Source organism: Cyprinodon tularosa, unplaced genomic scaffold (genome assembly GCF_016077235.1).
Source record: "Cyprinodon tularosa strain WSP-4 unplaced genomic scaffold, ASM1607723v1 ctg471, whole genome shotgun sequence".
Taxonomy (NCBI): Eukaryota; Metazoa; Chordata; class Actinopteri; order Cyprinodontiformes; family Cyprinodontidae; genus Cyprinodon; species Cyprinodon tularosa.
Window position 1 is genome coordinate 2090 of NW_024039198.1, and position 72089 is coordinate 74178.

Below are 72089 nucleotides of genomic sequence, written 5' to 3' on the forward strand. Positions count from 1 at the left end.
TGCACTAATTGTCAAAGAGCTTAAATTAAATTTTTTTTACTTACCTTACTTATGCACTGCAAAAAGTGTCCATCCATCCAAGACTTACAGTCTTCGATTTAGCCAAGAAGTGTTTTTTATCTTGTTTTGAGATTGATATAACATTCAAGAGCAGATTCTGTTAATTATTCTTCTTTTAAGAAGATTCTACTTAAAACAAGTGCAATGATCCAAATGTACAGCAAGACAATCACAATTGCTAAGACTTTGAAGTGTTGTGACATATATTCTCACAACAACAGATATAAAATAATCTGCTCTTGCTTAGTATATAAACAAGATCAAAAATACTTTTTGACTACAACTGAGGTTTTTTGTTGTTCTTTTTCCAGCTTTTATTGAATGTTTTATATGTCATCACACTCTCACAGAGCAATGAAATGAACTCTCTGTATTTAACACATACCCTCTGTATTTAACACTTACCCTTGGGGAGCATACAGTATAGCTGCCATACCTGGAGAGCAGTGTGAGGTTAACTTTCTTTGCTCAGAGACCCAGAGTGGCAGTCTGTGGGAGTGGGGTTCGAACTCAGAACCTCAGGATTCCAAGCTCTATGCCCTAACCAATAGGCCCCCACTCCCTTGCCTCTGCATTTAAGCCAACCCCTTGGGAAGCAGTGGCTGGGCATTGTGGGGCACCCGGGGAGCAGTGTGAGGTTAAGGGTCTTTGCTCAAAGACCCAGAGTGTCAGTCCATGGGAATGGGGTCCGAACTCAGGATTCCCAGCTTAATGCCCTAACCACTAGGCCACCACTCCCAGGTTGTAAAACTTGGTAAGATGGACACTTTTTGCAGTATATAGTTGGACCTTTTTTTTAAGTCTAGGAACACTAGATCCATTTATGACAAAGACTCAACAAGCTCACGAAACATTTATGAGAGATTTTGTCAATATGTACATGATAGCAACAGAAAGTTGTTGCTATTTGTCTGCCTCATATTGATTCAAATATTGCCGTCCAACACATTTCAAAGCTGCCTTATTTGATTAAGATCTGGTTAGTCTATGGTGTCCATGATGGTCATGTTGAATCCCTCTGATGACAGTATTACTGCTGGATGTTGCCTTCAGAAGATTGGTACATTATGTTTGTAAGGATATGGACGTGATTAGATGCATCTCAGAGAGGCTCTCAAATTACTACTCTTAGTAAGTACGAAGGTTTCTAAAGACTTTCAAGACAATATATCCCATACTATCATATCATCAACACCAACCTCAGTTATTGATACATAGCACCATGTAATCACTCTTTTTTGCTGTTAAAAGTTACAGCAATAATAGTCATTGCACAAGGCAACATATGTTATTATCTGACTTTGATAAAGCATTGCAAATCTACCCTTAGGTTTGTGCTCTTAGCTAACAGCACTGTCACGCAATGCACTTTTCTTTAATCTATCAGCTTTTAGGTTTGATGTTTTGTCCCTTCAGCGATGGTAGTCTGTTTACTTCTGTCTCACTGATTAGTTACATAAAAACCTTCTGCCTTTTCACAATCTCCAATCAATGTGACAATTTTCTTTTGAAATCACCATTTTCATCCACATAACTACAGCTCACCTGATAGTTTCTCTTTTTCACATCTTTCACCGAAAACAATGCTATATTAAAAGTCACTTATATTCCCCTGCCTTATTGCTCTTATACTCGGTTTAATCTTTTATCAAGTAGTTCCCTTCACATCTTGATGTCAATACGCACTACCTTCTGCTCACATGTGATCGGCTGATTTGTTTGTGTATTAAGCAATTCTACAGGTTTATTGAATATAATACTAAGGGATTTCATGTTTCTGTGTAACTAAACAATCCTTGATACATTAATTGAGTGTAAAGTCACCATTAATGTAAGAAGTATAACATCTATTTCTCTCACACTTTTTCTTATAAACTAAGTGAGGAAAGAGCCCACATGTTGGGTTTTGACAAACTGGATTGAGCATTTCATAGTCTTTCACTATTCCATCAGTCAAATGCCACCAGTGGCTCAGCCTCGAATGAGTTTATATGTTAATCAGATTGAGCTTCCTGACTTCCTGCCGCTGCTGGATCAAACATAGACTCTAGTTCCCCATTTTCTGCTCATTCTCTAGTCACTTCATACATCTTAAAAAGGACGACAAAAATCAAAATCAATGGCTGAATCTGTGTCAAAGGAAGATCTGATTTACGAACTACCATAGAAGTGCTGTTGAAATTATAGGGTGGTCCCAGTGGTTGATATGTTTATCATCAAAGTGAAGAGTGAGTCATTTAGCAAACCAGACCAAGCATCTCATGTAACCGAAAAACCTTAGTTTTGAATCATCTACAGCTTTGGGGTTCATCTGTTTTATTTATCCTCTTTACTTTTTAATTCATGCAAATCTCAAAGCGTTTAGGGTGGTAAAACATGTTTGTGAGCATGTAAAAGTTGCATCTTGCCACAGAGACTTTAGTACTTATTGCATGGGGAGGATTTGTCTCCATTCCCTGTCCTTTTTGTCCTTGCATGCGTTTTTCTTTTTTGTTTTACGTCTCCATTCTGTTAATAATACATGAATGTCCTCTTTCCCTTCCCCTCCCTCTTCCCCCCCCTCTCCTCCCCTGTAGCAATAATTGAGCCCTCCACCACTAGTGCTGTCTCAAGCCCAGGTCAGTATATGTCACTATGCTGAACACCAGATTAGCAAAGAGGTTCGCTGCCTCGCACTAACCCTAGTCAAATCCCTCCCCTACATCTTGGTTGATTTCAATCAACTGACTGGAATGCCTGCTGGGTGTACAGCTTTATTGTATGTCCTCTGTTTATTTTATTTGCATTATTTTGTTGATGTCGTTTTGGCCATTAGAGTCAGCTACATATACTCCAGGCAGCCTGCATCATTGCGGCTTTATGCCCCCAACCCTCCATTATAGCCCCCAATCACCACTACCCTTTTGTGGAGCAAGTAGCAGCATCATCAAGTGGCTGTTCCCATATTTGTTTTGGGTCTTTGCTGCTTTTCATATTGCTGATGGCTTTGTGTTCTTCTCTTTCTGGCCTTTTCCCACCAATCCCTGCAGTACACATCACAGGCAGGACACTGTCGGTGGTGAGGGACCTTGGTTGTAAGATTGAATCTCTTGCTGTCCTTGTCCTTTTATCACTCTCTTTCAGTCCAGTTCTCTTTATCTCACACTTCTTTTCCTTCTCTCTGTACTTTTTCCTTTCTGTTCTTTCCTTGTTTCTAGAACGATCAATTGGTGCTTTGCCGCTGTCTTTAACCTGATCTGCTTGTGCTGCCATCGTTGCTACACTTTCAATGTCACCCTTTTTTTCTGCTCCTCACTCTAGTCTGCTACTACCACATTCCAGCTAAGATTAATCCCCTCTGCCTGGTGGTCTTTTCTCTCTTTGTAATGGTTTTAAGAAAGTCTCAGGATGCAATCTTTTATTCTTTAAATTATTTTTCCTCAGTACGTTTGACATGTGCAAAAACACCAAAAGTGTCTTTGTAGCACACTGAAGTTAAAACAGCATTCAATAATTCCTACACATGCATATGCAATAATTATTATTGCATAGTTATTTCATATATTGTTTTTTCTTTTTTGTTTTGCATTCACTTTAGTGGATTGGAGCACATTTATACTTGCATTTCTTAACCAGTTACAATGATCCATGGAAATTTAGTAAAAGAACTCCAAACAAACTGAACAACAAAAAAGCTGTCCGGCATGGCCTCTAACTTTCATTTGAAAGGAACATCAGAGGGTTTTAGAGATTAAGATAAACTCAGTCAGTGAGCCACTGTTCCCGTTTCCCTCAAGTTATCCGAAGTTTATTTATTTGTTTGTTTTGGTGGTTCTCTAACCAACTAGTTTGATTCAGGGCATATTCTTTTAGACCCATGACACCATGTCAATGTTCTTGTATAAAAGCAGTCCTATAACTTTGTTTCAACTTTGTTTTTAGTCAGAAAGCTAAGATGTTGACACAACTTCTGGTAAGTTCTGTAATATGTTGTAATTTACAGTATTTGCTGCTATGACCTTTAGCTATAGAATAGTGAGTGGTTTAGCACTAATACACCTTATTTGCCTGTGGCTCATATTCTATGAAGTAATAAAAGCAGAAGCTTTTCATGTGTCTTTTTTTGTTGTTAGAGACCCAGAATAAAGACTTCCATTTGGGCTGGTTTATGATATTTGATTACATAACCATTTGAATTTGTTTTTTTTTTAAATGCAATTTGTGTTTGTAATAACATATCTAGTTTCAAAATATTTCTATGTAATGAATCCCAATAATGTTGCTAATAACACAGATATTTGCTCCAAATTAGCAACAGCTTGTCGACAAAAGAAAGATTAATTTATTCTTGAACTAAATGGCTCTATATGGATTGATGACAGCTAATTTATATATTCAATTTGGGTTTTATTCATCATTTTATATTTGAAAACAAAAAAAAAGTTGTTCTTTTGGAATTAGGACTAATTTGGATTAAGGCAAGCATTAAAAACAACATTACAGCGATTGATCAGACTTGAAAGGAATATTTCACCATGTTTACAGACTACAAACTTTGCCTCATTCATTATATTTTTCATTTTTACGCTGTACATAATACTTGCTATCAGCCTTGTTTTAATTGACATTAGCCATGTTAACATGGACACAAACAGTTGGGTAAAAGATGGCCAATCAGAATTATAATGCATCTTGTAAATGCCTCATTCAGAACATTCTGCTCAGAGTCAACTTCATAGGAGTTAAATTGTAATCCATAGGAGAGGGATTTTATATAATGATTGACAATCTGAACAGCATACATGTGAACCCCTCTGCAGATTATATAATTCTGATTGAGGCAATGGTGATTTAACACCGTACACGTCAGAGAGCTTCTATTCTGATCAGGCTTGGCACATTAATATATTCTGTTTTATTTAAATCTTGAACATTCTTTGAAAAAACTGCACATTCAGATCAAATAATACATTATGTGTGACTTAGTAGGATAAATTTATAATGCACTTGTAATAACTGTCCATGAAAAACAGAAACTCACGTATGAGCCTTGGCAATTGTAAATAAATGCTGTTATATTTGTGTCCCATTATTGCTATGTATACTATTTGTCACTGTTTAACAAACATGTCATAATACAGTTAGTGTTTACACTGAATGTTCTATGAGTTTAGAAAAATTAATCTCTGATGTACTTTGTTTCTTTTTGTAATATGGAACTTACTCAGAACTAAAGTACTAACCTAAGGCATAAATTCCCTCCTTCATCTTTCACAACAAATTAAGGCTTATGTGTGCAAGACTGAATAATATCATCTTTGACGCCTGTGAAGCAATAAGAACCCAGTCAAATCCTCTGTTATCATTTTTGGAAAGAATGGTCAAATACTAAAACAGGCACTGGTCAAAAGACAGCGACCTCTTAAGACTTGGACATAAGCCTCAGACGTCTTAGATGCCTCTGAGAGCATCACTGCGGTCAAACCGAAATCAAACAGTCTGGAGCAAAGAACAGAGGCGGAAGATGATCAGTGTTTTATTAATTCCTCCTCCTCTCTCTGTGATGAACTGTGGCAGATGGACATCAAATTCAGCCACCGATTTATTTCACTAAAGAGCAAAACAGAGCAGTGTAGCTATTTATTTGTGCCCACTGCCTTCAGACGCCTCAGCAGACAACAAGCCCACAGCCAGCTGTGCCCCTTCACCTCCGCTGACTCCCACTCAGCCAGAGCTGTCACACTCTTTGCTCTATTCTCCTGAGCTCCACATTCAGATTCCAGACTCAATGTTTGGTTACCCCCAGCCATAAAGAATGGCATCACAAAATGGGGGTCACTGGTATTAACAGTTTATAAAAACCATGCTTTAGTCTCCTCTTCAAAGATAGTTGCAGTTATGCTAAAGATTGAATGTGGAATAAGTGTATATGGGCTTATCACCAATATCACCATATATGACAGTATGGTGACAAAGAGAGGTGATTTCACTCAAAGAGGGAAGAACAGCAGATAAAGGCCTTTTGAAAAAGGTCAGTGTTTATTTGCATTGTATAGCGATGGGTCTAAAATGGGTAGACATTAAGTAGACATGAATGCAAAAACAACTGACAACCAAATCTTAGAAATGTATCAATTCTTACATAAATAAAAAATTGCCTGGTGCTGATAACAGTTAAGGCATTTATAGGTACATGAAGGCAAATGTTCAGCCAGTCCTTAATAAAGCTCCAGAACTCTAGGGGGTGATTGCATTGCATGGAAGGTGGAGACTGTGGCCTGGACCCGCAAAGCCGGAACCAACCAGAAATGCATCCATATAGATGCCAGCCTATCGCAACAGAGTTTACCCTGTCACCTCAAAGAGATTTGATAGAGAAGGGCAGTGATAAATGCTCCTCACATAATCTTAACGCTGACTGACAGCTGGCTGCTTTTGATCAACATGTATTCTTTATTTTCACAGGGCTATAATGATAATTTACTGCATGGTTCATATATTTTTATCACTTAAAAATACAGTCCTTCAAGGGTTATTTTCTGGAATAAGGTACCTCCGTTTTATTCTAGTGAAATTACCTGCTCGACCTTCAATGCTTTTCCCTGAACGGTTTGCATAGGGATAGTATGTAAATCTGCCAGCCTCACTACGGACAGATTTATGTGACCAGCCTTTGTTTTTGAGTAACATCTGTGGTTAACTCACATTAGATAAAAAGTAAAGTTTTGTCTGCACCATATCACAGGAAAGTGACTTTACTGGTCTGCTTGCTAAACAATACTATTGTTTCCAACATGATTCTTGAAGCTGTCATGAGTTGATTGTCAGAAATAACAACAACAAGAACTGACAGTAGGTGATATTGACTCATTCATGTTCAGACAAAAACAACCACAGCAAAGCAGTCCCTGATTCTCGTTGTAAAGACAATATAAAACTTAGGGTTAGAGTTGATGTTATGGTTTTATTATGATACTCCAAATACTCCCATTCTGTCCTAGTATTGGAATGATACTGCAGCCACTATTAAGCCTATAAAGTGTGGTGCCATATTATTATAAGCCATTAAAAGCTTAACTTTAGAAGTGACAAGATGTGGTGCTGGTAGTCAGGATTTTTCACCTGTGTAAATTACTTGGCTGTCTTCTCTGATGCTAAGTTGAACTAAGCAAATTAATTCTTGGTTTTACAGAGGAAAAATTGAAGTAACATGCTGTATGAATACACAAGATAAACTGAATAGAATGAACCAAACTTCAAGATTAAAAAGATTCAAGCATTAAAAATATATAACCTAGATAAAACTGACAAGTTTGCTTTAGATAATTGATTTTTTACTTAATCCCGACCTTGACCCGGCCGTCAGGCTGAAGAGGTAGGTGCAGGTTGGCCGTTTTTTTTTTTTTTTTTTTTCTCATGGAATAAATTATTAGTCTATTTAATTGAAGTCAATACAAACTGTGGTTATTAATATAAAATAAGTTCTACAGTTTAGATTGTTCTTTTTTTACCTGTCTGTGGCTCAAGAAAAACTCGGGTACAGCAAACTCCTGGTTTTCTACCTGCTACATGCTTTCCTCTTGTCTAGTTACCTGCTCTTGCACACATAAACAGCCTCACCCACCATTGTCATCCGTTTCTCTTATCTATATCACATATGATTTGGAAGCGCTTGCTGTGGAGTGCACTGTGATGACAGAGTGTGGCGTAACCTAGTATTCCTTGCGTGTGCAGTCAGTGCATTGGTGTGAGCCGCACAGACTGACTGTTTCTATCAGCAATAATAACTTAGGTAAAAAATTAATTAGTGTCAGGTTTTCTTTGGGCTTTTCCAGTGGCTCTGTGCCTCTTTTACTGTGGACAAGTAGCTTACACAAAATAAAAGGATGGAGACCGCAGCTCTAGGGTATATTTAAGTTTTATATTTATTTATTTTCTTTTTTTAAGCATCACTTAACCCTCATCTGCTCACCCCTCCCTTCATTACTGCCTGGGGTGACAAAACTTAGCAATTTGAGGTGACCCTAGTTTCTGCCCTGCGAAACTTGATATTAAATCACAAAAACAAAGAAAGTGGTGTGCTATAACCTGTGGTGCATATCTCAATATCTCATCCAAATTTTTGACTCTTGGAATATTATATCAAGCATTTAGTGTGACATTATCAATTTGTAATATATTTTACTGCCTTAATAAATATAAATATTAGGGCAATCTTTTATGTTTTAGATATTTAAAAAACCTATTCCATAACAACAAGCTTGTACAAAAAAGACGTTTCAAGAAAAGTTCCTCAGGTAACATTAAGCTCCAGTTAAACATTTTACAACTGCGCCTTTTAGTGTTAATGAACCAATAAACCAGTAAGAATTGTCTTTTGTCAAAACTGTCAGGGCCATTTCTTCGCTATCCAGGATGTATGATGAAAGTCAGTTAAGGCTAAAATGGTGAATTAAATAAATCCTTGCATATTCAAGATATCATTTACATTTTATGTTGTGCCTTAGTATATACTGTATCTGTATCCTGGCGCTTTTTGATGATTGAGGCATAGAGATGGAAATAATCTTTTCTCAGTTCTTACCTTATAAATATCACATATGGTAACACCTGCCAGGTTACCACAGACAGAAAGACAAACCATCTGTTCCTTTACAGGATTTCTTAAATCTTTCATGTCTTTAAATGTTTATACATTACTCCCAATGCACAGAGGAGCGGCGTTCTTTGGTTTACCGGAAAAGAAAGTCTTAAGCTTTTTTTTAGCTTCAACAAATTGATTTATGTGCATTTCTGAAAACATAAAACACAGCTCCAACCCTCTAAAGCACCTGGCCTGATGCCACCCTGTCATCCAAATGAAATGTAGATCTGTGATGATAGCATACACTCTCATAGACTGCTACCTCTGTTTATTTATTCATATTTATATTACTTGCAGTGGGTAAAATCAGTCCTCTTTACTAAATTAGATATTTTGGTTATTAAGGCCCAACACAAACAGAATAATACATGCATTTAACATAACCTACCTTAATCTATGTCATGTTAACCCTCATCATTACATACTGACTATGGCAAGGCCTTTGGTGAATAGGGAGCATTCTGATTAAGTTTCCACATTGAGTCCTGTTACTATTTGTTCCTCTGCTTCAAAAAGAACTTTAGCCTTATACGAATTTTAATAGAAGTAATAACAATAAGGGTAAAGATAATCTGCAATTAGATGTGTCTTATTTTATAAGCATGTATTTGCCCCTTCTATGAACCACCATAAAACTTAAGGAGATGAGAGGAAAAGGATCAGCAAGCAAAAAGCCAATGTCTAGATATGTTTGAGCGAAACCCATAAACAATGCAAATGTAAGAGTGAAACATTGAGATATAAAATACAGGGTGCAGCAACAAATTAATTTGCATCTTGGCAAAGTCTCTGAAAACAGCTGCTTACTTAATCCTTTGTCTTTACAAAGACCCTACTATTATAGCTTTAGACCAATGAAATGTTTTACTTCTTTTATTCTAAGTGTCACAGCATATCTACCTAATAAAATACTCCAAAGATCTCCAACATTCAAGTCACCATCAGCTCCAAGCTTACAGATATGTGAAGCTCGTAGAGCTAAATGTTCATTGACAATATAAAACAGTTTAATCATAAATTAATGTTTCTTCTTTTCTTTGTTTTTATTTAATATTTTATCTGATTTTAATGCACATTTTGTGCACTGTATGGTCTGTCTGTCTGTCTGTTGGTCAAACAATATTCAAAGCCCCCCCTCCTTATGCAAAACATTACCTACAGTATGTTCACTCAAGTGCAATATTCTACCTCTCTAACTGTGCAATAACACATGACAACTACTGTGTAGCCTGTGTATTTTTTTAACCTATTTTATAAGGTAATTTAATCTCTGCAGTAAAAGTGCAATAATCCAAGTCAACTGCTGTGTAGTCTTCCCTTAGCTTCTACTTTGCAGATATTTTTTATATCTAAGGGAAACATATTCCAGGACATTACAATTTTTTTCTTTTATACACTTTTTTTGTATCATCTGTTGTATTTTTATCTTTAGTGGCATCTTGCTTTAACTCTTTGTACTCTATATATGCTACTGGAACCAGAATTTCCCTGAAGGAGTAATCCCAAGTCTAAGTCAGTCATTAACAAACAGAAGGGAATACAGTATGATATCCCAGATAACTTTATGAACATCATTGCAGACCATGGTAGTGTTATAATGGCCACGGGAGTCAATGCAACTGGGCTTAACTGCATGTAAATGTAAATCCTTTATTGTCCCACAGTGGGGTAAGGCTAAGGGTCTTGCTCAGGAACCCAGAGTGGAGGCTGCGGGGATACTTGCATACTTTTCAGAGCACAAGCGCACTGCTCCAACCCACTAGGCCAAAAACCACCTCAACTGGCATCCTAATTTATGGATTTAAACACAATCCCATGGTTTTGGAAGTGCCTTACAGTCCATATTCTTCCCGAACCAGATGGGTGACAATTTAATCTGTCGGAGTAGATAGATAGATAGAGAGATGGATACAGGCAGCTTGTTTGTCTAAACTAAAACATTTCACACATTGCTTTCAGCTCATTTCCAACCACCTACCTACATATAAGGCTATTAAAACCAAATTAATCAGCAATGTTAGAGTTACCGATCACACGAAAGACCCAAAAGCTATAAAGATGCTGGAATAGACAGTGTAGGTGTTGTGTACGATGAACTTACTGTAAGCCAATCCACAAAGGAATTCTGAACTGTAGAGATTGCCTTTTAACAGACCATCTAGAAAGGCCTTGGTTTTAGCAATACAAAGACATATTGTTCATTTATATGCCTTTATTCAGACGCAGGAGCCAGAAGTGCTATTGTTAAGTCACGTCAAGTGGCAATTATGTGTAAAAACAAATGTGACCGCTAACTGCTGGGGTTTGTGAGTCACTCCTGGATAATGTGTATGCAAAAACAATTCACTTATAAATTATTGAATAGGATGAAGTATCTTGATTCAACAAGCTTTTACTGAGGTCTCTGATGAGTGGATAGGTATTGTAGATCCGGTAGGACTCGACTTGTTGAAACCACTGGGCTAAACTTCTCAAGGAGATTCTAAAGCAAACAACCCTGCATCTGCTTTACCCCAAATGCTTGGTGCCAGACACACTGAGCTGCCCACAGATAATCCTTTTTGGCAGTGGATTTTCTGCCAGCCTTATCAGTTGTATGGTAGCAAGATCAAGAACCGTGCAAACAACTTCCACACCCTGAGAGCACTGCCACCCCAGCTCCTGGCTCGCCCATTTTGTTTCGACTTGATATGCTGACCTTCATCTTTACTGAGTGCTAACTCCACCATCACCTCTGGAAGAGTCTGATAAGCAGATGGCATGTCATATATCATACTTGACCCCTTGATCCCTGGATGATGCAAATAGACAATGGATTTTGTCCTGTGGACCTAGAAGCCCACAGGCTTCTCTATTCTAAAACACTTTTTTTTACAATGATAGGGTGAAAAGGTGCATAAGCAATGCTGGAAGTAACACCTGCATCTCCCCCTTCACTCATATGAACATTATAACTCTAATGAAAAGTAAACAGAAACAAAAGCCTCTAGTGCATGCAAGAAAAATATGCATAATGCACATAAAGGCAAATACACCCGGTACTTAGTGAGGCTAATTTTACTGCTCCGAGCGGCTTTGTAGTGTGATTCTCAGAAATATCAAAGCCTGCCAGAGTTAGTTTAAATGATGAACTCTTTTCTTTTTGAAAACATTTGCTTAACCATACTGTGAAATGGGTTTAGAGTGAATGAAGCATTTTACTTTGATCTTAGAATAAGATTGTCATACAATCCATATGGGTTCTTTCTAATGAGTATTCATTGGGTTGGATCAGCATTTAGTTCTTTGTATAGTATTTATTACTAACCTGTTTAGCTGTAAATACTCAGATTTTTTTTATTAGTGTACCATCTTGAAATTATGTAAACCACACCAAAAGATATAATTAGAGTAAATTTAAAAATAACTCAACAACCTTGGGATTTTATTTATTATCTAATGTAATATTCTAATTTTCTAAAGAAACAAAAAATTATTTTTTACTTTATGTTTTACTTATCGAAACCTGAGAATTAAAGGCTTGAGATAAATAAACTCAGTGTGTAATGAATATATATTTGTGTTTCACTTTTCAAATTTAATTCCTGAAACACACTAGGCTTTTGATACTTTATATACTGTAATTATGATAGAAATTTAGGACTACAACCTTTTTTTTGTAAGACAACAGAAACAGCAAAGTGAAGAATACAGAAAATTATTATTTTCCTCAATCTAATGGCTATTGGTTAGTCAAAAAGAGACTGCACGTGGACACATTAGAATAGTGGAAATAATCTGCTCAGTTAAGGTGTACTTTAGAGACTCAGACTAGTAAAGCATTCAGATTACATTTAAGTCATCCAAAAAGACTTGCTTTTTTCTCTTCCCTCTGGTGTAAACTTAATAAACAGATTATTATTCCTATTTCATGGGACCTAATCTTCCCTGTTCACCTCTACTCTTTGCTCACTCTCACTTGCAGGGCTGCCATTCACCAGTTCTTCAGCCTATTATATAAATGATCATGGTGTTCTACCTTGGTCAGCACAATATTTTACTTACCTCACATCTCTGTCAGAGCTGCTCTGTCTCCACCGTGTTTTGCCAGTTTTGTCTTTCCTTTGCTCCCTCATGGACTTCTCTCCTCTCTACCTCTGATTATCTCTCCCACTTGGCATCTTGTGAGGAGTGCTAGCCATTAAATCAAAACGTGGTCACGTCGATAGTCCCACACACTCACAGAGGAAACGCAGTATTAAACGCTGAATCCATAAGTGCTTTCAGAAGAACATGAAAGCTATTTCACAGGCATTTTCTGTGTTTTCATCTTTCATGGATATTTCTCTGTATCTATTACAGAATCGTGGGGGATATTAAAAACTAAATCCCGCCGAAGCCTTTGCCGTTATTAAATTGTGGCAAAAAAAATATATTTTCTTTGTTTATTCTCACATTCCATTTGAATTCTCATCGCAGACAGTTCTTTTATCTTGTCAGTTTCTTGGTGTATCTTTTCAGATAGCAGCAGATTTCATACAAATCACGCTGTTCTCAGAAGATCAAAGCACGTTATAAAGCTTTATTTTTTTATATCTATTACATTGTTCTCTACTTTTTCATATTGTGTTTACTACTCTGCTTTCAAAGCTTCCATTCTTTCTGTTGTACTGAGGTTTTCAAATGGAAATTGACAGAAGGCCACAATGAGAAACAGCTCTACAGAGTTTTGAGAAAAAAAATGTAAATCTTTGGTCAACTTTAATTGGCACCTTCACTGCAGTCAGGGTTATTAATAAAACAGTTCAGCTGGAAAGATGAGTTTTTGCTGCTCTGAACAACAGGCAGGACTGCACGGTTGGTGTGTGAGAGCTGAAGCAGAAAATGGATAGTCATTTCCTTCCACAGCTGCGAAAGGCTACCGTAGAGATTCGGTGTTGGCCTATAATTGAGACACCAGGGTATATTCTGTTTCTGGACAGACTCTAATGGTTAGTGCATTAAGGAGGATGATTGAAGAAAGCCACAAACTTACATTGGAGGCCACAGTAAATCAGAAAATATGGCTTTTTCGGCCAATTTGTAGATCACAGCGGGTTCACACTTAGCAGGGCTTCAGGTCTTTCCTCTCTCTTACCACGTGAGGTAAGAGCACTCCTCTGAGGAGTTAAATGAATGTAATTTTAAGGTTACAAAAAGTGAGCAAATTTCAGCAGTAATGGAAAGAAAGCTTTGGACATTTCATTGTCTTTGGAAAAGCATTTAATGTTTTGTTTTTCGCTCAGTCAGTTGTTAAGAAGCTCTCCTCTTCATCTCTCTGGTTTAGGATTTAACTCTTCAAGAATACTTGCAGCAGTTTGTATTTTCATGACATCTACTGAAGTTGGAGCATAATCCTGCTTAATTACCAAAACGTATGGTTCCAAGCTCTTCCCGCCTTGCCCGAATATCCCTTATCTCAGTATCCGAAAGCTTAGATTAAATTAGATTTAACAAATGTCAGCCAAATACCTGTGCACGTCTCTGTTCACGCCATGCATTCTTTTTGACCCAGTTACCTAGTTTTGTGGAGTAGGCAGCTGTTGTATTTTTGTGATGCAAGAAATATATGCTAATTAGTTGTGCATCTTTCTATATATAAACTGGACTACTCTCTGTCATGTGAAGGTGAAAGTATGAACTGGATTACATAAAAACATTACCCAAACAAAGTACAGCAAGTAACAGTTGAAACCAAATTTTTCTAATTATCCATTCACACAAAACATTTATTAAGGTCCTCTAGAGTATTTTTCTTTTCCTTACAGCTATTGTTCTTTTCTTTTATGTCAATATCAAAGGCACAAGCACACCTCAGGTAAATGCATTTTAATTTATTTTCCACTTTTATTAATTCCTTATAGGTTTATTTTAAGGAATTATTTAATAAAGAGCTGGAAGCTACAGAATAATCAGTTTTTCCTAATTAGCTTAATAAATCTAGTAAGTGAAGACACTCCACATATTCCCTCTAAAATCAGCTCATTATAGATTGCCCTGGACATGACTTGCTCAAATCTAAAATTGTTCAGAACCTTTACAGCAAAAATAATGAAACTAGTTTGTTTTTTCAAGCACCTAAAATTTTTGTAGAGCCACTAGAATTAAGAGATGTTAAGGTAGATGTATTTATAATAAGAGATAATCCAGTAGAGATTGTTAGTTCGGTATCCTGTGTACTGAACAAATACACTCTTACTTTATAACTGAACGCCTGACTAAAGTTTACGAGCAAAACAAAGTGTGCAAAATTTTGAATATAATATTTAAAAGTGAGACTAAGAAGATGAACTATCAGGTTATCAAAATATCAGGTTTCTTATTTACTTTATGTTTACTCTTTTGTCTTCACAGTGATATTTTATATAATAATATTTCATATGTATTGTTAAAGCTAGCCACGAACTTAAGAACATTCCTCACTTCCTCCTATTTCAACATAATTTTTTAAATCTTCGAATTGCAATGAAAGCTTTGTCTAATTATTTAATTTTCAATCGATTTCAAACCTAACCGTGACAAAAACCCTATTTATGTCCTTTACCAATCCATACCTAACCCTAAACTGAACCCTTAACCTATTTCAGACCTTTATCCTTAAGAGAAGGACCTTGAAAATTACTATGGTATAAGCAGTCTTCAATTTGATGGTGAAATCTGAATAATGGTCTTTTCTCGGTTGCCAAAACGGATGCATACACTCTGATAACAAGGAAGTGGTTTGCATTTCATCCTTGTTATGCTATTGAGCTTCTCTTTTAGTTTAAAGATCATCAGACTAGCACACACACACACAGACACACACTCATATGCACAGTCCTTTAATCACTGTCATGAGCCTTAAGAAAAACAGCAGCAATACCTGATAGTATATGCAATAAAATCTGCATACTTGTCCTTGTTTCTACCCGTTCACAACTCCCCAAGAGTCTTCAAATTCATTTTATTGACAAACCACACCTTAACGACCTTGGAGGATTTTAAACACGGTTAGAAAAGGTCATGACATTCAGAAGTGGCATTTTCTTTGGGGGAAATGGCTCAGATGTCTGCCCGTTAAATAAGGTTAGTTCTATCGGCTCGATTTCAGGGCCTTTTGGCACTTCTGGCATGTATAAAGCGTGGCTTCACTCCACCAATATGAAAGGCTCTCTGTACTTTGCAGTCTTGTCACTCTTCATTATGGCCAATAAAGATTTCAAAAAGGCTGACACACATTTATGTACACGCAAACACACTTTAAAGTACTGGAGTATGTTACAATATGTATGGGGAATTGCACTAATGGGGGTTGTGTGCATGCACATGCAATGTAAATAGAAAAACAAACCTCCAGAATACAGAAAGACTTTAATGCATCCTGTGCTGCTAAATGCTATCTCAGTTTCCGACTCTGTTCTTTAGATCTTTTTTTAATTTGAGGAGTGATTCAAGGCTTTTGAAAATGATTCACCCTCTTCAGATTTGCAAATGATGAATAAAGGTCAGTCAAAGTGCTGTGAAGTGTCTTTGGTGAGGTAATCTTTAGGTTCAACACATCAAGGCTGTAATTTTCTTGTATCAGCCAGCGATGAATGACCCGTTTTTTTTTTAACCAAGTCCCCCTTTGCCACTGTATTACAGCAAGATGTCTCAAACCATCAATGAGATGAGCATTTCACAAGTCCACAGACTGTCACAGATGACATTGTTAATTAGAGCTTAGGAATCACAGGTGCCTCGTCTGAGCCGTTTTGAAAGGAGCTGATCAGATTACACCATTTTGCTCCATATTTGTTCTCTGTAATACCATCTACCATGTAGAGATCGTTGTAATGGTGGGTGGCTCTCTGTGGGCCTTCAAAACTAGATTTGCATCCCCAAAGAAAGCAGCTGAAAAAGACCATGAAAGACTCCTGAGCATTTCATCAAATTAGTTAGCTATCCAAGAATAAGAAAAATGTTAATGATTATTAATTTCTATATCTGCCTTTAGTTTGCCTTCAGTTGGGATTTAAATGGGAATCAATTTAAGATGACATGGAAATCCTTCTAAGCCACAATCAGAGTATGGCTCCTCTCATTCTGAAAGAAATGTTGAGGAAAAAATAGGTAATAAACTTGAAAGTATTCAAAGATACGTTCATTAAAAAAAAAAAAAAAAACTTTTTTTTTAAATATCTTTTTTAAAACAGAATCTGTCATTGCTGTTGTCAGAATAAATGGATACCTGTTGTGGACCCAGCGTAGCCGGCATATATATGCTTTATGTGCGAAAAATCTGGCAAAGAACGCTGGCATACATTGGATAAGTTATGGGTCAATTTTGTATAAGTCATGAGCACGCTGAAGTACGCTGGCACACGTCAACACACGGCATGCTCAAAATTTCTCGACGTATGCCAGCGTATGCTCATACGTGGGTCATACGTTTCAGGTAAGTTATTTAATCGTTGACATATGTTAAGTGTAAGTGCATTGCTGCTTACCCTCAGGACACTGGCTTGTGACATTTCATAGGCATTACGCTGCCGTCGGTTTTGTATAAATTAGGCTGTTTTCGGACATAAGTTCAGTATGAACACTATGTCTACGCCAAAAATTGAAAAAAATACATAGAAAGTTCAGCTTATGCCAGCGTTTTACAAGATTCTGGGACGTCAGGCATATGCTGGCTAAATCGCTAAATTGTGACAGGGGCCTCAGGAAGCAAAAGAATGATGAACAATGAAAAGAGTAATCAAATGATTGGGAGAACCTGTGGGCAGAAGGATCTAGAAGGGAGCGAGGCGAAGGAGACTGACACAAGGGGGCAACAGAGAGTAAACAAGAGATACATAAGAACTCAAATACAATCAGAAAACAACTAGAATGTAATGGAAATTATGGAAAAAAGACAATTTAAACATAACCAAGAAGTCCAGAAAGGGCAGAATCATAACAGCTGGATATTTAAGCAATTATTTAAGAATCTCTACAACAGAACTTAATGACATTGACCCTATTTGTCCTGCCCTTGTCTCAGCTTTAAATCTGGCTCAACCAGCCAGACCGAGATACTGTGTTCACAGTCTAAGTCTGTCTGGCTCGCCAGGCTAGGTTCTAGTAGCATATTTTCAAATGTACTAAAATCCAAACAGTACCAGGGGTGTCTTAAAAGATCAGGTAAACAAACAGTTTTAAATTGACCAAGATTTTTTTAAATATTACTATAGGAATTGATTATGGTGAACTGATAATTGGGGCATTAGAAGATCCTGTGCTTCACAATTATGACATTACATGATGTTTCCATTTTAATGAAGTAGTTTTGTCAACACTTTTGAGAAGCTGCTTGTATATTAGCTTGATAAACCAGACTAAATGTAAGATTAAATGTGTAATTTAGTGTGGCCCCGATGAATGAGACATCACAAGATTGTTGATGAGAATAACCTGTTATCTTTCAAACCGCTGTCTGTGTCTATTGGCCAACGCTCTGACCAATGAGCGCAACTGACTGTGACGCAGTAAGCGTGACAGAAAGCTGGTGGGGGAGTGTAAACAAACAGGCTGCCAATACATCCTTCTTAAAACTGAATGAGCATAGAGCCTCTTCCTGCTCACGTTTCAACGAAAACCCCAAGTCTGATCCTTCCTAAACTGATTCCTTCCTAAACTGAACCGTACAATAGTTGTTGCCATCTTCCTTGTTGTGCTTCCTCCAACATCGCACAGCTTTGTCCGCCTCGCCCTCAAAAGCCCGCCCGATTTGCATCAAAAAATTCAAAACACATCTCTGCGTTGTGATTGGCCTGTCAGTATAAAGTATATGACTTTAGCTGGTAAAAATAAGTGAAAGATTTTGACAAGCCCGCAGGTTTAAAAGGAGAGAAATTTAAAAACAATGTTATTTACTGCTTTATAGTTTTCTAGTAAAACAGTCTGCTACATACAGAAAAACCCTTCATTCACTTTGTCAAAACAAAAACATAATAATTGTTCTATATTTTTGGCATAAGGATTACTTCAGAATAAAAAAACAATGAAAGTTTAATAAGCGACTGTGTCAAAACTTGATTTACTAGTGTACATTAGTTCTCTTATTTTACCTTTAAGAATTAGTTTTTTTGGTTTTGTCTTAAGTCTGTTTATAGTTTTGCTAATTGGGTCTTACCATATGATGTTATTTGGCCTTTAGGGGTTTTTGTTTACCTTTTTGTCAGTTTTTTTCAAGCATATTTCTCTTGCTTGATCTCTATTGCTAAACAGATTGCTTGATCTCTTGCTTGATCTCTGATCTCATTATTTTTGGTTCATTTTAATTTAGCCAGAGAGTATTTCTGTATTATTGGAGAGGTTGTCCTAACTCTCTGGCTTTTCCAAAAATGTATGGTCGTCTTAAATTCAAAAGTTGTGCATAGAGAACAATTTAGCTGCAGTCTGTAATTTTACGTTTCACCTATGCTTTTATTGTGAAGTTATAACAGCGAGATCTTGACAAGAAATGCTGTAGGGTTGTTGGGGGTAACACCAGATCCAAACTGAGGCTAATAAGGTACTGAATATTGTAAAACAATCATTCAAGCCAATAAATAAAGTAAACAGGTCGAGTCTTATATTCAATGCCAGCACAGGAATGCCACATTATGTTATGCAATAACTTGATATGCTGAAACACTAGCACTGACATCTGCTGGGATGGAGATGATCTTAAATCTTTAAAATTAAATCAGCAAAAACAATGGTTTTCCCTGCATGAATCAAGTAGCATTGAAAAGCTAGATCATTTTTAAATCATTTGTATTATCTCTGAAGCAAAAGTATTACATTTTATCTTTTTATTTATATATATATATATATTTATTTTTTTTTTCACTTTACAAATGATCATTTTAACTGCAAAAACCTGCACTAATCATTCAGTCTATTTGCTGATTTATTTTTATTCTTTTATATCAGTGGGCTGTGAGCTTCACACTGATTCACATCTGATTTGATGATGCAGTCCAGGGTGTGAACACTTCATCTGAAATGCAGAGCGGTGAACTCCGTGCAGGGCTCGTGGAAATCACAGCGCTCGGTCTGAATACACCTTTACTTTCTCCCTTGTGGTTTTAACTGTTTATCCATGTTTGAAAATGTCTCTCTCAGCCAGAGCCTTCAGGTAATTAGTAGATCCCCTTCACTTGTGTTTCTCCATTGTCTGTGCTTTTGCCCAGCTCTACTTAAATAGTCACCCTGCAGTTACTAGTTACTGGATCCTCTGCTTTTCTCCTGTCTCCATGCCCATGTTGTGCTTCTCTGTTCTTTATTTATTAAATATCGTCAACCTGCTGTTCTGTGTCTCAGCATCCATCTGTTTTCTGGGCCAAAGCAACTAGTCCTGACAGAACTATTAAACAATAATAGACTTTATAAAACAGTTCATGGGTTACAAAACATTTGCTCATTATATTAATAAAAAAAAATTATTTTATTAAAAAATTTGCATAGATCTTGTCTGTTTTTGTTCTCTAAAACTCTTTATTCTGCTCTGTCTTGTGAGCTGGGTGTATAATTACACTCCTAATGCAGATTTGGACTTTGACAAAAAGCATTTACTTAAGCCTAAAACCCCTATTGTAACTCGTTTTGTTCTTGCCTTAAAAAATTAAAAGATGGACCTTTCTGTTAAATAAGTAAAAGCCACATTAGGTAATTAGTTAACCAGGTCGGTGGTGTTTATAGGTCTTCTAAAAAGAGCAAGAAAAATAACAAAACATTGTTTGATCGGATAAGGGCATTATGTACCTTTCCACTGCATTTGCTCACAATAAAATAAAAAAGACTGTTATCCTCTATTCAGCTTTGTAAGCATTAAGCTGAATGCTGAAAAAGTGAAGAGAAATAAACAGGATTTACAGAATAGAAGACTGAAATTGTTAATTGTGCTTAACATAATCTGGTTTAGCGACACAGTTGAGCAAAGAAAGCATTTTTAACCTTTTTTTATCACCAAAATTGTCTGTCTAAAATTAAAATTGTTTTAAATTCTGTGTGAATCAAAAAACAATCCGAATATTAACATTGTAAGAAGTCTTCATGGAAAAAGGCATAATCAATTTATCTGGGTTCTTTTTTTCCCACACATTGTACTTTTACAAATGAGAACTGCAGAGAGACTCTTTAATTGGATTCTGGGTCTTACTAGCCAATAAAACTGCATTTTTTAACTGCTGCTGGAACTTCGGTCATTATTTTCTAGACATATGACTCTAGTCGCTTTTATGTGTGTACCTTGTGACCCTTTATATTCTGCTGTAATTGCTCTTAATGTTATGAATGCAGTATAATTAAAGTGACATTTCCCACACTCACATTCACTGCCATGGGGGCAGAAAGTCAACTTGATGATGAATACTGTATGTAAATGTAAATCAGCCTGCCCTCCTTTTGGTGACAGAGTGAGATTTATGCCTTTGACCAGGTGTATTGATATTTCCTGCTCCTGAACTCGAGCTAACTTGAACCAGAGGTCAATCCAGGGGACCAATTTGTCAGTAAATGCAGGCTCATTCCCCTCGCTAGTTTCAGTCAATAGTGTTTGACCTCATGTGAAAAAGAAGAACAGAGAGTGGTATACCCTAGACTTGGGAGCTCCACTCACTGAGCCGATCATCAAACATAAAACAGCACATGTCACCATCATTGTCTCTCTTATTCATGCATCAGTAACAGTTGCACATCGATATTGACAGTGTAGTAGAGTGGATGGAGCTCGCCAAATTTAGAGTAGAGAGCTTTTACAGAGAGACAGATAAGGGTTAGGGTTTTTAAAGGATCTGACACATTTGAGATATTGTCAGCCTCTTAGTCATAAAGCTTAAACACTTTGGAGCGTTCAATGTTATTCTGACTGTACACTTCATGCACAGATGAGTACTTCCGAATAGATGTTTGAATTCTGGACCCCACTCACAAAAATTGGATTTCAATTTTGGATATATTCACTGGTTGCATTTCACTTTTGCAGTATTTCAAACAACCTCAAACCAGGTGCTCTTGAACTGTTTTGGACTGTTTTTGAGTCAAAGTTGGAGGTTAACCTCCTCAGCAAACTGAGGCTGTACTTATAACGATATTGCTTTAGTGAGTAGCATCTGATTTCAATTTTACAACTAAAAGGACTCAATTCTTTTTCAGAAGGGATGAGTAATTGAACTTTTTCTAAGCACAATGTATTTTGTTGTGATGCTTATGAAATATACTTATATAAGCTGTTTATTGTGAAAATATAAACCCTTTCACCCACAGTGTGGTCTTAAAAAAAAACGGTATTTAGGATCTAAAGGTACATGCTAGGATTTGCCAAGTTTAAAGCTGTAGTGTACAGGATGATGGTGGAACAATAGTACCATTGTCCAAAGAAAAGCAAACTTCGTAGTAAACATTGACTAAGAAGGTACAAACATAGGGAGAAATCCCTGCTCCATAGTTGGCTGACAAGACACAGTGGATGCTGCCAGAGAGTTCCAGATGCAGAAGCCTAGAAGGCTGCAGAGTTGATAGATCAGATCAGAGCAGATGAAGGAAGACAGGATAATTCACAGGGTGAGGTCAAGAGGCAGATCCAGGTTGAGTCCACAGAAGAACCCAACAAGAGTTAGAAGACAGGCCAGACAAACAGATCAGACAGGTGCAGGCAGGCTCAAAAGTCAGAATACAGAAACAGATCAGGATCAGGCAAACAATCATTATTAGTAATGCTAGAGGGGAGTGGAGGAGAGTTGCGGTCTAGTGGTTAGGGCAAAGAGCTTGGAATCCTGAGGTTCTGAGTTCGAGCACCCACCTACTGCCACCCTAGGTCCCTGAATAACCTGGCACTGATGGTTAGGATCAAGGATTTGAAATAGAAGCAAGAGCAGGTGGATCTGATGAGCAGCAATGAGAAGCATAGGCAGAGCTAGACAGGTGAACGAAATCAGCAAACAAGCCAGCCATCAGCGCCAAAATCATGACACCATTAGGTGAAATATTTTATGGTAGATCCAACAAAGAGAGTAATTTTGCTACAATAATAAGATAGATGGAAAAGTCAAGGAATGGTTTTCAAACCCAAGATCACTGTACCAGCTGACAAGTACAAAACTAGTTGATCCATATTGATCTTTTAAGGAAAAACTTTCAATATGGAGATTTGATTTTAAAATTAAAAAGCACCTCCACCAAATATGTTAATTTCACTTCAAATCAACAGTAAATTTTTAAACTTAGATACACTGGTGTGTTCTGACAGGGAAAGCATTTCAAACACACACAAAAAAAATTTGTTTAAAATATATTAAATGAAAATATATCGTCTTTTATGGCCTCAACGTTGTTAACAATTTCTGATTGAAAAAATAATGGCCTTATGCATGTTAACAATTCAAACAACTTACCTGAATTGTCGGGGAGGTGATGACCTAGTGGTTAGAGCAGTGCGCTTGCGCTCTGAGATGGTTGCAAGTAATTGGTTCAATCCCCACAGTCTGCTCTCTGGGACTCTGAGCAAGACCCTTAACTCCCATACTGCTCCCCGAATGCCACACAAGGTAAATTTTTCCAATGTGAGATCAATAAAGTTCCATTAATTATTAGTATTATTAATGAATTCTACCAATTCAACAAAAAAAGTGGTCAAATATCTAATCACAACTATGCAAGAAGCTGCTTGATGACTTAAAAACAATTGGTTACTTTGCCACTAATATCTGCATATTGTTGGGGATGAGTTCATAAATTTGAAGGGATGCAAAGTCTGATTACCCTTATGTTTTAATATTCCTATTTTCCATTTCCAGTCAAAGCCTGTACATGTAAGAGCACATGCTTCATTATTGAATACTTGAACTCCCTTCTCTGTTGTTACCTTAAATACAGTTGCCAACTTAACTGCAGCAACTTAATGTTCAGCTGAGATGGGAGTGGGAGAAATAACGTTAGAGAGAGACAAAAAGTGAGTAAAAACACCCAAATAATATAGAGCTACTTTTTTCTGTCCATTAATGTTTATTATTATTATTATTATTTTTTTTTTATTAATGTTTAATTCATTACAATACTAACCCTCCTCCTTTACCCGGGTTTGAGACCGGCAAAATGAACCATAAAGAGACACTATGGCGGAGTTACAATTTTTTTGAAACTTTTTTAAACGTTTTCTTTTTTTCCCTTGTGGTCCACCAAGGAGCCTACAAATCACGGTAAAACATGAACATGTGGCTGTGTGAATCAAACTCCGTTATTTATTTAAGATAAAATATTTCAAATTCAGTTATTTATGATCAACCTGCGTCGTCAATCCCGGCGCATGTGCACTTTATTTGCAGTCTGGACGCTGAGGGTAAACATGATGTGTGTCTGACTGAAGCGCTGAGAGGGACTCCTGCGATAGCGGGGGAGAACGGGGTTGGGATGGGGGAGGCGCCCCGCGGCAGCACCTGCCGCTGGAGGACAAGAAAAGGAATGATACGTGCTTTCACGTAAGAGTCTCCAAAAGTCGCTAGATTTGTCGCTAGTCGCTTTTTTGAAAAAGAGTCGCTGGAGGGGTCTGAAATATACCGACAAAGTCGCTGAGTTGGCAACACACAACATTATTACAAATAATATGCCGACGTCACGTCAATCATTATTTTGGCACTTCAGTTCCAGGTGAAATGTTTCTCATATCTAATGTTCTTTTAATTAGACTGCATGTAGGCTAGTAATGATTACTTTGTGGGTGTGATTGGTCTAAAAAACGGCAACATACAGCTATAAGGACAGTTTGCTCTCACACGTTCTACATTTATAGTCACACAACACACCGGAACTTGGCGCGCCCCACCTGTCACGTCTCAATTCCCCACCAGTGGGTCGCGCCACACACTTTGAGAACCGCGGGGTTAGGGTAAGGGTGAGGTATGCATTGGTAATGTTAGGTTTAGGGTTAGTTTTAGGGTTAGGGCATAGAAAGGGTTGAAAATGACTGAAAATCAATGGAAGTCAATAGGAGTCAACACATGGTCCTCACTACATATAGCAGAACTAGTTTGTGTGTGTTTGTGTTTGTGTATCTTCCTTTAAAACACTTTGAGAAATATTAATCTGAAACAGAAGTGATCATTTCAGGACATTACAGCTTTTATCTGAACCTCTCAAAGGCTTTCCAAAACATGGTAGGACAAGTACATTTACTGCATAAGGATTCATGTAGGCAAAAAAAGTCTTAAATACTTATATTTAAGACTTTATTCCTATTGTAATATATGTAAGACTTTGACTTAGCAGTAAGTAATTTAAACTTATGATAAATGGCTATATTGAACACTCCCTCTATTTTCCAGCCGCCATTCTTCAGGAGTCCTTCAGTTTGAAGTAATCCAGTGCACATGCTAATCACTTGGCAATTGATCGGACTCCATTTGCTCCACCAATTTCTGTAAACCACAGAATTGATCTGAGAAAAATCAATTAACAGCTCAGAGAAGGTAAATATGAAGAAAAAATATGGATTGCTCTGCATATAGTGTGACCATCCTAGCAAATACTAACAGATGTTACGGCGCTGTTGCTGAGACGCTCAATGTTAGCAAATCCCAATCATGTTCAAGTTGCCTCAGGTGAGTAGTGATAACCAGGCCATCTTCACCGATATCGGTATCTTATATCTATCATAAACAAAATGCACTTAACCCGTTATATTCAGCTGTGGTTCTTTATCAGCATCCCAAAAGAAAGTGACAAAAGAGAGCTGTTTCATCATATTCCCACATACCTAACAGTTGGAAATGTATGTTTTTAAAGGTTGCAGGTGGAGGAAATGAGATCATGACACCTGACAGAATATATACTGTATAGATGCAGCAGCTCTGAGAGATTCATGTCTGTTGTAGAACATTTATCATAACTGGTTAGATTGTCCTGACATCATAAAAATTGGCAGCCACCTGACTCAGCAAAGTTCTAAAGACTTTACTTGGAATTCCAGAGTAATATGCACAGGGGTAAAGATAGTTTTAAATTATTTTTAATTGTATATAAAAAAAAAAAAAAAAAAGTTAATTGGTTCTTTCATCCAACTTGCATTTAAAAATATTAGGGTCTTTCTGATGTAGTCCAATACAACCCATATATGACAGCTAAATACATTTTTGTATTTTGGCCTTTGAGAATTTTCAATTTCTCTTAGTTTTTTTGGTTTTTTTCTTTAATTTCTTCATTTTCATTTTTAAAGAAAAGTAACACACATTAAAGCAAATATTCATGGCTGACTAATCAATATGTACAGATATTCCTACTATTCAGATTCTTTTTATTTTTTGTTATAGTTAAAACATTTTTTAACAAATAATGCCTATTCATCATTTATTCCCACGCTTTAGTGGATATGAAAAGCCTTTATTGGCATTATGGCAATGAAACTTGTTGTAATAATGCTAACACAACACCTTCAGAAACTCTTTGTTGAAAGAAGGATGTCGAAAAGATTAGCAGATATTCTCTCTTTACAAATAAAACTAAACTAAGGGTTCTAACAGTTCTTAACTATGACATTTACTTGAACTTTACTTTTTGAATCACATCTTATAGGCTTGATTTAAAAATAATCAAACCTATAAAACTCTGAAACTGCATTTCAATGCCATGACAATCCAGTAATTAATTTAAGAAACATGTAAAATAAATGTTAAATAAGTGTTCAGGCACATTTATGCCTGTCTCAATAGAAAATGTATATAGCAATGATAAACTGCCCAAGAAATTATTTTGAATCCAATGTGCTTGCACACTGCTGCTGTTCTTTTTGTACAAGTGTACAGTAGGTATTATTCCAAATCTTAGCTAGCATTTCTCCGGTTTGCTACTCCCCTGTCCGAAAGCTCCCATGCTACACTAATGAAACTACAAGGGAAGGGGCGGGGATGTAGGAGTAAAACATAAGTCTATAGTAGAAAGAGAAGGAAGCAGGGTCGCTAGCGGTGCCAAACAACCATTCACACACACACAATCACACCTAAGGAGAATTAGGAGAAGCCAATTATCCTAACAGTCATGTTTTTGGACTGTAGGAGGAAGCCGGAGTACCCGGAGAGAACCCACTCTTGTTCGGTGAGAAAATGCAAGCTTCATGCAGAAAGACCCTGGGCCAGGAATCAAAGCCGAAACCCTCTTGCTGCAAGGCAGCAGTGCTACCCACTGCACCACTGAGCAGCCCACACACAAAAATACAAACATAAATTATTGAGCTAATCTAAATCTATTATGTGATTAATTGATTGTTTATCTTGACAGACCTAGCCATATATAGTTTATTAAGTTGCAAGGGAAGAGAAAACTGATTAATGAGTGCACCAATGGGCCAGCTAAGCATGCGCTTGGGGCAAATTGTGCGTAAGCTCACCTGACGGAGTTAATCAAATTCTAGCGCTCATTAGACGAGTATTGAAACAAGCATCTGAGAGACCTAAATTCTGCTGACCTGTCTCACTATGCCCACAGATTGTTAACTCTGCACTGAACTTAGTGGCACAAAATAACAGACCAAAATAACAAGTCTTACAAAACTCCATACTGCCCCTAATTTTTTTAACTGGTACTCATTAGTGGACTGTTCCAGTCTGCTTTCACCCCTGATCATAACCTTATCTAGTAAAGACACACAGCAGGTCCCTGCAAGAACATTCTTGTCAGAACATAAGAGCAGAAGCAGCAGGAGAGTTTTATCAGTAGGTTAGACTGAACAAACACCATCATTTCATAATTTGTATTATTGCATTCATAGAATGATGCAGAAAAGTTCAAAAGTTTTACAGTTGAATGAGGAAAATTATTTTTCTAATAGATGAGTGTATAGCTATGTAAAGTGTGTAAGATTTACCTCCATCTTGTGGTGTGCTAAATTAGTTGCATCACCCGTGCAAAATTTGCCAAAATAAACGCTTGAAAAACATGGCACATATCTCTGAAAACAGGTCAGAAAGAAGCCTGTTCTCGCAAGATGATATGAATGCTGTGAAGAATAATAGCAGCAATGGAGCTCATCCAGGGGAACAGGCTAGCTTCTCGACGATACTGTCCTATTTTTAGCGAAACACTAAAGCAGGCTTCACTGTTAACTTACCAATCCAGGAAAGAAACCTTCAGGTCTGTGTTGAAGGCCTGCTCATCTATAAGTTGTCTTTACCTGGTAAAAGCTGAGCTGATTCAGACTCTTGTTTTCTCCCAGTTATCACTTGTTTTTCTTTCTCTTTCCTCTCACTGGACAAAGTACAGATAGTCTCCCATTGCGACAAAAAGGTGGAAAACAGAATGATCTACGTTTTGGGGTCCATTTGAAACCCCCCACGTTGTTAAAACATTCACAGGTAAAATGCTTAAGTCTGACCAGCACCCCTCACGACTTCCACTTGGTATAAGCATGACAGAAGTTGGATGGATGCATAAGTCTGACAAGTCTGTCCCTCTCCAGCTAGTCTTATTAAAAATGGCGATGCAACATGGTGTCTCCCATTAGGTGCACCGTCTCTTACACTAATTCTGAGCTATGATGATGGTATAATTTTTGATATGTTATTAACATCAAAAACAGGGCGTCAGTGGCATTGGATGCAGGATTTTTTCATGCAATTGGAGGGTTGTTGGTTCAAGCCCTGGTTCTGGCTATTAGTGTCTTTGTGTCCTTGGGCAATACATTTTGCCTGCATTGCCAACTGATGGTGGTCAGAGGGCCCGGTGGCGTGAGCTCCCTTCTGTCATTGAGCCCTAGGGCAGCTGTGACTACAATGTAGCTTGCTAACAATCAGTGTTTGTGGGAATGGAAGAGTGACTGAATACAGTGTAAAGCGCTTTGGTCAAGTCTCTTGACTTGAAAAAAGCGCTATACAAGTACAGGCCTTTTAACATTTTACCATTTATTAGAATTTCTCAGAATATGTATTTTTAGAAACAAGATTTAATTTTTGTTTATAAAAAGCCACTGTTTATAAAAGCCATTGTCCCTTTAATGGCTGAGACAGAGCTTTTACTGTGACTATTTTCAGAACTTATTCTGAATTAACTAGAATAATCCATTGCCATGTTTTTGTCCATCACAGCTTTGTCTCGTGTTAATCCTACCATATTTGTTTTCCTTTTTTGTATTGTACATTATATCTAAAGAATTGTTTAATTTATTCAGGGTTTTGATGCCATTATTTTGGTTATATGGGGTACTAAGCATGTTTGTACAGCTTTTAATTTGATGTATTTATGATGCATCTCTTTAGCTGTTGGTATCCTTTAAACAGGCTTTGTTTTAGGGGAAGAGACAAAACAGCCAGCCAGGCATCATCGTAATCCGTTATGGACAGCTTCAGAACAGACTTACATGAGCAGGAGTTAGAGGAGGGGTTTAATGTCCTTGACCATCATTTGGCGACTTCTAGTCCTGCCCTCAGATTCACAGAGGGAGCCCACAAGGGACACTTATGAGCCATATCTGATCCTGTAAACACCATGGTGTAAATCAGGTTAAATCCCTCTACATGAAAGAGCCACCATAAGAGTCTAAAACCCATAGTAACAAACAAGAGTATAAATTAAATTATTGCAATCCCTAAGACTTGCAATAAGGAGCTCCAAAAAATTGAAATTATATGGCAAGCTTTATTACCTCCCCGGTACCTTAACATGGAGCATAAAAGCACTTCATGGTAGGTGATCAAGACATTTTCCATGCCCTAGCTTACTTCACCCCATTGACAGTGAAATACGACCTTCCTGCCCACCATTCATCTTGTTGCTTCATGCCTGTAGCAGGCTTCCATATTAAATTGGCACACAATTGACTTACCATCCCATCAGTTCGTTCATCCATTTCTTTTTCTTCCCTTCTGTTCTTGTACAAGCAAAGTGTTCATCATGACAAAATATGATGTTCAAACTCATCACCCCTGTCTCCCGTTATGATTATCACAGAGTGCTGCTGCACAGAGCCCTCATTCACTCATACCTTGGAGCTCATTAGCCCCACCAATCATTTGCATTAGTGCTAGTAATGAAAAGCCTCCATTAATAAGATGGCCTTCAGAGATCATTTACCCTCCTGTGCATCCAAGCACTGTCGTATCCTCACAGCTCACCCCCTTTCTCCCAACATCCCAGTACCTGTCGGTTATCAACACCCAGCAGAATGCTTTTTGGGGTTAGCTATAATGGCATCTCTCAGCATCTGTATCAAGGAGGAGAGTGAATGAGCAAGTGACGGGTCACCTGATAGCTCTGAGTGAGCTGGAGGCTCTTGATCACAGGCAGGCACTGGCCTTCAACTTGACTTAATCAACACCTCTGTGGGGTATCTGGACACTTGAGAGAGACCTCAGCCCAGTGTGAACAAAAGGAAGGAATCTTATCTCAGGAGACATTTTCGTCTTTCTCTGAAATTACTAATCCTTTCTGTACTAAGTATCTCTTCTGACAAAGTGCAGTTTTCCGGCTCCTCCTCTTATTTTTTTGGACAATTCAAATTAAATGGTTCCTCAGTTCCGGTCCTCAAGGTCCGGTCTCCTGCAACTTTTTAGTTGGGTCTCTGCTTCAACACATCAGAGTCCAATAATCCGGTCATTATCGGGACTCTGGATGCTGAGGAAGTAATTTAGCAATTTGATTTAGGAGTAGAAGCAGAGAAACATATAAAAATTGGAGGACCGTTGGACCAAGGAACACTGCTTTGGAGAAGCAGATATTTCTGTACTAATTGTATTTTTTACCACAATCTAAATGAAATATTTTTAATGTTGGTTTCATACACTAAATTGTATCAATGTACACAAATATAAAGCATTGTAGTTCAATTATCTGTGGAGAAAAAAAAAGCTATAAATTTTTTTTTGTCTGGAAGATAAACTATTTCCTTATTTTCAAGTGAAATTTTTCAATTTGCAGTTTGTAAAAATATACCAAAAGTGAGATAAACAGACATTTCATTTGTATTTAATCTTTAAAATATTTTTTATAAAGGGATTTTCATTCTTTAATAAGTATAAAAAATTGGATTTTAAGTAAACAAATCTAAAGCTGCCATAACAAGCGTGTCATAACCACTGTTTAGTCTCACCAACGGTTTCATGTGTGTTTAACTAAAGACAAAATGTATCTTAAGAATACCACAGAGTATGTAGTGAGAGTGTTTTAATCACACTTTTACAAATCTTTTTAATGTTCAATATTAAGATGCATTGGGGCCCAAACAAAAGGTGTCAGCATGTTGTTCAAGAATACTTGCTTCTTCAGTATAATTATCTTAGTTTCATAGTTGCATCTTGCTCACTCTCTAATTCTTCTCACTGCCCTGTTTTTTTTTTCCTTATTCCTTTTATTTAATATAGATATAAAGCTGTAACCGTATTGGTTCTCAGTAATTGATTCAGGCGCAGAATGCAGCTCCGGTATGACCAGCTGCCTGTCATGTTGTGCCACTAAGTTCAGGCACAGTTTTAAATCTGAGCGTGCAATGAGACAGGTCTGCAGAATTTAAATCTCTCCTCCGCTCGCTTCAACATGTGTCTGATGAGCGCTATACTGATAAATTCTGCTCCGTCAGTTAAGGTATTATTTTATGCTTAGCTCCGTGACTGCGCATGCGCTCTGCCCAAAGGCAGGCTGGCTGACTTTTGTTTTCCCATTGCAGCTTTTGTTTTTGACCCTAAACCTCTCAGCCACCTTAATTCGGATATGTGAAAAGAAAAGTTTCTTTTGCCTTTTTCTTTTATAAATCATTTTCCTAAATAACCTGCCTCATGACTATTTTCTTCCATGTAGTTTAGCACTTTTTATTTGATTTCATTGAAAACCCCTTTTCTATCTACTAGGTAGTCCGTAATAAACTGTGTTTACTTCTTACTCTTTTCTTCATGAAAGCCTTCAAAGAATTCTTCTCTTTAGTAATTATTTTCTATACCCATAAAAACAAGTGGCTCTTACCTGGGGCTAAATATAGAGTTTTTGTGCTCAGTTGTTGAGCACTACATTTAAAACTAACAAGTTAACTGAAAAAGAGGAGTTGTTAGCTTTAATAAAACTAATATTTATAACACAAACAGCTATTCATAAAAGAATTTTAAATGTGTTTAAACACTTGAAAGCTTTTTTTCTAATATTAATTGGGCAGTTATGTCCATTTCCATAGTCAGTTGTCCACTACTCTTTTCAACAGTGTTGATACTAAGACCACAGTTTGCTGTGATAATGAGAAAAAAAAATATTTGTGGAGTGAAACTCTAATCCTTCAGTGTGACGTTGTGCAGATATAAACCTTACCACTGATAAAAGGAAGCACCCAAATGTTTCCTGTCTTTCACAGAAGGCCTGCTGCACTGAAACCTCATTCATGAGAAACTATATTTTCTTAACTAGCTTGACTATTGAAGCCTTATTTAGATTGGATCCACTAGACAAAAAAGAAGCAAAACATGATGTGTTACAAGAACAATCTCTCCATCTTTCTATTAGCTGAACAACTTTAGTTAAAAGTAATGGTGTCAATACAATTTTGTGAAAACATTTTATCTACCCAACCAGGATCTAAATAGTATATAAAGACTGGAGTCTTTATAATTTTTAAAGATAAATATTATTATTGTTGTTATCAATATTAACTTTCAAGTAGCCAATATGTTGCATCTATCATTTCTGTATCAAAATAAAGAATGAAGAGTTTTATGAGCCACAGATATACATAAACAGTTTATTTAAAGAATGTATTTATTTATTTTCTTTGCAAAAAACTTATTATTAATATTAGTGTTGAAAGGAGGGCAAGGGAGTGGCACAGTTACTGTAGAAAGAGAAGTTTTCCAGTGACTAATGGCATGGTGTAAGATGCAGGCTGCACTGTTTGTCACAGTTGCATACAGTATGTCTCTACAATTCATTATCTTTCTCAAGAGCCGCTGAGGTTCAGGGCCTTAGCATTTGCTGTATATATGAGATATGTGGGTGACAAAACTGCTGTCGACGTAGATTTGGGAGTGATTGCAGGAAGGGAACAAGGACAGGGAAATAAGTATGCCTCATCCCTCAGCAGGCTATTTAAAGCTAATGGCTGCTTTCCAGATTCTGGGGAGACAACCAGGGTTTGTTATGTTTGTATGACTGCTGCTACAGCTGGAAAGCCTATAGTGCCTTTTTTTTTTCATTTTTATTAATTTCAATTCTGTTGCAAAACAGTAATTGGAGCGTGTCGCTTTCATCTCCACTTATCTCCTCAGCTGCTCTCCCTTCAGAAGGCTGCTTCTTTTCCTGGCGTTGGCGCTTTGTGACACTGCTGGTCTCTCTGTGATGTATTGTCTGGGATTCTGGTCCGTTTTGTAACTTGGAGTTGATGTACATGGCAATTAAATTCTAACTCCAAAGAAGCAGAGCCCACTCCCACTTTTTTTCATGCTTTTCTCTCTCTCCTGTGTCCGCCAATGATGCGTCTTTACTCTTGAACCCCATTCAATCAATGTCTAATTTTTTCCTGTTCTGTCTGTCTTTGATGAATCCTTCCATTGCCTCTATCTGCCTTTATTTCTCCCTCAGTGTCTTTGTGCTTGTTTCTTTACCTTCATGTTAATGAGTATAGGGAAGGCATAGCAGGCAGTTCCTGGTTGGGGAGTTAATTAAAGTGGCAAGTTTCAGCCCACACAGTCAAAACAAAAGGAGGCTCCTTCTCTTTGCAGTGACACCGAAAGATATTAAACATCTCCAAACTTAAATGCTGTGAGGATGCAGCTGCAGCAGCATCACCTAACATTTCCTATCCTGAAGCACTGAGGGGTTTATTGTTGTGCTTTCCAGGCCTGTCACTGCAAACCAAAGCAGTGAACCAGTAATTACTTACCGAGCCTCTTAAACTGCTGCATGAAAAGCTGAGATATGAAAACGAGCTGTGCAGCCAGAAAACAGTGGTGACACTGATCAGATAAAAAATCAAAGTAGAGAAAACAGTAAAATCTGCCTTTTTTTTTTCATCTCCAACCTGCCACCTGAGGTGCATAAAAGCACTTAGAAACGCTGAAAGATTTGTTCAAGCACGGATAGCTCTGTGCAAGCGCACTCGAGCTGGAGGTATGGTGGGTTGGTCGAGCAGGACGGGAGCTGTTGCTATGACTACCATTCCTCGGCTCACTCTTGCAACCCAGGAAAACTGTGTCATTATCCTGTACTCTGGACAGGAGGGGAGAGAAGGGATACAAAGGGAGAGGATGGGGTAGAAAAGGGGAGAGGAAGATAGAAAAAAAAAAGGCAAAGGAAAGGGGGGGGCAGCCAAGCTTCCCAGCATCCCCCTACATCATCAAAATTTTCACCCACATGTGTCCCTCTATGCATTTTTTTCTTTTTTCCATTTCCATCCGTCATGCTTTCTAGTGTTTTTAACATGAAACAGTAAACAACCTCAGTGCTGGCAATGCCTGAAAATAATAGGTAAAAACATAGCGCTGTCATTTAATAATGGAATCTGCTTTTTTTTTCTCTAAATATTGTTTCCAGCATGCTATTGCATTGGTGATAAAATCAATCTCTTAATCATCCTATTTATTTTGACAGTACTGTAGCAGACATGTACCGCCCTAATGACAACCCACACAAAGTTAAATAAATACAAGCTTCTCAGTAGCAGTGGTTTAGTTTGATAATCTTTGTCTGAAGAGAAACAACTGCGATCTGTTTTTTTTGCTCGCAAACACAATAAACTATATGCCCAAGATCTCTTGTTTGTGTGCGCTGTACTAGTGTGAGCTAGTGACTACTTGAGAGGAGTTACTGTACATTGTGAACTAATTACCCGGCAGTGTAAATAGAGGCACCCTGCTGATATGGGCTGTTCACCACATGATTTCCCTTGGTACACCAGAGCCTGTTTGCACCGCCTTGCTGTGCTCCATGTGCAGGCATGCATGTGACCTGAACACGCAGGTATATGTGCGCGCTGATGGAGAGCATGTTTTGTAACCTTCGAGGCAGCATGTATTGAGCTTCTAGCGAAAACAGTGTGTCTGTTACGGCAGTTGGGGTGGGGGATAGCAGAGGCCCTCCAAATGAAAAGCCGCCCTCTACTTCTCGGTCCCCAGAGAGACCTGTTCATATTACTGAGGCTGTCTTGTGGTCAGAGAAACACAAACAGCACTAAACAAAAGCCTCCTTCTGTAGCAATAAGAGAAAAGAAATTGTGTTGCCCTCATTTGTCCTCCTCCCCTCTGATGGGGTTTGTTAGCCAGCATAGGGGGATGGGAGACTGGGTAAAAATGTTTGACAAACATCTGAAAATAGAGGAGATGGAAGGAAAGTCTGTTGGACACATTTTCGATTTTCAACGTCTTCCTTTTCAAGTCAGGTTAAAGCAAGGTGTAAGATTTTTGAAAACGTCACGGCTGCTGCAAAGTAGTGTTGGTATATTGCGATCTTAATGAGGGGATTTCTACCATCCATGTGAAAAGCTTTTGTTTGATTTCTGATCTCTGTTGTTTTTTTTTTTTTTTTTTTTTTTGTTTGTGTAGCTAGTGTCAATTATGATTTCTCTCTTAGAGTTGGAATAGAGGATATAAGAGCTTCAAGAACAGCCTTAACTCTGTGAACAGCCATAATAATGCATATTAGCAGGAAAATTGCCACTCTGTGAGGAAGCAGTCACTTTCAAATTGTTTTTTTTCCCTTATTCTAAGAAACAATTATTACATTGTTTGTATTTTTAGACTCACTTTTGCATCTTAATTAATGACTGATATAATTAGCATGCTTGGCAATAAACAACCCTATTCTCCCTCTTTATCTTGGTGTAGAGCAGGTTGTGCAAGTATAACAAAACAAAGAACCATTGCTTTTATCACCGTTATTAAACTCACTTAGAAATACAAAAATATTTATAATTGTTAGGAAAAAAGATCATTTACAGAATTCAGAAAATAATCATAAATAAATAAAAAGTAAGAAAAGTTCCACTGAATCAACAAGGAAACATTATAGTCAACTGTAGTAAAAATATTTTGCCCATTTAAAAATTAAAGCATATATTTTAAATAGAATAGAAATGATACAATAGAATAGAAATATCCTTTCTTTTTCCACATTGTGTTAATTGCTTTATGCTATTCGTGTCATTCTGTGCTAAAACTTATTTATGTATTATACAATTAGAAATAATGTTTATGATAAACTGTTTTGTCACATTCTGTTCATATTTAAAACCAGACATTTGCAGTCTTAATGACAGATTAGATAACTCATGGAGGATCTAAAGATCTGCATACCTACACTTAAAGCAGTCTCTTTTTCTATTTCTATCCAAATCTGGGAAAGAATGAAACAAAATTAATTATTTTCAGGGCTTTGCTATTATATTAAAAATAAAGTTGTTAGGAAACCTTTTAGTCGCATACTCAGAATATAATAGAAGATGAAAATTATCTTATGTAAATAAAACTAGCATCACTGTTTATAGCAGTGTCACAAAACATACTTTCAGTACAGCTTATCTCGGAGCATACCCCAAAACAACTTATAGAGCCCTTTTTTAAGTCAGGAGACTTGACTAAAGTTCTTTACACAACATTCAGTAAGTCACCCATTCACGCACACACTGATGGTGGTAAACTACATTGTAGCCACAGCTGCTCTGGGTCTCACTGACAGAAGGGAGGCTGCCGTACCCTGGCACCACTGGCCCTCTGACCACCATCAGTAGGCAGCAGTGAAGTGTCCTGCCCAAGGACGCCACATTGAAGCCCCACAGCTGGGGCTCGAACCAACAAATCTCCAATTGCAGGGCAATTTCCTGCGCCCAATGCCACCGTCACCCAAATGCAGTCTGAATAAAGGAGAAGCTGCTGAACATCTCATACAGCCTTACTGGATCGTTATTTTCAGTGACGCACAAAGCCAAGTTATTTCTAATACCACCCCATACAGTATAAAGCATAGACAGCCACTGCATTGTCCAAATGGGATTATTTGACTCAAAAATGAGAACTTAAACCTACTTCAACATCAACCAGATCCTTAAAACGGAGAAACTGTTCTGGCCAAACCCCAGTTTTCCTTTCTTCTGTTTGTTCTGAGAAGTCATTCTGACTACAAGAATTTCACTAGTAAAAAATGTCCCATCCAGTGAATAAAGCTGCTTATTAGCTTAAAACCGCAGAGACAGACAGATAATTTGACCGATCAGATTTCACCAGCATGTAACCACCTGCATTGATCACTTTCATTTTGGAAGATAATAAACCTGTAATTATTGAATAAACGTGTACCTTTAGGCTTATTTATCATGTGAAGACTAAATGCTACTTTTTATTTTTAGTTTACAATTGCTTTCTTTTCTCATATTTTTTTTTTGTCAACTCTCTGAAGTCTGGTTCTAGCTTGGGTCTTAAAGGAGCTAAAGCATTAAAATACTGATTGCACAGAAAAGAGTGGTGTTAAACTCAGCTTCAGTGCTGGGAATAACGCTGTAACGTTCCTCCTCACAAACCAGCTCAAATCAGTGACAGTGGCTCTGTAAATTGCCGCTCTAGCCATTCTCATTTATAAGCCTCAAAGCAAGCAGACTGCGGATTTGGAAATAACTGGTGCGGCAGAGTGAAAGTGCAATCACAACTAATCAGAGCTTCTCTTGTTTCCTGCCCACAGCACCCAACACTGCGCCCTATGGGAGCACAGGAAGCGCCCATCTCCCGCTGGCCTGTCGATACCTGGTCCTGGCTCTCTCCTCCTTCATCAGCGTGTACTAGCAGTGGTCGACGCAGACACAGTGACTGTCAAGAGCCTTTATGAATCCTTTTTTTGACATTGCTGATGGCTGAAATTCAATCTGGTACTGTTTGGTGGAAAGCTGAGGAGGGAAAATAATCAGCTTCTCTTTGTGTGGGGGATTTTGTTTCTTTGCTTTCTGGTGAAAAATCTGTCATGTAAATGCTACAATGTTATTTTTTATCATTATTGTTATTTTCTCTTTCATATATTTTATTATGTTCCTAATTGACAGACCACTTTGTGAATTAGTGTTCAACACCCATACCCCCCTCCCAACCTCACCAACTTCAATCATATCAACAGCCTCTCAAACGAGTTACTTTCTTCCATCTTTTTCCCTGCAAGGTGACGGCGCAAACTTTTCCATTCATTTTTGTACTTGGTTAAAAAGAAGCAATTGTGCCAAGTCTCTGAATACACAGATTACCGTACCAATGTGTTGAATGTATTATGGGCTGGTGAACAAAGGAAAGACATTTAGATTTCTAACAATAACATATTTGATTACAGAGCGTGCTTAAAATACGCAGGGGAAAAAAGAGGGCAGAAACAAACGAAGAAAAATGGCTGGGCTTTATCTGAGACCCGTGTTTCCATGATTTCTCAGTAGGTGGATAAACAGTCCTGAAGGATTGCGATGTTGTATTTCGGAAATGGGTCCCTCATTTACCACGCCTGCCTGACAGCTTTAATCAGGCAGCCGTCAAAGTAGCAGAATATCCTGTATCATATCTTTATATTTCAGTATAGTGTAGGGTTTTGTTTGCGGGACCAGCTTCTCTCATCTCACCAGGAGCATTAACATAAATCATATCTTTGTACAGTATGAATGGAGGAACATCGCTGCGCTTCTGTTTACATTTTTCCTAATAGAAAATACTACAGCCTGTTCTTCATGCTTGTTCTGATTGTTCAAACCGTTTACTTCACTTAGTAGGAAGAAGGGAAGCCCAAGTTCAGTTGTTTAAAGATTTACCTCTCTTTAGAAGAAATCTCTTTCTACAGGTGTCAGAGCAGAATTCTTTCTTCTGAACTGGGTTCCAATCCCTCAGCAGCCAACTGCAGATGTTGGCTGCAAGTTTTACCAAAATACTTCAATAACCTAACCAGAAAAAAATATATATATATATTAAAATCTGACTTTTCTCCTGATACTAAGAGGGTGAACAAAGATGATCAGTCTCTAAGTTTCAGACTAATTTTTTTAAGGAAAGCTTATAAGAGCAGCATTTTCATTCTAAGGTGTAGTGCCTTGTGAGAGTATCAATACCCCCATTAGCATTTCTACACTTTCTCATACGACCACAATCTGAATTGTATTTATGAATTTTTAGTTCTATAAACCAACACAAGGTAGAGCAGTGAAGTGAAGAAAACAAATTAATATTTTCAAAAGGAAATAAACAAAAGTTAAAAGTGAAAATGTATTCTATGAATATTAGTACTTTAAAACTGTGATGAATCACCTTTTGATGTGTTCAAAGACATTTAAGGACAGAAAAATATATTAAAATTCTTCCTTTCAAAATACAATCTCTAAAAAACAGATTTTTCAAGTCTTGTGCAAATAACTATTGAATTGAATTCAGGCCTGAGAGATTCTAACACATCAGTTTTCGGTACTGATCTGGCTGTATGTTCAGCCTCTTTGTCATGTTTAATTATTAGTCTGTTGAGTCTCAGATATTTTGCAGTCTAAAGGCCTTTTTCCTGCCCCTGCTGAAGAAAGGCATTCCCCACAGCATAATACTGACATTGAAATTTTCACACTGGGATTTTCACACTTCCCAGAACAGAAGGATTCAATGTTAGAAAGACTTACACGGACTTTATTCAATAAGTAGGTAAACATTTGAAAGTATTAAACTTATTTAAATTTTATTTTAGACCACTAACATAGGAGCAACTGCAGTACATGTCACAATTTCCAGATTTCTATTCTTAAAAAGCATTTGTTATTTACTGATCATTCACAAACATGCACTACCTTGTGTTCATTCGCCATTTTATAAAATACCAGTCAAACATCGAAGCTGGTGGTTTTTAGATAATACTATATGAAAAGTAGAGGGATTATGGATACTTTTGAAAGGCACTGTACCCTCAACCCACATCAATAAAACAGAAATACTGTAATGCCTTAATATTCTCATACTAATATGCTCATACATTTACCATTGACACATGCATTTCCATTTCCTCCAAAGGACACTTCCAGTAGCTCTCACTTAGAATCTCCTCCTTTCTGATGACCGAATGTTTATCAACCATCATCTGACTTGTATTCCAGGATAAAGCTGAGGAGAATTACAGCCCTTAATAAGTATTTTTTCAAATGTATCAGTTGCCTCAGATACAGATGCTGAATTTTTAGTTGAGGTTAACATGTTTGCGAGGTTGTTGGAATTTAAACTGTGTTATATTCTGCCCGACAACCGGAGGACTAACCATCAGGTTCACAGTATTTTCACAGGTAAACTTGTGACTGAAGATCTGTAGAACAATAGCCATTGCGGTTAAAAGACTTAAAGCACAAACACTGTCATTATTTACATGGTGATATATTTTGGGTTCTGTTTTTTTTTGTACGGAAATTATTTCTGGCTTATTTTACCAACTATAAAGTTACTGCACCATTTGATTTTGTTTCAGTATTTAAAGTATAATGGAAAATGGTTCAGACGTATATTTATTCTCTTCCTTTATTAAAATGTATAAACACTGCGTTTTGAAACATGTAAAACTGGATATATGACATTTATTTGAATGAAACACAGTATGGCATAGTTTCTAATGTCGTCAGGTTCCTTTAGATGCCATTACTGCTGTTGATTTAGGTATGTTTAAAAGAGCAATGTTTGCAATGAAATTTGCCTACTTTTTAAAGCAGAGGGTGTGAACCAGTATATCAGTATAATAGATCAGAATCAATGTGTGTATATTTGGAGAAAATAGGTACCTTTTGATCTGTAGAGCCAGTGTGTAGTCTTAGTTTTCACACACTCGTTCGACAATGTGCAGAGAGTATGGTTGTGCTGCATGTTCAAAATTAACCAGTATTTTTGAAAAGTTGGCCATTTTACAGACCTTCCAACTTTAAATGGAAGTGGTTTTTCTTTTCCAAAATCTTGATTCATAACCTTGGTCTGAAAATACATACCTCTACAGATCACCAGGCTGTGTTTGTATATGATTTATTTCAATCAACTTGCTCTTGATTTATAATGATAACGATTGTTGTGGCACATTGTGGTGACAGTTCGGAGTTAATGCTGGTTACTTGTTTGAGCACTTAAGACCATGCTAGTATTCCATATGAAATGTACTGGATGTTGATTATTATTTTTTGAATATGGTATTAACAAGTCCCTTTTATCGAATCCGTATAATTTGCAATAAAAGTCTCCATGTTACAATGTAAACCCACATCTGAGTTTATGAGCAGTCAAAGGGGGTTGCTGGTGGTGATGCCAATGAAATATTTCTGTTGCTAATGTGACCCCAAGAAAGCAGAACAAAACACTTCAAGTTTTCTCCAGTTTTTACTTCAGCCTTGTGGGTGATTAAGCTAACCTGCAGACTTTTTGGGTAAAAATCTATTTAAAGCCAGCATGGATCATGTCAGCTAAACCAACACATAAGAAATTGGCTAAAAGAGGCAGATTTATATGTTTTTGTACAATATATACAAGGAGCAAACAAGAGTAAATCTGTTCAAAACATTGCTGGAAGTCACTAAACCATCCACTGTTCTCCCATAAAAAAAACAGAGCTACAGAAAAGGGGATTCGTTTAGGAACTTGAAGCAGGCGTAGTTGCAGTATTATGAAAGACTTGCTTTGAGAAATTAAGTTTAAACTAATTGGACCACTTTCCTTCATATTTGCTGTGCAAGACTATTCATATTACTCCACATTTTGTCATACAGTAATATAACCCTGACCTTGATGGTAGTCAAGTGATAGGGCAACAAAAAAGTAGCAAATAACTGAACTGAAACAGAAATTATACATACAGTGGGTAGGGAAAGTGCTCAAACCCCTTACATTTTTTTTTACTCTGTTTCATTGCAGCGATTTGCTAATATAAAAAAAGTTCATTTTATTTCTCATTAATGTACGCTTAGCACCCCATCTTGACAGAAAAAAACAGAAATGTAGAAAAGAAAAACTCCAATATCACATTGTCATAAGTATTCAGACCCTTTGCTCAGTATTGAGTAGAAGCACCCATTTCAGCTAGTACAGCCATGAGTCTTCTTGGCTGTACTAGCCAACAAGGAAACCAAGGAACCCCCCGGGGACTGTATTGACCAGGTGATGAGCAGTGCCTGGTTTTCTCCACAGCTTACAAATAATAACGTGGTCTCATTGGACCAGAGAATCTTTGTCATAGTCTAGGAGTCCTTCGTGTGTTTTTTTGGCAAACTCTATGCAGGCTTTCAAATGTCTTGCACTGAGGAGAGGCTTTCATCGGGCCACTCTGCCATAAAGCCTGACTGGTGGAGGGCAGCAGTGATTGTTGACGTTGTGGATCTTTCTCCACTCTCCCTACTGTATCCCTAGATCTCAGTCACAGTGATCTTTTGGTTCCTCTTTACAGCTCTCACCAAGGCTCTTCTCCCACAATTGCTTAGTTTGGCTGAACAGTCAGGTCTAGGAAGAGTTCTGGTCTTCCCAAACTTCTTCCATTTAAGGATTATGGAGGCCACTTTTCTCTTAGGAACATTGAGTGCTGCAGAATTGGTTTTGTAACCTTGGCCAGATCTGTGCCTTGGCACAATTCTTTCTCTGAGCTCCTTGGGCAGTTCCTTCGAGCTCATGATTCTCATTTGCTCCGACAAGCACTGTGAGCTGGAAGGTAGACAGGTGTGACAGGTGTGTGCCTTTATCAAGTCCAATCGGTTTAATTAAACACAGCTGGACTCAAATGAAGGAGCAGAACCATCTCAAGGAGTTTTTTTTTTTAATGTAAATTAGCAAAAAATTTCTACATTTCTGTTTTTAAAGAGAAATAAAATTACCTTTTTGGTTTTAGCAAATAGCTGAAAAGAAACAAAAAGTGAAAAATTTAAAGGGGTCTGAATACTTTCAGAATTATTCTACACAAAGAATGGTGTGCAGTTTGCATGACTGATGTAAGTCACAGATTTTCCCACTTGAACAGTGGACTCCTGCACCTTTTCTACATTACCATTAACTTCTTGCCTGTTTCTCTGTTGTTGAATAATGGGGAGTTATATAATTTATACAGCACTACTTTTACACCCTGATTTACTCTATTTACTAGGTCACTCTGTCAGAGGATGGATGAACCAGCTTAATTTCATTACACTTCCCAATTGGAATTTGGTCACTGAATTATTCAGATAATTTGCTAGAACAAATAGCTACATTTCATTAAGTTTCAATAAGTTGAATTTCATGATATTTCCAAGGATATACCAAAAGTACCTGAAGTGAAAATCCCTGCACTGATCAGTCAAAACTATTACCAGTTTGAACCAATATTCTTAATTTATTTTTGAATTATCACTAGAGAGGCATACCATTGTATTGACCTTCGTGGTACAGATTTATAAAAAAAAAAATGTTACCTTTTACTGCTGATGAAGGTTCTCAGTCATCCAGGTCATAGTCATTCCGTAAAAATTCAAAAAATATCCACTGGACTTGGTTTTCAAGATTTGAAGACGTTTCGCCACCTCTCCAGGAAGCTTTCTCAATTCAAATGTCTGGATCCGCAGTGAGTTTGAGTCTTATACAGACAACGCCTTGTATCGCTTGGAAACATGCAATGGTAACCGATGAATGGGTCGTTAGTTCCATCGTTAGCCTGTAATATCTGAACCTGTCTATGATTCTAGGGGTCGGTCGTTAAAGGGGGGATTGTCATTAAGGGGGGGATTGTCTCCTGTAATACCTGAAACCTGTCTATGATTGTTAAGGGTTGGTCGTTAAGGAGGTATTGTTCACCGGCTGGGGCGGGTGAGTCCCTCGTTCCTCTGTGATGGAACGAGGGATCACAGAGGAACGAGGGACTCACCCGCCCCAGCCGGTGAACAATACCTCCTTAACGACCAACCCTTAACAAAAACCAAGTCCAGTGGATATTTTTTGAATTTTTACGGAGTTACCTTTTACTGTAGTTTTCTAACTTCACAAGGCAGAAATTAGAAAAAATGTAAACTTTAATTTAGGTACATTGGGGAAAATATTTCAAATAATGTATATTTATTCACATCTATACAGTATTTATAATAAAGGGATTTATATGTATACCAACATTTGTCGATTATTTCATTAAATGAAACTTTTTCCCCCACTAAAGTGAGAGAAATCAAACTAAAGGGTGTCTTTTTTGAACAATGTTCAATTAAATTATGTATAGCAATAGAAGATTTATTTTAAAGCTTTACCCACTCCTTTATTTACAAAGGAGAATAATATATGTATTCACATACCCAGTAGGCTACCTGTTGTCAATAAAAATCTTATATTATGGCAGCACTTCTAACTCAAGCACCATGTTATTTGATAGTGTTATGTTTTGGGTTTTTTGTTTTTTTCTAATAGGTTGACCCTCATATCATCCCAGCAGTTCATATATGATTTTTCTGTTGTGGTTTTGTTTGCCCTTTAAAATGTTTTTGCACAGTAAAAAAACAAACTAATGGTCTGGAACGCTGCGAGGTAGTGAAAGTTGAAGTTGTTGTCCAAAAAGGGGTAGAGGTAATAACTCAATATAATTCTGAAAGTTCCCCGGCTATTAATTCAAAATAAATCCAAGTGATCTACATATAGTCAAAAAAGAAATAAACCATATTTTTATTTGTGAAAAAGAAATGTGGTCAAATCTGTTACTAACTGTTTGTGGCAATTATTATTACCTTCAAACCATGAGCAGTAGTAATCTGATGGAGAGTCCAGCAAAGAGAGAGTCTTGGTTTATTCAGTGGCATCAACGTCTCCCTCAAGCTGGTTTAAGCTGATTGGTGCATCAGTGTGTTGCAATAGGCTCCTCAAGATATCGACTCATCTTAATTGCACAGGATGATGCATATCTGATTCTCCCTTTCCCCTGGATTTGCATTTTGTATGCACACACACTAGAGCTCAGATGGCCATATGCCACAGAATATACTGTAGGATCAAACGGGATTTAATCAACATTATCTTTACTGGTTCAAGAGCATCATTCAGTGTGTGTGTGATCACTATAAACAAAAGCCACTGGTTACTCCATCCCACAGTGCACCTGGAAAGGATCAGATCCCTTTTTTAAAAGAGTGCAGAGCTTTCAGGTGTCCTATGACCTGAATCGTCTCTTGACTTAAACATCCTGGATGTGGCATGCCTCAGAGAGAAAGAAAAAAAGATGTGTTGATGTGCAGGCTGAAAAGGGGCCATGCCACCCACCTGCAGAGATTGCTGCCTCACCTCATGTTCCAGTTGACAGCAGGGGAAAAAAAGAAAAAAAAAATCCCTCTACCTTCTACATATAAGAGGATTTAAAATATTCATGTTTGTGTATTATCATGGCTTCTTCCTGTTTTTTTGTTTGTTTGTTTTTATTCTTATTTCAAAGCTCTTTTATCATCATTCTAATGTATTTGAATTGCAACATGCCTTTAATGTATCTTATAAATCAGTTAAATATCATGTCCCAGTCTTTATTTGGGTCATTGCCATATATTATTCTGCAAACTAACTAAAAAAAGGTTCCCAATCATTCAGCGTTTTTATCAATTATTAAGGTGATTTTTACACCAGATGTTAATAGTAACCAAGCATTTTACACATTACTAAAAAATTAACATGAATTTTTCCATAATGTATTGGTAATAAAGTGGACGTAGACAGGGGATCAGTGTTGAACATGCTTACTGAACATTTGAAGAATAGGAATAACAGACATTAGCTAATTATTCCACAAACTATAGTCTACAAATCTTTATGAATGTCTCTTCTATACAGTTTAATCCTCATTGTTTTAGATCCTAAATCAGAATTAAGCCTGATGGGTCATTTATTGGGTCATTTAATGAAACCAACAGAAATAGTCTATGGTTGCAGGTTAAATCATTATCAATCTCTCCTAAATTAAAGCAACCTGCTAAAAGGCAACTATTAAGACATTTCTTCAAGATTCACCAGTGTTAACTTGTGTTGTAAGCTTTCATTGACACCATTATTGTTTGAGAGCATAACTTATTATTCTCTTTGAAAGAACTCAACCTGAATATTTTGCCTATGTCTAATAATTTCCAAGTGGCTCTTGGAAAGCTCTGATTATTTGTCAAACTCCTCTGTGAGAAATCTTGCATAAAGCGTATCTTTTTTTTTAAACTATTTTATGGCAGATCTTTCTGTTTTTTCCACTTCTCGAATCCCCCCTTAAGGGGAACATCAAGAAGAGCATTCATTCATATGATATTCTCTTTTAAGGCTATCTTTGTTGGATAAATGTGTAATTGTTTTCATACAATGTAATTTATATCTGTTTTGCCATATTTCACCAGAAAAACAAGAAGAGCAGGAATTGTCTTTATAATCTAAGTAATTCCCATTATTTAGCATAAATGATCTTTCACATTAATCTTCAAAACAAGTCAATGTTTTTGTTTTAAGATGTTTAACAGTTTTGCTGACATACCTGCAACACCTAGAGAACAGCAAGGAGAGGTTTAGGATTAACTCTGTAAAACATACATTGTCCACATTGTGGCAGCCATCTGTTTTAATGAATAAAAGAAGAGTTTTTGGAATCTGCCATCAATACCTCTTTTGTTTGCAGCTCCTCTGAATCTTGTTGCTCTGCACCACCACCCCTGCATCTCAAAGTGAAAGCAGAGGAAATGATTAGCATTGTATGAGAGCTGTTTCACAAATATCTGTCGGTGGTCAGTGTGAACAGCAGACAGAAGGAGGCTGTGAAAAAAGGGGGGATTCCTCCTTATTTCGTGGTTAATGAAGCTCTTCCTGTGCTTCTGTCAGTTTTAACTTAGAGATTGTGTCGCACTGCATGTCAGGGCTCCTGCCTGGCTCCTACAGTCAACAGACCTCTTCCCTGAGCAGCATACTGAGTTGTCAGTATCAAAAAAAAAATCCTCTGTTTTCAAGAACATGCAGTTTGGTAGATATGTTTGTTGCACAGCAGGAAGAAGCATCCTCTCTTGTCAACCCTGGACAGAATGGAGGGGGAAAAAAACACTTAAACAGGTTTTTAAAAGAAAGTCTGATTCATTTCTAAATAGAAAAATATATTTTTTGAAGCTAGACTTTTTCATTTCCCTGTTACATTTGCAGTCATTTACCTGTTTGATCCTCTGATTTCTTTGCAATCTGTCTGAAAAAACAGCAGCTCCAAATGTGAGGGTCTGAAAAAAGGAAAAAGGTTGCATCTAGAATTTGTCAACCTGTCCCTCATTACTTCCAGCGAACTGGAAAATAAGTTGCCAGCCAATGATGCAGAGCCTAAGATAATGCCTGGGTTTTAAAGCGAGCTATCTGAAGCAGGACCCTTCATGAGGCTGATGACTGAATCACACATTGAGTGTTTTTGTGTTTCTTTTCTTTTCTTTTTTTTTTTTTTAGCCTGAGGCAACTTTTTAACAAAGATTGAAAAGGATTGGCATAAGAAAAAAGTCATTATTTGACTGACAGAAAATGTAATGCTATTTTATTTGTTTTTTTCGCCCTTCCAACAGCAGATTACATGTAGTTTGGCGCTCTCAGACTGACACAGGAAATGAGTTCTTTGTAGCACGGCTGTATTGTGTTTCTGCTCAGTGATGAGTACAATGTTTGAGGTGCAGCATTTCCTCTGCTCATTACTATAGATGAAATATATTTACCATCATTTATAATTCTTTTTGCACAAAGTGGGAATTGGATTTTCAAAGACTGTTTGGACTTTTATCTTTTTTGACTGTTTTATTTATATGTTCATACTGAACAAACATGTGGTGAGGATGTAAAATATTTACTGACATGTGTTTGAGGGTCTTTTAGCCATCGGGGGGGATAGTTGTACATTCATAGGCTCTAGATCAAAGGAATGATATGTAAGGCTTCAAGTGGCATCAATATATCTATATAATATATAACTATATTATGATGAATACTGATATCTGTCCAGAAATGAGAACAATTTATGTACTTTGATTGCTTTAAAGCTTACATTGTGTATAGTGCGAATGGAAGTCCATTTTCATGATGTTTGATGTGATTTTGTAGCAGTGGTTTGATACTAATAAATGGCAGTTGATGATGGAGTTGTAGGTTGTGTTGAATTTGCTCAATCCTGAACAACTTTTTCCTACTACAGATGTTACACCGCAAAAGCTCACTCTGCTGTCAATATTTATCACAATAATTCCAAATAATTGCTATTTACAAAACCAATTTCTGTTTTTTCTGGCAGTTTCAATTTAAAATTCTTGCAAAAGTATTTTTAAGTTAAGTTTTTGAAGATGCAATTTCTTTTTTTTAAGCCATCACATGTAGCATACTTTAATGATATACTATTTTTCCATAAAACACACAACTTAAAACCTTTACTGGATAATAGATATGATTTAAGGAATTTAAAACTTAAAGAAAATGATAGCATCTGAAGAAATCCTAGAAAGGACAAATAAGAAGGCCAACCCTTATATTATTATTTATTGTTAAATAAAAGATCCCCATTAGCCGTCACCAAAAGTGGGACCACCTAGTCTTTATGGGGTCCACAAGACAAAAAAAAACGTTTAACAATTAAAAAACCATTTAAACTTTATAGACATCATTATAGAGGTTATCAAAAATCATTCCAAGTTATTACATTAATATCCATTACATAAATTCTCACTTTCACACAATAAATGTTAATTCACAACTCACACATTTAAATAGCGCATTTGCAATCAATAATTAAAAGATGCTTTACATTTAGTTCACATATATTCAGGTGGCAATTATTCCAATAACTGTTCTTTTTAAGGCATTTGATTTTGGACATGGTAACATCATCTGGCCACCATTAGCTGACCTACTGTAGTCACATAAGAGTGAACCTGTACTCTACTGTTAGCCAGGAAAGTTGACTGTGCATAGATAGATAGATAGATAGATAGATAGATAGATAAACTTTATTCCGGACTCATGGTCCAATAAATACATACATAAAGATAAAATAAAAATAGTTAATGATAAAAACAGCATACTTATGGTGTTCTCAAGGAACAATGTTAAACCAACCTGGCAGCTCTTTTCTGGGGAGTTTCTATTTTCCATAATTGACCTTTTTTTAGGATCATACATCACATAATTCATGTGACATAAAATTATCGATTTTGCCACTTGTCCCACAATATTTTTAGGGACATAAGAAAGACATATCCTCACTACTGAGATACCACAACCCATCTTCCTCACTATGGTATAATTTTTTTCTAACCATGACAACAGATTATCAATTATGTCCAATAATTTTACTTTATCTACCTGTTCTATAGGTTCTCCAGACAAGTTCAAACTCATCTTTGGTGCACTGGAAAGTTTATGCCTTGATCCCAAGATAATTGATTCGATTTTAGAGATATTCAGCACCATTTTATTTTGTTTTATCCAATCAAAAACCATATTTAACTCCATTGACAAAACATTGTCCAGTTCACTGACATTTTTTGCAGCATATTTCGTTGTGGAATCATCAACATTCATTTCTACAGTTGCTTTAGACAAAACTGATGGTAAATAATTTGTGAATATACCATATAAGAGTGGTCCCAGACAGCTCCCTTGTGGGACCCCAAAATCAAAGACCCTGTAGTGAGACCAACTGCCAGTGTAAAAAAACCCCATTGCATTCTATTTGTGAGATAACTCTTGATAAATTTGATGGCGGTTGGACCGAATCCTTAGCATTCTAATTAATTGATGAGTAGATTATGATGTATGACATCAAATGCCGCACTAAAATCAAGTTATACTTGACCAGTCAACTTAGAATTATCAACATCAACTCCTCTCCTTTACTTTGGTTGCTGCTTTGGTCCTTCTTAGGTGGCCTGAAGTGCCAGAGGAAAGCCAAAAGATTTCCTCTGCAAGGAAATCCTCTGGCTTCAGCAGGTGAAGCAAGCCGATATAGTATCCACCAAAAATCTCAAAATATGAAGATACTCCACTGCTTTTCACCAGGTTTCTGATAAAATATAAAGTGTCAGAGCTGATATTTAAAAATTATTTCAGATGAAACTGTTCAGTTTCCTCTTCTGTTTGGCTGAGTGTTTTCTTCTCTGCTTTGCTCTGCTCCGCTCTGACAACTTGCTCTTATAAGGAACCATATTTTCTGGGAAGCCACCCAAACCTTTAAAGTGGTCTAAATTAACAGCTCTTCTTGCCCCATATCTGCTCTACAATAATTTTTTTGTCTTGCATCTCTTGAGGATTGTTTTTTTTAAGTCACTTAACTGCGGTTTATGAAGCATTCATGCTTTAATGCTTTTAAAATTAAAGGGTGGACTGTTACGTCCATGCAGAACAGAAAAAAAAAATCTTAAAATCGGAGAATGGGGTCACTTTTAATTGTTTCATTTTCATTCCTTTGGTTACTTTAGTTATGTTTAATATGATAGGTGTTCTTAATCGGCATATATTAAACACTGCTGAGGGCTGTTTCACAAAATCAGATTAAAGAAGATTCTGAGTTTAATTACCAGGCTGGGGTCTTTCTGCATGGACTTTATATGTTCTCCCCATTGATGCGTGGGTTCTCTCCAGGTACTCTGTCTTCCTCCTACAGTCCAGAAACATGATGTTAGGTTAATTGGCTTCTCTAAATTGTCCTTAGGTATTAGTGTGTGTGCATGGTTGTATGTCTTTGTGTGTCTCTGTGTTGCCTTGAAACAGATTGGCGCCCCCTTGTCCGTGTTGTATCCCTCCTCTCACTCATATACTACCAGAGATTGGCATTGGGCCCGCCGTGACGCTTATGGAATAAGTGGGAGAGGATTGATGGATCTTTTGATAATTTTAATATATTTATTTAATATTTTATTTCCATTGGACAAAAAGTTCTAGAAGAAACTTGGTTTTGCCTTCCTACCTGAATAAATGTAGCCATAAATCCTAATCAGTCTGTTGGATGTTTTACTTATTAATTTTATATTTAAAACTGATCAAGTGCTACAAACTTTTTAGTTATGTTCTGACAAGCAGCTTTCCCTTGTTTATAAGCTGCTGTTCCCTACTGTGATCTTTTGAATAATTGATTACAAAATTTAACAGAATCTGTGCAGATATTGTCTAACGACAAAAGATTTCAAACAAAGCTGCTTGGATGAAGCTCAACCTGCATTAAAAAGACCTGTAGGGAGATTAAGCTGGAGCAGGGAAAGGTGTCAGGATGAGGAGGTCTGATTTAAGACAAATACTTGAGAGCAAGTTATTCAAACAACAGTATTGTGTTAAGTTCAAGCAACTTTTTCCCCACCCATGAACATCAGAGTAGCAATGGGCTTGACAAGCTGAGGGATTAAGTTAGTTTGTTTACTTATAATTTATTAATTACCATTCTTAATTTTTTATATATTGCTTTTTATCAACTTGACACAGACACACTGGCAAATATTGTGCAGCTTATCTTTTGACTAATAGCAAAGTCTTATTTAGGGAAAAGTTTAACTCTGTTTTTTGTTGTTACTTATTATTTTAATATTTGTGTTTGTTTATTTTAATAGAGATGAAACCAATTAAGGGAATCATTTGTCTTTCTTGTTTTCCTCCTCTCACAGCTGGCTGAATTTGTCATCAATCACACCTGTTTTCTATCCAGTCAGAGGACTTATAATCCAGACTCTTCAGATGGTGCCTGCCAGCTTTAGGATGTTCAAGCTCTTCATTTTAGCTGTTTTAAAATTTTAGGCAAAACACATGAACCCACTATTCTGAGTTTACACAAAGGACATATATTTTTTTAATAAGCTGAAAGTTTCAAAAACTTTAGTTATTTTATTCAATGCTAGGTTTGGTCATTTTAAAGCAATTTTCAGGATGTATATTCATACCGAGATAAGAGTATTAAAAGATTTAGTCAGTACATGTACAGTCACTCATTGCTAAAACCAGCAAATTTGCAGAACTGGGGTCTTATTTATAAACATTGCCAATCTCTCTTTCCCTCCATGGTTTTGTGACAGACATAATAATCTCAAGCTCCAGTCAGTTTAAAGTTGCTAACTTTGCTAACAGTGGGGGAGGGGCAGAGCAGGCTGAACTGAGGGGTTTAAAAAAAAAGAACCTACATGCTGCATTTAGGGTCTTGTGTTGCCCTTCTTTTATGGTTGATACATTTTTCTTTTTTTGATAGATGTTTTACTTGTACACTGATGAGATGAATGCCTACTGGCTCCCGCTCATACTTTCTCCTGCTTACATTTTGTTCCTGCACCTCCTGATCTCATTATCATTATTAAAATGGTTCCACTATGTGTCAATTTCAGTTTATTTATATAGCGCCGATTCACAACACTTAATCTCAAGGTGCTTCAGGGAGACGGTTGAGCATAGAGTCATATTGAAATTCTATGTGTAAGGAAAACCAGTAGATTAATTAACTCGACAACAATCCCTTACACCAAGGATGCATGTAGCGACAGTGGAGAGGGAAAAACTGCCTTTTAACAGGAAAAAACTCCCAACAGATCCACAATCAGTGTAAGCAGCCTTGTGCCAAGGCCAACTGGGGGTTCATGAGAACCCTGAGATGAGAAGAGAGCAGAAGTCATTGTGCAGCTGTTGTAGCCCTGGGTGAGTTAGAGAGACACATGCACATCGACACAAAACTGCAAATGCATTCTTCACGTTTATCACCATATAATCTAAATGTATATATGTTATTCATAAGAGTGTATTGGCAATGCAGATGCAAATTGCTGCTAAGACCAAAGAATAAAAACTTAAAATGCTGAATATACCTAAAAGACAACGGTTTATCACACTCTTTTAATTGTTTACAGTTTAACTCTGTTTTTTGTGCTGGACAGAAATATTGCACCGTGGTTTTTTTTATACAGTTGAAACAGTGTAAAAGACTAACTTGGGTTAATGTTCTTATACATTTTCTCTTTTTTTGTTTGATTTATTTTCAAAGGAGATGCTTATAAGAACAGTCCTGGATTCTGTGTGAATTATTGTACCTGTACTGCCATGGACACTGAATTAAAAAAATCATCTACATGGTCAACACTGACAAGCATGAGACCATGCAGAATTCTGTCATCATGGAGAAACACAGCTTTGTGCAGATTCTCACAGATATGAGCCCTCCTCAGTAAATGTATTATTGCGTTTTGCTGGAGGAGATTTTTCAGCAGTTCAATTCTGTATATTGTCTCATGCCCCAATCCTCACTTGTGTTAATACAATTTGGCAAGACTTTTGATTATGACTTGACTTTTATATTCTATGAATTTTTTGCTCTATAGACAAAATAGGCCAATATAAAGATTGTGGCACCAGCAACCCTGGACATGTGGCATGGGGCCCAATGTTTAGGGAAAATAAATCATGGAGTAAGTTCATGATCTATTTGCACTGTAGAGATAGCAGAATAAAATAATAATAATAAAAAAATCCTGCATCAAATCTCTTCTCAAAATTTGACATACCAAAAATATATCTGTGCTACATTGTGAAGGCAGGAAGGGGTTGCACCTTACTTCAGATGTGGAGTAAGTATATCTGCAACCACTTCTGGTATTGCTGCAAGACTGCAGATACATATGAAAACTTCTTTGAAAGTATTATAGAAATTAATCTAGGATAGAATCTATTGCTGAATAGTTAGCGAAATTTGCTGTCCTTTTTATTGACCACATTATTCACAACATGGACTAAGCCATCATATAACAGGAGAGCATGCGTTAGCCCTTGATGCCTGTCAGCATGGTCCCTTGGTGGAGGACAGAGGAAAGATGTGGATCCAGAAGGGATCTGTTGCACTTCAGAGATGTAGAGAAGTGGTTCTTGATGCACAGTGGCCAAAGAGCGCATACACCAATATCTACATTTTAGGGTATGACAGTGTAGGTCTGTGTTCAACTTAGTTTTTTCCTACTGTGTCTTTATTACAAGAGTAAAAATCAACTGTATCGTTTTCCTGTGCTCTAAGTTGAACTACAGAGAATCCTTCCACAATCACATTCTAAGGTATGCTAGCCAAGGCTTTGCTTTTTGCCACCTCTATATGCTGCTTGAATAATGCTAGGTGGCCCCAACTACAGCCATCACATTGACAGGAAAGCCAAGAGAAGGGCTGTTTCCAGTATGTTTAATTTTATGTGAATAAATTAACTGTGCATTGTACGGGGATATGAATGTATCACTGAACTAATGATTGTTTCTCTTATGGCAAGGTGTTAAATAAAACGTCCAGGAAGTGGAGCCTTTACACACTAAAGGTGGAAAAGGACTACAGTTACATCATAGAACTCCAAAGTGCAATATTGCACAGGTTGTCAAATGATGTGGGTTTCGCAACCCTTTGCAGGAAAGAGTCCTGATGATCCCCATCAACATGGGGTTCTATCAGGTGTACCGGCCCAATTAACACATGAGCTTTTGCAGAGTCAACTCAGCAGAGGACTAGAAGGGTTTTCTTACAATATTGTAACTTGATCATCATGAGGTGTTAAAATATGTGCAAAAGGTCATTGAAGAAAAAGATAGGGATGTCATAAAACGGACATACTGAATACTGGGATGGACCCAGTATTCAAGATGAGACAGTCAGTGGGAAAGTTCAAAACGTTTATTAAAATAAAAACATAAACCGACAGAACAGAAGCTTGCTTTGGATATGCGGCTTGCGGCCCTCCTCCTAGGAGCCAGGTTTACGGGAATAAAACTGACCCTCTACGCCAAGTGAGTCCGATCTGAACATGATGAATTGATGAGATGACTGGAGTCTGGTGGGCTATTGCTTGGTTGGAAAGAAAACCTGCAGCCACACGACCCTTTCTGGAACCACTTTGGAACCCCTACTCTACGCGTTCAGAGCAAAAACCCTGCAGGCACTGCGGAGAAGGATCAGGAAATGATCAAAATACAGGACAAACATTAAAACCCTCTCACTCCATTGGCCGCCGAGAACTAGGGCATGAACATTGAATAAACTAAACAGACAAACTAACAGGCATAAAAAAAACAGACAGCCAACAATGGTCTGGCCCCGATAGCTTGGGCTGAACCGAATATAAAGGAACAGACGCAGGAGGATGAGATGAGTGCTAATTATAAAATGAGGTAGAGTCAAGCAGGTGAGTAAAATGAACAATTAAGGTGAGCTATTGGCAAATCATGACAAAGGAAGGATAAACATTTATAAAACCAATAGTGGACATGTGTAAAATTACAACAAGGTTGTTCTGCAGTTCATGTGTGTTTCTGAAATACAGTAATTATTGTCAGATGTTTAATTGTGATATTTCTCCTAACAGTATATAACCGCCAAAGCACTAGATTACCACAGTTGACGATGACACCTTATACAACTTCTGACCTGTCATTAATCTGTGCCAATTTCATACAGATGGGAGGACAATAGTGCACGGGAAATTTTGTTCCACTTTATCAAAGCAGCTTACAGAACTTGCCTCGCCAGGGGTGCCATTTGGTGGAAAGCTGCTGCTGCACAGTCACAACTCTTTATTTCTGAAACTCAAACTGGTAAATATTGACAACTAATGTTAGCTTGCCCATAATCATTTACAGTTGAAAACAGCCAGGTTGGCAACTAGTTAAGCTTAAGGTTTCATGTGAAAATACAAACATCATCAAGAGCTATCTGGTGAGGACTACTGAGTGGCCCTTCTGTATTTCCTCTCCTTATACATTAACTGATTCGACTGGTTATTATCACAGGACCTTACATTTTAGTTTAGTAAAACATTCTAGGTAATTTGTACGGAAATAAGTGCTGTTAAAGATGTTCAAGCTCACTGAGAACATCTTTCTTCTCTGCCTGCACCTTCTCCACATGGTGATCATTTCTGCAATGTGCACACTGCTGTTACAGCTGCCTTTAGGTGCCAAAATACTAACAAACAAGTAATGAGTGCAATTACTTGAAGCTTTAGTGAATCACACAGCACACATTAAATAAACAGAGAGATATCAGTCACAGCTCTAAGCCCAATTAACGCAGCCCTGGTGAATGTCTTTTAGGACCCGATTTTGGCCTGGGCAGGACCATAAAGTGGGTAAGGGGGACAACAGACTCTCTGTACACTGAAGTAAGTCCAAAAGAAAAATGTAAACAGTTGCAGGCTCATCAACAGATAAACCTGTAATTTACCACTAAGAGGCCTAATACACTGACTACTCCGGATGTATGAATGGATAACATTCTGAAATTAATGGCAGTGTTCTGTGGCTTGCATTTCCTCACATTACAACCACAAGTTTTGATATATTAAGCTGGATATACATTTTTTTTTACATTTTGTGTGTCAACTATTTCTATTCCTTTCTTTTTTCTTTTATTTTGTATGATCAGCTTGTGTTACAAGGGCAGATTATACTTCTGCAACCGCACACATCAAGTGTCACCTTGGGTCTGCTCGCGAACCAGTTTTGCTGGTATGATTCTGCACCGTTGGTCTGGAATTTCTAGAGACGCACAGCAGTTTTCAGCCAAAGGTCATGGGGAGCCTATTCGAGAACTCGGGAGAACTTCGGAGGATGGTCATGAGAACTTTGGCAGCGCCGGTAGGAGTGTTTTTTTTCCAAAACAACAATGAAGCGTCTGCAAGATATCATGGTCACGGAGATGAATCTAGGGTTGCTAGACATTGAAGAGGAACAGGTTATGTTAATTGTCTTTGTTCCAGAGCGGGGTGCGATCCGATAAATTCTGCCCCACCCTCTCTCGCCCTCTTTTGGGGTTCTTGCTTTGACTTCCTGCTGCTCCTGACAGAGTTCCCTACTTGGGAGATCAGACACTGGGCAGAGTACACCAGGGCATGGTAAGGTCCACTTACTGTGCCTTGCTCTGGCGCACTGTCTACTGGGGGTTTGGTGCATGATACTCGGCAGATAGTCCACCAGATCTGGGGAGAAACATTGAATGGCACTGCACGAGGAAGCAGAAAACACAGCCATTTACGACTTTATTAAAGCTGGGTGCAGAGTGGGGGTAAGTTCAACTCTGGAAGCTACTTGAGGATGATGAATGAAAAATATTTTAATAATTCTTTTCAGGGCTAAACTAAAAGCCATCCACAAACCCCTGAATAGCATTCCATCCATCGATCCATCCTTTTTCTATCACACTTTATCCCAGCTGGGGTCACGAGGCCCCAGGCTATTTCCAGTAGTCTATGAGCAAGAGGCAGGGTCTACCCTGGACTGTCCGTGAGTCCAGCGCTGGGCAACACAGAGAAAAACAGGACAAACAACCATTCACACACACACTCACACCTACAGATAATTTAGAAAAGCCAATTAACTTAGCAGTCATGTTTTTGGATTTTAGAAGGGAGCCGGAGTACCTGGAGAGAACCCATGTATTTACAGGTAGACATTGCAAACTTTACGCAAAAAGACCCCGGGCCAGGAATCAAACCCAGAACCTTCTTACTGCAAGGCAACAGTGCTACCTACTGCGTCACTGAGCAGCCCTGAATAGCATTCCTTCATCCTATTTTGACATTGCTTCTTTCTTCCTTTTTCTATTTGAATGAAGAGTTTCCACTGCTCTCCTTTTTCTTCTATTTTCATCCGTTGTTTTTTATGTGTGCCAATTCTGTCTCAAAATAATTTAGCAGAAAATGCATTGTTTAAAAAAACATGAAATATTGTGGATGTTTTCTGTTATTGTTTTAACAACCGTAACCAATGTCAGTACTATTTTTTCTTTCTGCTATTTCAGTCCCACTTATTGTAATAAATACATATAAAAGCATACATGATCTGTGTAAATATAGAATTACTTTGTTAAAAACTCAAAATGGCTTGAAACTCAAACTGCAAGGCTTGGGACTTTACTTGAAGCTTTTCAGTCATGACTTGGATTTGACTCTGGACTTGCCTGTCTTGACTTGGAACTTGGCTCGGGACATGAGAACAAAGACTTACTTATGGCTTGCAAAATAATGAATTGGGAGCTTTTTAGCCTTCCTTCAAGCACAACCTTTGTGTTTGTGCATTGCTTTCTCTAGTGAAAGATTTATGGGGTGCATGTCTAATAGGTGTCCAGCTAACAAAATCTCGAACCTAAGCTGTGGACCTTTTCTTTTTATCAGAGTTACCAGGGGCAACTTGGCTGGTTCTCTGTTCGTATATCTTGCTGATCTGCCAGGTCAGGTTAACAGTGATTTCTTGAAAGGTTTGTAGATACTGTGCTAAATAGTGTTGGAGGCAAGAATCCAGATTAAAGAGGCTCAGAATACCACTGAATGCATCATTTCAGAATATCATTTTTTAAAAGGCAAAAAAAAAAAAGCTTGTCAGATCTTTTCACTCTTTAAATACATTTGTACTGTACAAAGTCTCTGTTTGTAATGTTACAAATTGTGTGGAAACTGTTCCAGTGTAATGAAAACTTTTGCAAGCCATTATATTCAACATGTTGTGTAATCCACATTCTATTTTTAGTCTTGCAAGCTTCAATCAATCTACTCCTTTTTTTCAAATTTAATGGTGTATTCATAAGCTTTTACTTTTTCAAGTGCAAAGTCTGCCCTAAAAAGTGCAATAATTCTAGGGGGCTGGAATTCAAATAGAAACGTGATTGTGTAAAATACATCATATAGTTCAATGTATTAAGTTTCTGGAATATTGTGAAATAATAATAATTTAAAAACAAACTTTAAATTTGAACACCTTAACCATAGCACAATTCAAAATGTATTCATTTCCTAAGTGCCGTACTGACCAGTGTTGATGTAATGTTTCACTCTAACAACTCCTTTTTACTTTTCCTTCAGCCCTCTAAAAGCTAGTCAAAGTGTCAGAGGGAAGTCTGGTGTGATGACAAATTGTTAAATCCAACAGCTGAATTATTGACTGGAACCGGAATGTGAAGACAAAATTCCTATGGGAGCAGAGTTGAGTGGAAGCTGCTCTCCCCTCTAATTGCCCCCGCCTAACTCACTCCTTTCTTCGCAGCCCTGTGTTGAGAGTTACAGAGCATTGATGAACTCCACAACACACTTTAAGTGTTCCAATAATTAAAGCCCAAAGAGATTGTCAAGGTAATGCACCACACAACAATTGACTGCATAAATTCAGGCGACTTAAACAACACATTTGGCCATGATGTTCAACTGCTTAGTATGTGCAATCATGTTTAATCCTGAAAGATTTCTTTATCCAGTGATGGTCTAGCCTTTTACATGAGGCAAAAACTGGAGCTTGTGAATAATTTGAGGGTACTGGGAGAATATACAAATGAAAGGAGACAGTTTGATTCAGAATAGTTCTTCTTGTTGGAGGGATAATAAGTGACAACAGCCAAAGTCAGGAGGGAAGAATTTGCAAAGAATTTGCTTTTTAATGAAAGTGACTAATAAAACCTGTGCCTCTGGTGGATATCTGCTCTAATACCCCATTTGGAACAAATGTGAAAGACTGCTTGGACTTTTGGCTTTTTATTTGAATATCTCTTCTAATGTTGTCAGTATACAAAATTTGCTTATAATAGTAGAGTCACTGATAGAGTACAATACTCAGACATTGTTGTCCCTAGTCTAGTTGGTTTGCAGTTTTTCTTTCATTCTTCCAATCACACAGAGAAGGTTTCTTTTAATTTTGATTATATGTCAGATTTTCAAAATTGACAAGGGTGTGTCATTTTTCTTTTCTTTAGAGATGGTCTAAAATCCCCACGAGCTGCCACCTTAACGTGTTGGGGTTGTTTGAGTGCCCAAATGATCCTAGGAGCTATGTTGTCCTGGGCATTATGCCCCTGGTAGTGTCTCGCATGGCAAAAGGTCCTAGGTGACGGATCAGACTAAGAGCAGCTCAGAAGACCCTTATGGAAACAAAATCAAGGACTATGACGTCGCCCGGTGTGGCCAACCCCAACCCCAGGCCTGGTGCCAGGCCTGGTGGCCCAGCCCTAATGGACAGCGAGAGCCTGCCTTCCTGTGGTCTTCGGAGTCAGTTGAGAGCTGCAGGGCGCAGTTAGGTACTTGTGTGCAACACGGGCAAGAGCTGGGAAGAGGGCTTGCTTGAAATTCCAGTACATCAATGGGCATGCTGTCTTGAGGATGGTGATCTCTGCCAAGTGTGTCTGCACCTGACAAAAAAAAAAAAGATTTCCGTTAATCTTCAAAGCACACCCAAATGTTCATTTTATATTTTTCTATTCATATTTACTAATTTATATGACAAAAAAATAGAATTCTGTAAAATTTCAAAGCACACCCAAGTTTTCAATTTACATTTACTGGAAGGGAATAATATGATTCATTCTTTATAAATTATTAACTCACCTCTAATGCAGTTACACCTGCTGCAGCTTGCTGTGCATCATTCTCTGGAAGGATTCCTTGGTACATGTCCTGAAGGCTCTCATTTCGGGCCTTCCTTGATGGTGAGTTTGCATCCTCCTGGCTTTGGTCATCTGCACTGGCACCAGCCTCTTGCTCTTGATCAGTAACCCCACCAGACATTTTATCCACAACACACTGCAGCATAGTCAGGGCATCCCCTTTCTTGCAATGAGACCTTCGGCACTCCTGTGAATAAAGCACAGCCTCATTAAGATTAAAATCCATCTCTTGACATGTCTGTGAACATCACCATACAGCTCGGGGAGGCAAACTTCAGAGAAATACCTGCGATTTGGCATGTCGAATCATGGCCCGGGGAATTCCAGAAGTTTTTTTTAATACAGTATCTTCCACCATAGAAAACAGCTGGTTGTGTAATGCAATGCACTCAACAATTTTCTGACAAATTGTTTTTGCTCTCTGGTGTTCTTTGTTGTATTTCTGTTTCTTCTCCATTGAGTCTTTAAGAGAAAGCTGTGTTGCTTTTATCCACGAGTCGTTTGCAGATTGCTTGGCTTTCCTTCGCTGAAGAAATGCTGTGTTTCTACGGGTGGGGCTTCCCTAAGTGAGATATTAAATTCGACGTATTGAAACACGAAGTCTTGGTTCACCCACACATGACAAGAACCTTACACTCATTGCAAATCGCAAACTTCAAGTCATCACTTAAAGCTTTAAAAAAGTTCCACACTGTAGATATTCTTTGTAACAAACAGCAAACTTCTGATGAGCTTCCTTCATCTATGCAGTCGGCCTGCACAGTTTAATGATGTCATCTGGGAGCTTTGGCTTTTGGCATAAGCACTAATTCCGGCATATTTAAAAAAATCTAGGCATTATATTATTGGGTTTTCCTTATCAGGGGAAAAAAAACAATACCGGCTGATATTATCCTACCTCCCCAGTTTCAGTGTTACCTTAGTGTTTCTGATTACCTGATTCTGACCTGTTCTGCATCTAAACCACTGAGCCTGCCTGTTCCTGTCTGATCTGCTTGCCTGACCTGTTTTTGGACTGAATTTCCCTTCGGACTCTCTTTGTAGTTCTGATCTCCTGGTTCTGAAAAGCCTGGTTCTGCTGGAGGTTTCTTCCTGTTAAAAGGGAGTTTTTCCTCTCCACTGTGGCTACAAGCATGCTTAGTGTGAGGGATTGCATTTGAGTCAATGAGTCAATGCAATCAACTGGTTTTCCTTAGATCGAAAACTCTGAATCAATTTGACTGGATGATCTGGTTGAACTGTAAAGTGCCTTGAGATGACTTGTGTTGTGAATTGGCGCTATATACACTCCTAAATTGCAAGAATCTGCCTTTTGCACTATTGGATCTTAAGAAGGTTCAAAGTAGAGTTTCACAATGTTAAAGGAAAAAATCAGTGCAAGAGATAGGAACTTTTGAGCAGGGAATTTTCTGAAAACTACATTTACACTCAAACATTATTTTTCCAGCTGATCAAAAGTTTAAGACCATAGTCTTTAAAAGCCAAAAGCTGTGCAAAAATCTGGATTTCATGTCATTTTCTATCAAGTCTTTTCTCTGTCAAGACCTCCTGATGGCAAAAGCAAAAAAGCTCACTGACTTTGAACGTGGTGGGATTGTTGAGCTGCATAAGCAATGCCTCTCACAACGTGCGATCGCTGCTGAGGTTGGACGCAGTAAGACAGTCATTTTGCATTTTTTAGATGATCCCGAGGGTTATTGAACAAAAAAGTCAAGTGGTGGACCCAAAACAATTTCACCAGCTCTGAGCCGCAGGATCTGATTGGCTGTCTGTCAAGACACAGGATGATCCTCTACCCAAATTAAAGCCATTACTGGTGCTGACTTCAGCCCAATAACCATCAGACGGCATCTGCGAGAGAAGGGCTTCAGAAACAAAAAACGTCTTCAAAGGACACGTCTTCTTCAACGACACAAAATTGCCCGTTTGGACTTTGCAAGGGTGCACCAAACATGGGACATTGAAAGGTGGAAGAAAGTTGTCTTCTCTGATAAGAAAAAATTTAACCTTGATGGTCCTGATGGCTTCCAACGTTACTGGCATGACAAGGAGATCCCACCTGAGATGTTTTCTACACAGCACAGTGGTGGGGGCGCCATCATGATTTGGGGTGCATTTCCCTTCAATGGAACAATGGAGCTTCAGGTTGTGCAGGGGCATCAAACAGACGCTGGCTATGTGGAGATTTTGCAGCGGGTATCCCTCATGACTGAGGGCCCTCGTCTGTATGGTAATGATTGGATTTTTCAACAGGACAATGCTGCAGTTCACAATGCCCGCCTGACAAAGGAGTTCTTTCAAGAGAATAACATCACTCTTTTGGACCATTCTGCATGTTCCCCGGATCTAAACCCAATTGACAACATTTGGGGATGGATGGCAAAGGAAATTTACAAAAATGGACATCAGTTCCAGACAGTGGATGCCCTTCGTGAAGCCATCTTCAACACTTGGAGCAACATTCCCACTAGCCTCCTGGAAACACTTGCATCAAGCATGCCTAAAGGATTGCTTGAAGTCATCAACAAGAATGGTGGAGCTACTCATTACTGAGTCCTTCTTTTGACACTTTGATTCAGTTTTGGGGGGGGGTTCAGGTTTTTTTGAGGTATGGTCTTAAACTTCTGATCAGCTGAAAAAATCATGTTTGAGTGTAAATGCAGTTTTCAATTAATTCCCCACTCAAAAGTGTTTGTCTCATACGCTGATTTCTTCTTTTAACATTGTAAAGCTCTACTTAGAACCTTCTTTAGATCCAATAGTGCAAAATGCTAATTCTTGCAATTTTTTGACTGGTCTTAAGATTTTGATCGGGAGTGTAAATAGACTGAATTGAATTGAATCATCTAGACACTGCCTTAGTTGAACAGTTGCCTTCATGTTCACCGAATTGATGTGTATCAGAACAGAGCTGAATGTCACTATGCAAGTACTTATAAACTTCCAAACTTTTCAGGTTGTTGTGGCATTCCCCTCTACCACCATGGACTCAACAAAGTACAAAATAATTTTTCTGGTTGTAATATTAGGCTTTTTTATTTTATTATCCTCCTAGTTTAATTTTCTAGAAGTGTAAGGAGTAAAACCACCTTCTTTTATTAAGTCTACTTTACTCTACAAACATACTCAAGTTACTAGCAGAATTATCTTGGTGTTCGAAGTAAACCAGAAATGCCCTTGAAACTTGCTTAGGACTCCAACAACATCAACCTGACCAAATCCCTGTTCATAAAGTAAAAAACAAAAACAAAACAAAAATATGATAAAAGTTTTAGCAACAGATGGATTTAAAAAGGGTCTAACTGTGAAATGTGTGTATTTATGTATGTATATGTGCTTACATATATGCATGCATACATGTAAGTACGTGTGTAATGTCCTTTTGGTTGTGTGACTTTTTTATTGTATTAAAGTAGGTTATGCTATACTAAATGTAGTAGTCCCTTGAACTAAAGTATGTCAGTGCATAGAATTTGCAAATCTTGTTTAGATCTGATTTAATCTCCATTCCTCTCATTGCTCAGATAACCTGTATGTTGTTAAGGTCAAATTTCCTTCTCAGCTGCTGTAACATCTTTTGTACGGCTTTCATCATTAGAGGAAAAATGAGTCACAGACTCTGACTGAAAGGTGCTTCATTAAATCTATGTTTGCAATTGGGGTCACTTTTAAAGCTTCTCAGTGTTCAGAAAAGAGAAAGGGAGTGAGGTGAAGTACAAAGCTAAAGGGGAGTGAAGGATATAATAGAGGACAAAAAGAGGATACAAGATAACACCCTAGAAGTCTACTTCTACACATGCAAAGAGAGGAAGAGAAGGATCAGAACAAATAGAAGCATATCACAGATGCAAGCGACCAAGGCATATATGATATTACTGAAAATTATAAAGTTGTATTTAATTAATGTATATAGTTTTTACATCCAAATATACTTTTGTCCATTCATGAAATGCAAGAAAATTTTAGCTATGTTTATATATACACTATATTGCCAAAAGTATTTGCTCACCCATCCAAATTATTGGAATCAGGTGTTCCAATCACTTCCATGGCCACAGGTGTATAAATTCAAGCACCTAGGCATGCAGACTGTTTTTACAAACATTTGTGAAAGAATGGGTCGCTCTCAGGAGCTCAGTGAATTCCAGCGTGGAACTGTGATAGGATGCCACCTGTGCAACAAATCCAGTCGTGAAATTTCCTCGCTCCTAAATATTCCACAGTCAACTGTCAGCTGTATTATAAGAAAATGGAAGTGTTTGGGAACGACAGCAACTCAGCCACGAAGAGGTAGGCCACGTAAACTGACGGAGCGGGGTCAGCGGATGCTGACGCGCATAGTGCGAAGAGGTCGCCAACTTTCTGCAGAGTCAATCACTACAGACCTCCAAACTTCATGTGGCCTTCAGATTAGCTCAAGAACAGTGCGCAGAGAGCTTCATGGAATGGGTTTCCATGGTCGAGCAGCTGCATCCAAGCCATACATCACCAAGTGCAATGCAAAGCGTCGGATGCGGTGGTGTAAAGCACGCCGCCACTGGACTCTAGAGCAGTGGAGACGCGTTCTCTGGAGTGACGAATCGCGCTTCTCCATCTGGCAATCTGATGGACGGGTCTGGGTTTGGCGGTTGCCAGGAGAACGGTACTTGTCTGACTGCATTGTGCCAAGTGTAAAGTTTGGTGGAGGGGGGATTATGGTGTGAGGTTGTTTTTCAGGAGCTGGGCTTGGCCCCTTAGTTCCAGTGAAAGGAACTCTGAATGCTTCAGCATACCAAGACATTTTGGACAATTCCATGCTCCCAACTTTGTGGGAACAGTTTGGAGCTGGCCCCTTCCTCTTCCAACATGACTGTGCACCAGTGCACAAAGCAAGGTCCATAAAGACATGGATGACAGAGTCTGGTGTGGATGAACTTGACTGGCCTGCACAGAGTCCTGACCTCAACCCGATAGAACACCTTTGGGATGAATTAGAGCGGAGACTGAGAGCCAGGCCTTCTCGTCCAACATCAGTGTGCGACCTCACAAATGCGCTTCTGGAAGAATGGTCAAAAATTCCCATAAACACACTCCTAAACCTTGTGGACAGCCTTCCCAGAAGAGTTGAAGCTGTTCTAGCTGCAAAGGGTGGACCGACGTCATATTGAACCCTATGGATTAGGAACGGGATGTCACTTAAGCTCATATGTGAGTCAAGGCAGGTGAGCAAATACTTTTGGCAATATAGTGTATATGTATATATATATATATATATATATATATATATATATATATATATATATATATATATATATATGTATATATATATGTATATATATATATATATATAGCTATATAGACCAACATTTTGGACACACCTTCTCATTGAAAGAGTTTTCTTAATTTTCATGACTATAAAAATTGAAGATTCACACTGAAGGCATCAAAACTATAAATACTTGAGTAGATTTGAGGTGAGATGGACCGCAAAGTGAAGGCAAAAGGGCCAACAAGTGCTAAGCATCTTTGGGAACCCCTTCAAGACTGTTGGAAGATCATTTCAGGTGACTACCTCTTGAAGCTCATCAAGAGAATGCCAAGAGTGTGTAAACACTATAGTAAACAGATAAATAGGGGCAGAGGATCTCTTTTAATTATCAATGCACACATTCAGTGACACACAGGAGCTCTTTCAAGCTGGGCAAAGTTTCATACACAGCACCTGTCCCATCAAAGAGGAAACAGAATCAGATATATCTTAATAATCCCAGGGCGAAATTACTTTTGTGACTATCTGTAATAGAGTGACTATAGGACCAGTTGGATATTACACAGTTTAATACAATATATATAATTAGGGGGTCCCCGATGCATCTCGCCATCAGTTTGGGGGTCCTTAGCCTGGAAAATGTTGAAGAGCCCTGACCTAGAATATAAGACATATTTTCAGCTTCACACTTTTTTTTTTTTAAGTATATAATTGCAGATGCGTTAATTCATATTTTTGATGTCTTCAGTGTGAATCTACAATCTACTTCTTTTGGTGAACAGTTTTACAGACAGACAGACAGACAGATAGATAGATAGATAGATAGATAGATAGATAGATAGATAGATAGATAGATAGATAGATAGATAGATAGATAGATAGATAGATAGATAGATAGATAGATAGATAGATAGATAGATAGATCCACATTAAAACAGTAATGAATAAATAGGAAAACGAGTTCAGTTGAAGCAAAGCTTATTTTTAAAGCAAAAACAGCAAAATTTTTAAGTTAGGAATGCTATTTAGAGGTTTGTGGGTGGCATTTAAAGAGGCTGTTTCAATTTAGCGCTTGTCCAATCCCACAGCAGAGAGTATGCCAGAGGAAGACAGATTTCTCTGACCATACCCCAATATGGAGCAAAAAGAGCCAACAGCAGGAGATGAAGCAAGGTCTTACCCTTCCGGTGATTGGCTTATAACAATATCTTAGCCCCTGTAGTATACATTCTCTGTGGCCCTGGGGGAACTCAGCATCATGGCCTCTGGGGTCTTGCCCCTCAGGGAGTGGGCCTCTTTGGTGTTTGGCCCCTCTAGGTGGGGCCCCGGGTGCCTTTCTCTGGTGGGTATAGTCATTCCTATGTCTGCCTCTTTAACAGTCCTTGGTCCTCTAGGGCTAAAGCTACCCAAAGCTTGAACATAGTTTCCTTCTGAAGAAGCTTTGTAGATCCTTTATACACAAGTAACCTCATGCTTATATAGGTGTTTGATTCCAGGTGTTCAAGGATACAGACTAATACTAAAATACTAAGCTGCTGCTACAGATATATGCAACTCTGAATGATATTGTCTAATGATCATCGGTTTTGTTTTCACACACATAGAATGACTGGATATTTAAGGGATACTCATTACTCTTAAAGCTATTCTGATGTTTACTTTAGTTGTCTTTTGTTTTCTTTATGCTGTTGTTTTGTTCTGTTTTCCCTCTTGTCTCCTTCAGTTCCAAAAGCAGACTTCAAGGAGCTACTGTATCTCTTCAGCATTGCTTATTTATACTGTTTTGTTGTTTTTTTCTCTCTCTTTTCTATCCAGTCCTCCCTCTTTCCTGTCTCTATATGTTTCTCTCTCACCTTGATTTTTATGAGCTTTCACTTAATCATCTCCCTTTCAATCCCAGAGTCTGTTATATTCAAGTTTTATTCCCTAAATTATTTACAATAAAATTTTATATATAAATACCAAGCAGAACCTTATGGCAACCACACAGTTAAAAGAACAAAACAAGTTAGGTCTTTCAGTATATGCTTCATGATGCTGGTTATCTTTTGTGAGTCTTTTGGGGAGATTGCAATGTCTTTTGCAATCTGCATCTGAGCATCCTCTTTTAAAGAGGTGTTAAACAAAAACAATGTATTTTCATTCAAAGGATTCTTTAGATCCACTGCAGAACAAAGTGTTACAGCAGATCCGTTCTGCCTTCAGCAATTAACATCAAAACAATATATTACAAATACCCCTATAATGCCAAGGTTGCACTAAGTGTTGAAGAGGTGCGACTGTGCTGCATTTTCTGCCAGGCACCTAACTTAGAGCCCAGCAACTGTGAGATGTGCCTTAGGGATAGCACACACTGTGCAATTTCTTCTCGGCTCTTCTTTTCAGTTGGGCAAGACTTACTGGCATGGGTCTAGTTTCACCTTTATCAAGTGTCTTGTTTCATATAGACAGTGGTTAACAAGGGGCAATTAGCCTCTCACTACCCCCTCCATTTTGGGATTGTCGGTTTTGACATAGCTTTCATATGTTGGAAATTCAGTGAGCCCTTCTGATCGTGAGAGTGTCCTGCTGTTGAAACAGAGATTTGAGTGTCTATGAGTAGATTTACCTTCAAATAGATCCGTGATGCACTGCACAAGGAAATTCTTTTTCCTTTCAGCCATCTCAACCAGTGCAATCTCTCAGTAGCACTGAGTTTGACTTGGGTTTTTGGACATACAGTGTGAGCACTTAGATTGCATCAGATCAACAGGCTGTATAATGTAAAAACAGATATCATGAGCTGTGAACTGTGATGCGCTAGGTGCTGGACCCAGAATGCAGACAGCCAGTCTAAGAGATAGGAGCAATGACAGTTTATTTTGGTTCACAGGCAGACAGGAAAGGAAGGCTTCTCTGGAAGCAGGGAAAGTTTGAGGGGGAATGCAAGCTCTCTGTTATAGCTGGAGATGAGGAAGGTGGGTGGTGTATGGCTTGGTAGCTGGAGACTGGTATAGAGCTGGATCCTGAGAGCACAGGTAAGATTAATATAAATAATACCAAAAGATGAAGTGATTGCTTCTACAAGAGAAAGAAGTTGGTAGATCTACCAACTAACAGTGACCATCAGGCAGTGAGCACACAGGAAAGCCAGGCTTTAAATACTGCTCCAGATGAAGATCAGTCTCAGTTGTGTGCAGCCAGCTCCTCCCAAGCCACACCTATCAGAGAGAGAGAGAGAACACAATCTAAACTACACCCAAACATGCTCAGACACCACATGAATATCCACTGGATTAGCCGTTGAGTTTGAGCTGTAGCTATGTAAAATTATTTGAAATATCGTACAGTGTATTCCTGTCAGAATTGCACAACACTGCAGATTATACTCAACGGGTCCGATGTTGCGGCAGAACAAATACATGGCATGGAGATGAATTTTTGACTCCACATTTCTCACTGTCATGATTTTATCTAAAGCTCTGACCCTAATGCAGAAGACCAGAGAGACCAGGGAAAAGTTTAACAGGTTTTATTGAGAGTAAGTTGAGAGGAGTCCAGTGCAGCTCTGAACACTGTCAAACTGGGACTGAAAAGTGAAGGGGAAGATTCTGCGGTTAGTTCATGCTCAGTGGGAAATTTGTGTCTTCGATTTGAAGAAGGGAATTAAGGCAACAAGGTTTCTTGTGGCGATGGAACCCCTGCTCAGAGAGACGCCCAAACAATCCTTGGGGAAAAGTACTACTAAACCAAACCACTAGCTTGAATCCTCAGCTCAGCTTGATGCTCAGAGAATCCTTCCAGGGGGAGAAGGTCCAAAACATCCAGTTTGCAGGACGACTTCCTGCCAAGAGACAAAGACAAAAACATCAAGGTTAAAACTCAGGTAGACAAAAACTCATTTTGACACAGCAAAACTCAGCTTGGCTAGATTACCCCAAACTGGCAAACACTCTGGCATCAAGGTAGTGGCAGTCAGCAGCTTAAGAGTCCTCTGGTAATGAGGTAACCATCCGCAGGTGTGTAAGGAGGCCGACGAGAACCAGGGGCTGCCTGGTGGTGGAGGGATGACAAACAAAAGCACAACCCACACAAACAGGATTCCTAACACCCACCTGCATGCCTGCTTTTAAATAAAACAATAAACTAGTAAAGTGGTTATTTGGCCACTAGTAACCATATCTTGTGGGCCTGTTCTTTGTGTAACCACCTTACCTTGTTTTCTATAGAGCAGTTATGAATTACGTTCAATGTTTAGTTTTACTGTTATCAATTGAATTCAGTAGGGGAGTGGCAGCCTAATGGTTGGGGCATTGTCCTTGGAATCCAGAGGTCCTGAGTTCAAGCCCCACTCCCACAGACTGCCACTCTGGGTCCCTAAGCAAAGTCCTTTAACCTCACACTGCTACCTGGGTGCTGCACAATGGCAGCCCACTCTGCTCCCCAAGGGGATGCATTAAATACAGATTTTTTCACTTTCTAAGTGGTTAGAGCAGTGCGCTTGTTCTCTGAGAAGGCTTAAATTATGCAGTTCAATCACTACAGCCTCCACTCTGGGATCCTGAGCAGAACCCTTAACCCCACCCTGCTCCCTGGGCGCTGCACAATGGCAGCCCACTGCTCCCTAAGGGGCTGGCCTAAGAGTCTTGAATAAGAGTAGAAACATCTTCTTTAAGTGATGTTCGCTGTTTAGCGAATTCCGCCGCCAGTTGGTCCATGGCCACCACCATTGCCGCAGGTTTGTCGGGTGACACAGGGTCCTCTGTTGTTGTTGGAAGGTTGCTAGCTGCAAAGGATGCTAGCTTGCCCGCCGCACATGTAGCCGGAGTTTGTAAGTTAGCTGATTTCGCGTGTTTGGACATGTTAGTCACTGAGATAACTATTAAATCAACTTTAGCAGTTAATATTGTGTCAAAGTTCGTGCAGAAAGTTTGTTCCAAGGGAGCATAACAAAGTGGGCTGGGAGCCTTCGCGTGTGCGTCCTCTCCCTACATGTCACCGGCTGCTTTGTATTTTTGATGATGTAATGACAATAAAGTTGAATTCTATTATTCTAATCTAATGAATACTCATAATTTGTTAATACATAAAATTCCAGAAAATATGATACAATATCTGCACATAAAGTTTCTTACTTGTAAACTTGACAAGATCCACACCGCTTTACATTAACAGATGTCCTACCAAAACAAACGGCTCTACTCCAGAAGGCCGGTGCACCTGAGATACTTCAGAAAAGCACTGTTCTAACTAACTAGAAGTGTTGCAATTAGCTGTGTTTAACTAGATAAAACCAGTCTAACACATCACTTTATGATGGTTCTCAACAGAATCTGAAACTGAAGAATTCATTCAAATTCAGAAATGCAGTTGATAAGGTTTGTGCAAGTATGGGTAAAAATCCATTACTGCCGCAAATCTTACAGGGTTTCTTTGTATTGAAAAAAGCTTCTTCTATTGCAACAAATAATCTTTTTTCAATCAAAAACCGCTTACAAAGGCTAGTTCTGCAAATGTTGTTTTACCCAATCCTTGTATAATTTACTCTTCTGTGTTTTGTGGTAGGTTTCTCCTGTGGTTCACTGTTTTTGTTCTGCTAATGTCTTGTAATTAATTTTTGAGTAGCCATATTTAACTGACCGTTTTAATGTGCCATTGAATCATATTTTGAACCTTACAATTTGATTTAACAATTTTTGATTATATGGATCCTTTTTAAAGGTATTTTTACTGTCCCCTCTGCCTCAGCTGTTTTAACAATCTTCAATAATAACTCTAGCATTTATGGCAAGGGTCTGATAACAAACTTTCATTCTACTTGTTCATTCTAATAAATAATCTACAAATACATACAGAAGATTGATGTAGATCAGTGCGTGAGTGTGTGCGTGAATGGGTGAATGTCTGGATGTAGTGTAAAGCGCTTTGTTTAAGTCTCCCGACTTGAAAAACCATTATATAAGTACAGTCTGATTACAGTATTGTTAATTCAGTTATCAAAACAGAAAACTGTGTTCTCCATTGGCAACATTTGCATGTTGTTAATTTATTCACAGTCTTTTTAATTTCAAGTCTAACAGGCATTGTTGCTGCAGCATAATCCCTAGCTACACCTAGCAATGAGATAAAAGAAAACAGTTGATTTAGACTCATAAATTAGGCTAACATTTTTATTTGCATGAAGCTATGCTGTTAGCAGAACATCAATAGGTTTTGTAGAACCGCCTGTGTTCCAAGCTTTGTGAAATGTATTTACATAAGCTTAATGCTAAGACTTCAGCTTTGTCTTGACACAGCTCTAACATCAAATATGCTACTGCAACCAAAATTTTATCCATAATGTCTTGTAATTTCTTTACATCTCAAAATGTGTAAGTGGTTTTCATTCTCATTTAACTTAAGATTGTGTGAAGACCTTTTTTTCTCAGTACCGACATGTTGAACAACTCTTCTCTAAACATAAAATAGAATACACACTTATATTCGCTCCCAGTGTGATCCCAGTGATGTGTTGAAATTTATAAAAGCACAGTCAGAGCATCTTACATAACCAAAAACACCTGGCGGGCGATGTCATCATAAGTGTGCCCACAGCCACCTTCCTGAGTTGAAAAACAAATGAAACGCTTTGAGGCTGAGCTGATTTCCCTCCTGTTTCGCTACTCCATCTGTCACTCCTGGTGACTTATTCTGAGCAAGAGTGCTTTCCTGCATGACCTCCATCACAGAATGCAAGATGAACGAGGTGGACCTGGTCTTTGTCCTCTGTCTTCTCTTTGCCAAGGCAGCAGGAGCACTGAAGCATCGAGAACACCTGGAAACCCAGAGTAATGAGGCAACGGGCCACATAGCCTTCCCTGCACTAATCAATCCTGCCGGCTATTAAGG

The 72089-nt window shown here is 38.0% G+C and overlaps 1 long non-coding RNA gene across 1 annotated transcript; it reads left to right on the forward strand.

Moving 5' to 3' along the window:
* Window positions 1-2636: 2636 nt before the first annotated feature.
* Window positions 2637-41180, forward strand: LOC119794226. The gene is made up of 2 exons (XR_005282197.1): window positions 2637-2678; window positions 37310-41180. It is a non-coding gene; the product is annotated as an uncharacterized LOC119794226 (long non-coding RNA).
* Window positions 41181-72089: the final 30909 nt, after the last annotated feature.